A 72,089-nucleotide genomic window follows, 5' to 3' on the forward strand; every position below is an offset into this window, starting at 1 on the left:
TCTGCGTTGTGTAAAGACATGAGTTTAGGTCCTTTCATTTTGCGTCCACCCTCCAATCCCACCTCTATGGGCATAATTGATCCCGCACCTCATTTGGCTGATCCCTCAGTTTGTTACGCTTTGGCTGCCAGCAGCATTCGCTGCCCTTTGTTCGCTCGCTAGTCGAGTAACACGAGGTAGGCCTGAGAAGGAGGAGGAGCACGGGGTCGGGGCGGCGTCAAAGCAGCGCGTCAGAGGCGATGACGGTAAGGGCCACCAGCCAACCAGGGCTCTAAGGGCATGGCGTGATAGGGCATGGTAAGGCGCGTCTGGTAAGTGCTAGAAGGTTCGCGGGGCGTGCCTATAAAAGTCACTGCACAAAGTACTTACCAGGGGGACTTACGAGGAGCGCTTCAGAGAACTTCGAGGAGTGGTGAGCCGGACTTGCAAGAGAGCACGAGAGAGAACGAGGAGGACTGATTGGCAGGAGAGAACTCGCAAGGGGAGAGCGCACGTGAGAGGACTGTGAAGAACGTAATTCACAGCGCTCGCTTTGGGGACAGTGCGCTATATCTCAGTATTACGTACGCGCCGAAGAAAAGGCAGCCAGACGCGCCGGTGGCGAATATCGTTTATTCAGCCACGCGAGTGAACGCGGCACTAACCGCCAGTGTTAACCACCAACCGCCAGAGCCCAGACCCTACCGTTTGCCCCGTATTATCCCGTGTGCGCCAAACGACACGCGGAGAGCTTCTGCCCCCTCTACTTACCATCTGCCTGGGACGAGCCGGAGGCCGGAGGGAGCTGCACGAGAACCATCCCTGGACGTGGTGAACATCATCCCACAGCTGCAAACCCCGTGTGAGTGTGTCTGTGTGGGATCCGGGCCCGTTTGTCCTGGGGATTAAGTTAAGACTGTTTTTAAGGCTGCACTGTGTCCTCTTTTCTGGAATCTTTGTAAATCGTGTGAATAAATTATGTTCTTCCTTTCTTCCCAATTCGACTGCTTCTGTGATTTCTCCATTGGCTAAGCATGGTACGAGTAAGATCGCTAGAACCGGGTTCACCATATAAACGGCACGGATCGCTTGTACGCACCGCTCGGTGTCTCAGCACGCGTGATTCGTGTGGGGCTTATTTCCTCGTTTCTGGGCAGCGCGATTAATTAGGTAATAGTGATTCTAGTCCTACGACCCTATTTCGCGCTGTCCGGGAAGGACGTCATAGGTCCCAGGTCCCGTCGGCCAGTCAAAGACAAAGGGACTAATCCCCCCTTGGTAACGGGAGAAGGCCGGCGCCGAGATCCGCAACAATATAATTCCAGTTTACAAGCACTTCCTGTTTATTAAAAAAAAAACAATTAAAAGTAAGCAATCAAATGAATTCGTGTGAGTACTTGTCTCCCTGTAGTTCTGTGATCCGAGATTCAAATGTCATATACTGTGTCGTCGTTTCCGTCCTGCACTAACATCCTTGATATTCATGGAAAAGTGCACTCGATTTTTTTTTCCCTTTTATTGCCATGTCATGACTGTTTTTACTCAAAAATCGTGGAAATATTTTTTCCCCATTTCACGTTTATCGTCAAATATTGTTTGCTCTCATCAATGACATTTGCACATGTGCATGCTGCAGAGAGAAGCTCAGCTAAAAGCCACACACAACGAAAATTGGGAAAACCATTAATTATACTTAAATTTTTTCAGCTATGTAGTTTTTCACCTGCGCCACATCTATTGAGCTAATTAAGTATAATTTCTTGCACATCAAACCCCGCTAATAAATCACTGCAAATGAAAGCAGCTTGGTCCGTATGTTCTCTAATTTCACCTGTAATTATACAATTAATTTATCTTTCTGCTTTGGAACTTCATCAAACCAGGCTTCAATTACGTCGCATCTCCCTTAAGTCTTTCCTAAAAGGTTTTGTTTCAAGCAACTTCTGCTAACAGAATTAGACTGAAGAATGGATAATCATTCACTTGCATAATCTATTTTAGATTGCTTATGCTTACACAATAATAATAATAATAACTACGTAAAAAGTTTGCCAATGCAAATAGTCATTTGTCTTAAAGGAGCTTTATGACAGAGTTGTCCACACACTTATTAAACATTGAACTACTGTATAATGGTGTTTTGCAACTTTGACAGAGACTTTTGCAATGAGATTCTGAGAAATCTATCACGTTTTCTGGCTCAACTCCATTTTCGTTTCCCTTTTTATTGACAAAAAAGGAAGTGGTCATATCCTCCATTGTCAATTATAGTAAAAGCTGCTTTCATTTTCAGCTGACAGGATAGCCGAGACCTGGAGGTATGCTTCTTCGCCTTACAGTGTTGACCTAGCGTGGGTTAGTTTGGATCTCGACCCAGCTATGAACTGTCCTCCTGGTGTTTCCCATTTACCGGCATTAGTTGGTGAATGTGTTACATCCCACGGTGTCCTTTGTGAAGAGTAGGCGAGATATCCTCAGCACCCTAACAAATTACCCATCGAGAATTGCAACCCGAGCTAGGAAACAACTTTGGCATAACTGACGCTCTGTATCGAGCATGGTGTACAAGTATGACAGTATTCCCATTTTACTAAGTGATGAAGCAACTAATTGAGATGAAAATCATTTTGTTTCATTTCAGAAATGTTGCACCTGCTAATCCACAATTTCATGGTTGTGGCAAAAAATGTCAATTTTTAGAGCACAATACTGCTTCTACTACCCTAAATGGTACTGAAGTTATTTTACAGTGTATATTTTATGATTTACTAGGAGGGGCTACCCTGCGCTATACCTGGTGTTGGCCTAATGGTTAAAGCGGTGGGCTTGGGATCTTAAGGTCCTGAGTTCAAATCCCGTTGAATTAACACCAGGTGGGGTTGACTCAGCCTGTCATCCTTCCGAGGTCGGCAAAATGAGTACCAGATAACTGGTTATAGAAAGGCATTGCATCAGCGGCAGACGCGCCCACATAAATGATGCAACCAGCAGCCGGATGGCTGCACACGAACAACTACCACCCTGCGCTGCCAATGGGGGAGTGGGCGGGGGTTTTGGGACGCATTGGCATTGAAAAGTGGAGTTATTTGCCATCGTGGTGGTTACCTTTACCTGCAGCACTACCAGATCCCACATCCCAATATACACTTCATAGCGCCTTTGGTGGCCTCAAAATGGACGTTAAGGCCAACGTGTGCTGGCTTTAAGCCTTGCGCAGATGCTGAAGAGCCTACTCCCAAAATTTGGGACCTCTAGGTGCTACAGTTTGGCCGTAAAATAAGAACATATAAATGCACAAACAAACAATTGAAAATATTTATATACAGTGGATAAATACCTAGAGTATGACAAGATGGCGCAGATGTAGAGCATTGGCCTTTTGGCTGCCTAGTTTGAGTTTTCTAAACCCGATGATATAATAAACTGGAAGAGTAGAACTTCACAGGAAGGATATTTTATCACAAAGTGCAAATGGGACATTCGTCTGGGTGTTCTGTCTGCAAGCATTAGCTGGTGGACATCAAAGGTCCCATGCTGTGTTTTGATACAGAATTGACGAGTTTTAAAGCACTGGAAAGGCAACAGAAAACTACCCAGCCAAAAGATTGCTTTGGCAATGCCAACGTCTTGGATAGAGTGTGCGGCTTATAATGATAATGACATGATGGTGATGATGATGAAATGCCTGGAGGCAAAAACTATTTGTATGAAAAGAAGCATCAAAGCTGATCACCAGTTTTGATCATCAAAGCTGATCATCAAAGATTTTGATCAAATTTTGATCATCAAAGCTGATCACCAGTTTTGATCATCAAAGCTGATCACCAGTTTTGATCATCAAAGCTGATCATCAAGGATTTTTATCAAATTTTGATCATCAAAGCTGATCACCAGTTTTGATCATCAAAGCTGATCACCAGTTTTGATCATCAAAGCTGATCATCAAAGATTTTGATCAAATTTTGATCATCAAAGCTGATCACCAGTTTTGATCATCAAAGCTGATCACCAGTTTTGATCATCAAAGCTGATCATCAAAGATTTTGATCAAATTTTCATCATCAAAGCTGATCACCAGTTTTGATCATCAAAGCTGATCATCAAGGATTTTTATCAAATTTTCATCATCAAAGCTGATCACCAGTTTTGGCCAGTTTTGTTTGTTTTGTTTTGTTTGTTTGGTTTGTTTTTTGTTTTTTTTGTTTGGACAGTTTTGGCCAGTTTTTTTTGTTTTGTTTTGGCCAGTTTTGGCCAGATCACCAGTTTTGATCACCAATTTTGATCAAATTTTGATCCTCAAAGCTGATCACCAGTTTTGGCCAGTTTCGTTTGTTTTGTTTTGTTTGTTTGGTTTGTTTTTTGTTTTTTTTGTTTGGACAGTTTTGGCCACTTTTTTTTGTTTTGTTTTGGCCAGTTTTGGCCAGATCACCAGTTTTGATCACCAATTTTGATCAAATTTTGATCCTCAAAGCTGATCACCAGTTTTGGCCAAAGCATTCATGAAACCTCTTGGGACCACCAGAGCAGTTATAGATCAACACAAAGTTGAGAAATCAAAGGAAGTCAATTCTCTGGTTGATCAATGGAGTGGATATAAAATTTGGCAAACACTTCCCGAACACAGCATGAGATCTTCAGGTAAATGTGATTGCAGAAAGGTGAACCAAGTTAGGTTAGCATTCCCATGGATGGGTGGCATGCTCGCTCAATAATCAGAAGGGCATCTTTCAAAAAAGCAGCTCCCTAACCCTAACCCTAACCCGAGTTGTCACATCAGGACATGGGTGTCAGAACTATATGTTTGGTGCTAACACCATGTCCTGGATATACTTGTCCAATGTGCTGTATTGATAACTGACATATTAATAGAGTTATATTGGCATTAATATAGTCAAAGTGCAACTCAGGACCAGCAATGTGAAGCAAGCACTCAGGCCGCAATGCTAAACAGACCACCCCACTTACACTTTAAACAAATACACAGCAGCAATTTAGGTACAAATGACCTATTTTCAAAATAGCAGTCACTGGAGATAACAGCAACCACATGTTAAGCCAATCACAGCAATGACTCGAGTTTTCTGCATTTCATCATCTTGTAATGGAGTCTGGTTACGCAACCAGATGTTAACTAGCTTGGCACTCCTGCAATAACAATTACACACTTTGTGGAAATATGTTATCAAGGAAATACTGTACAAGTAAACAAATACCAAAGTAAAGTAACAGCAGTGGCCTCTTTGAAATTTCTATCTGATCACACACAGCTCATGATGCTGAGTTCCCAGGTTCTAATAAATTACATTTACGGTGTTGATTTGTTCATCGTCTACTCATGTTTTTATTAGTTATTATTTCTGCTAATGTCCTTGCTCTCTGTCTGATTTATATACAAGCTCCTCCATGAGCCCGAGACAATCAGAATATTAAATAAATAAGTAAAAATTGCCAAATGGCTCTTCATACCTGCATCACTTGCACACCTCATTAACTTTATTGACTTTGCTTACCTTCGATCTACCTGTACTTAAATACCTTTTTATATCTTTACAAGAATGAGGCCCACGGAAGAGTGAGGTGACGGAGGGAATGAAATGACATTGGGGCAGTGGTTCAACAGTGGGACACAAAAAGTAAGGGAATGAAAGAACAGGAAAAGAGGAGCGAGTGAGGAGGAGAGGAAAGAGCGAGAGGAAACAGTGAGGAGAGGAGAGGGCAGGTAAGAGGGCAAAAAAATATTGGAGGTATGGATGGGGTATGATATAAGATGGGGGTGCACCAACTGATTGAAGTTGTGAGGGGAAGACTGAGACAGAACAGTGGTTCCATCAAAAGGAGACGTGTGGAACAAAAGAAATGAGGTGTGCAGACATCCCTTATTCTGGAAGTTTAATATGGAGAGGGTTCCTGGAATACGTGCATCCAGGAGTTGCTGATATCGTCTTTATTTATTAGATATCCTACAGACGTAAATGAACACTCGTTTTACTCTGCGCACTTTGCATGTCACGTTCAGCGAATGTCACCTCCCTGTGCCTTGTATTTGTTGGAACCCATCTGTGGATCGGTCCCATCGGCCGATGGGTCTGACCCATCTGTGGATGCACGAGAAATGACAATGCAGACCCATCGGCCGATGGGTCTGCGCCATCTGCGGATGTGTTGTTCACCTTGAAGGAATGTGTTGACAGAATGGTGCTCTTCAATCAGGTACACAGTCATTGGAATTACATGTGGTAGGAATTTAACAGAGATGATTTTTAAATGTTTAACAGATTAAACCACATGTCACGGACCGCTTTATAAACATTTATGACATCAATTGCTTATTTTTAGGTTCAAATAAACATACTCATCCACCATTGATGCATAGGAAACACAGATGGGTTCACCTTCAAGGTGAACAACACATCCGCAGATGGCGCAGACCCATCGGCCGATGGGTCTGCATTGTCATTTCTCGTGCATCCACAGATGGGTCAGACCCATCGGCCGATGGGACCGATCCACAGATGGGTTCCAACATATTTATTGTGATTTTAAAAAACCGCTTCCATACACCGACCTTGAGGCTCGATTTGCAAGCCACCGTCTACAATTCCAATGTAAGAGACATAATTACTCTTCTTTTGTGTCTTCAGAGTCCTCGGGGTCTTTTGGGTCCTCTGGTTCATTTGGGACTTTTGGGTGTTCAAGCTCTTTTGCATCCTTGGTATCTTTTGGGTCTTTTGTGTCCTCTGGATTTTTTGAGTCTTTTGGGTCCTCTGGATCTTTGGGGTCCTCGGGTCTTTTCGGTCATCTGGGTCTTTGGGGTATTTTGGGTCTTTGGGGGTAATTTGGGTCTTTGGGGTCCATTGCACCCTCAGGGTCTTTCATGGTATTTTTGGTGTTTTGGATTGACATCCTACAGACGTAAAATGAACACCAAGTTTACTTTGCGCACTTTGCACGTCACGTTCAGCGAATTTCACCTCCCTATGCAGTGTATTCATTGTAATTTAAAAAAAAAACGCTTTGTACACCGACCTTGAGGTTCGGTTTGCAAGCCACCGTCTACAATTCCAATGTAAGAGACATAATTACTCTTCTTTTGGGTCTTCAGAGTCCTAAGGGTCTTTTGGGTCCTCTGGTTAATTTGGGTCTTTTGGGTGCTCAAGGTCTTTTGCATCCTTGGGATATTCTGGTTCATTTGGGTCTTTGGGCTCTTTTAGGTCATTTGAGTTCTTTGGGATCCTCTGCCTCTTTGGGGTCCTCGGGTCTTTTCAGTCATCTAGGTATTTTGGGTCTTTGGGGTAATTTGGGTCTTTGGGTTCCACTGGGTCCTCATGTTCTTTAAGGGTCTTTTTGGTGTTTTGGATTGTTTGGTTCTGTGGGGTCATTAAGGGTCTTCGGGGTATTTTGGGTTTTCAGGGACTTTTTGGTGTTCTGGGTCTATTCGATTTTTTGGGGGTCTTTGGGATATTTTGGGTCTCTGTGGTCTTTTGGGTTTTTTGGTCTTTGGGGTCTTTTCGGTCTTCTGGGTCTTTAAGGGTCTTTGAGATATTTTGGGTCCTTGAGGTATTTAAGGGTCTTCTGAGTCTTTTGGATCTTCAGGGTATTTTTAGTTTTCATGGTATTTTGGGTCTTCTGGGTATTTAAGGGTCTTTGGATCTTCGGGTCTTTTGGGTCTTTGGGGTATTTTGGGTCTTTGGGGTATTTTGGGTATTTGAGGTATTTTGGGTCTTGGTGGTCTTTTGGGTATTTGAGGGTCTTGGGGTCTTTTTAGTATTTTGGGTCTTCGGGGTCTTTATGGGTTTTTGTGGAATTTGGGGTCTTTAGTGTCTTTTGGGTTTTTTGCGGTCTTTTGGGTATTTAAAAGTCTACAGGGTATTTTGGGTGTTTAGGGTCTGTTTGGTCTTCGGGGTCTTCTGGGTCCTTGAGGTCTTTGGGTCTTACCAAAATTTTGGGTATTTGGGGTCCATTTGGGTATTTAGGGTCTTTTCAGTCTTTTGGGTCTTTCGGGTCTTTTGGGTCTTCAGCGTATTTTGGGTCTTTGGGGTATTTTGGGTGTTTGGGGCCCATTGGGTCTTTTTGGTCTTTTGGGTCTTCAGGGTATTTTGGATTTTCAGAGTCATTGGGGGTCTTCTGAGTCATTGGGGTCTCGGGTCCTTTTTGTCATTTGGGTCCTTGGGGTTGTTTGGGTCTTTTGGATCCTCAGGGTCTTTTGGGTCTTCAGTGTTTTTTGGGTCCATTGGGTCTTCAGGGTCTTTTCAGTCTTTTGGGGTCCTTTGGGTCTTTGGGGTATTTTGGGTCTTCAGAGTCCTTGGGGTCTTCTGAGTCATTGGGGTCTTTTGGGTCCTCTTTGTCATTTGGGTCCTTGGGGTTGTTTTGGGTCTTTTGGGTCCTCGGGGTCTTTGGGGTCCATTGGGTCTTCAGGGTCTTTTCAGTCTTTTGGGTCTTTGGGGGTCCTTGGGGTCTTCTAGGTCTTCATTATATTTTGTGTCTTTAACAGTCTACAGGGTATTTTGGGTCTTTGGGGTATTTTGGGTATTTGGGGGTATTTTGGGTCTTTGGGGTTCATTGGGTCTTTTTGGTCTTTTGGGTCTTTGGGGTATTTTGGATCTTCAGAGTACTTGGGGTTTTTCTGAGTCCTTGGGGTATCTTGGGTCCTTTTTGTCATTTGAGTCCTTGGGGTTGTTTGGGTCTTTTGGATCCTTGTGGTCTTTTGGGTCCATTGGGTCATCAGGGTCTTTTCAGTCTTTTGGGTATTTGGGGTCCGTTGGGTCTTTGGACTTTTGGGTGAATGAATGAATGAAATGAATGAATGAATGATCGTTTTAAGGCCATTTTCCCCGCTAGAGCAGGGGTTAGCCAACTTGGGTCTTCAGGGTATTTTTGGTCTTCAAAGTCCTTGGGGTCTTCTGGGTCCTTGGGGTCTACGAGGTCTTCATTATCTTTTGTGTCTTTAACAGTCTACAGGGTATGTTGGGTCTTTGGGTATTTTGAGTGTTGGGGTCCATTGGGTCTTCTGGGTCTTTGGAGTCTTTTGGGTCCAAAGAGTCTTTTAGGTCTTTTAACCAGTGGACACACAGTCGTGTTCAAAGATTGCCCCTTAAACCCCCCACTCAAATCCCTCCTAAAGCACTACTTTAGCCAAAGCCTTTAAAACCTAGCCTTATGAAAGGACACACACACACACACACACACACACACACACACACACACACACACACACACACACACACACACACACACACACACACACACAGTGTTTTATATGGTAGATGGTTTGGAACGACAGAGTATGCCCAGTCTGCGACTGGCTTTGGGGACCACCTTTGCTAAATGGTTGGCCCAGTAAAGGTCATTGCTGGCGAGGTCTAGAAGTTCATGAGAGTAGACCTCTTCCAGTGACTGAGCATGGGAATATATAGGTGGGTGTAGCGGTTACCGGAAGCATGACACAATTACCGTGCACCGGCCGATGACGCAACCGGCGAGCGGTCACGTGTCCGGACTCGCCCGGGCGTGTCCAGACTTGCCCTCTCGGGCGAACACTCGCCTTGCATACCACGCCCCGTCGACAGGCGTGACTTACCTATTTTGCACACCACGCCCTGCCTGATAGGCGTGGCGTTTGGGTGTTCAGTTTGCGTTATAAATTGCCGCCCGTTCGAGGGGCGGATTCAGTGTGCTTTTGAGTTCTTTGGTTTTGAGCTAAATAAATAGTTCGGTGAAACTTCGTTCCTGTGTCATCCATTTTGTCTGGCTTTATCGTGCGAGCACAGCTCCCACAATTGGTGACCCCTTTCTACGAACACGGCGATGGAGTCAGCTGTAGCTTTGAAGCTCCCGGGCTTTTGGGAATCTCACGCGGCCGTTTGGTTTGCTCAAGCGACTTCTCAATTCGCCCTGCAGAACATTACAGAGGACACGACGCGCTACCACCATGTGGTCTCCGCGCTCAACGCCTCTGCCGCGGCCCGGGTCCTGAGCTTCCTACAGCACCCGCCGGACGCCGACAAATACGGCGCGCTCAAAGGCCTACTCCTCGGTGCGTTTGGACTCACGGAGACCGAACGCGCACGCCAACTACTACACCTCCCGGAGCTGGGCGAGGCCCGTCCGTCCGAAAGCATGGACCACATGCTTGCTCTTCTCGGTGACCACAGCCCGGACTTCCTCTTCCGCGAGCTGTTCCTCCAGCGGCTACCCGGGCAGGTACGATTAGCTTTGGCTAACTCGCCCATCACGGACCCTCGCGCCCTGGCCAAGGAGGCCGATAAATTTTTCGCGGCCAGGCGACACGTCGGAGCGGCCGCCTGGGACCCTGGGCTGACTGAAGCAATGCCCGCGCCACGACTGGCGCCTCCACCGGCCGAGTCCGCGCCACTGACGGCTGCGGCCGCCGCGACGCCCCGTCGACCGAACCCGACTCGACCGCCAGAGCCTCCACCAGAGCGGACCATGTGCTATTACCATGCCAGGTTCGGGCAGAGGGCCAGAACGTGCCGCCCACCGGCTTCTTTGCACACATGGGCTTTTGGTTGACGTCAAACGGCGTCGGCTCATCAACGCGGAGACCTTCAGCTCGCTCGCTTGCTCATTGAGCGGCTCCGTTCTGACCAAGCTAGCCTGCGCGCTCCCGGCCGTGGACGATTTCACCCGCCTACTCGCCGAGTTTCCCGCCCTCACGCAGCCGACGTTTTCGGCCGTCGCCGTCAAGCATGGCGTCGAACACCACATCCTGACCACAGGTCCACCGGTCTACGCCAGGGCTCGCCGCCTCGACCCGGCCAAACTCGCCGTGGCGAAGGCGGAATTCGACACGCTGGAGCGGTTGGGCATTGTGCGGTGCTTGAACAGTGCGTGGGCCTCGCCCCTGCACATCGTGTCAAAACCGGGTGGCGGATGGCGACCATGCGGCGATTACCGCTGCCTCAACGACGCCACCACCCCCGACCGGTACCCGATACCACCTATACAGGACTTTTCCGCCTGTTTGGCGGGGCGAGTGATCTTCTCCAAGGTCGACCTTATTCGGGGCTACAACCAGGTACCTGTCCGGCTGGCCGACGTTCCGAAGACGGCTGTAATTACACCTTTTGGCCTCTTCGAGTTCCTCCAAATGCCGTTCGGCCTTAAGAACGCGGCCCAGGCCTTCCAGCGGCTGATTGACAGTGTGCTGCGCGATCTCACCTTTCTGTTCGTCTACCTGGATGACATTCTCATCGCCAGCACTTCCCGGGCGGAGCACCTCGTCCACCTGCGCACGCTTTTCGAGCGCCTCGGCCAGCACGGCCTCATCATCAACCCGGCGAAATTCCAGTTTGGCGTAACGGCCGTCGACTTCCTGGGGCACCGCATCACGAAGCGCGGGGCCGTCCCACTGCCTACCAAGGTGGAGGCAGTCACAAGTTTCCCACGCCCCCGCTCCATCGAGGCCCTACAGGAATTTTTGGGGATGGTAAATTTTTACCACCGGTTCGTTCCTCGCGCCGCCCAATTCATGTGCCCCCTGTACGAAGCCCTCCGGGGCAAGCCGGCCAAGCACGACGTCGCCTGGACCACAGAGATGGACGCGGCATTCACGGGCGCTAAGCTGGCCCTCGCCAACGTGACCATGCTGGCGCACCCGGCGCTCGACGCACCCATCGCCCTCACCACGGATGCTTCTGACTACGCGGTGGGCGCCATGCATGAACAGTGGGTGAACGGAGCTTGGCAACCGCTGGCCTTCTTCAGCCGGCAGCTTCGACCTAACGAGCGCAAGTATAGCCCTTTCGACCGCGAGCTCCTCAGCCTTTACCTGGCCGTTCGCCGCTTCCGCCATCTTTTGGAGGGCCGCCCGTTCACGGCGTTTGTGGACCACAAACCCCTGGTCTTCGCCATGGCCAAGGTTACGGAGCCGTGGTCGGCCCGCCAGCAGCGCCACCTCTCCGCCGTGTCCGAATTTACGACGGACATCCGGCACGTTGCGGGCAAGGACAACGCTGTGGCCGATTGCCTCTCCCGGTCCGGCGCGAACGCCGTCCACCTGGGTGTGGACTTCGCCCACATGGCGGCCGACCAGACCACCGACCCCACAGTGCAAGCCCTCTGGACAGCCGACAAAGGCCTGCAGTTGGCCGACGTCCCCTTCGAGGACACAGGCACGGTTCTCCTGTGCGACGTTTCCCTGGGCCAACCTCGCCCCATCGTGCCCACCGGATGGCAGCGGCGCATTTTTGATGCCCTCCACGGCCTTTCCTACCCGGGCCGGAAAGCATCACAGAAGCTCGTGGCAGCAAAGTTCGTCTGGCACAGGCTCCGTAAGGACGTCCGCGAGTGGGCCAATGCCTGTGTCGCCTGCCAGCGCGCGAAGGTCCACCGGCACACCCAGGCCCCGTTGGCACCATTTAACGTGCCCGCGCGGCGCTTCGACCACGTCAATGTGGACCTGATGGGACCCCTTCCCTCCTCGCGGGGCTTCACCCACCTCCTCACGATGGTGGACAGGACCACCAGGTGGCCGGAGGCCGTCCCGCTGGCATCAACAACATCCGCCGACGTGGCGCAGGCCTTCATTGGCACTTGGATTGCCCGTTTCGGCGCGCCCTCGGACATGTCCTCCGACAGAGGCCCGCAATTCACCTCCGAGCTTTGGGGCGCGGTCGCCCAGGCCTTGGGGGTCAAGCTTCACCGCACCACGGCCTACCACCCCCAAGCCAACGGCTTGTGCGAGCGCTTCCACCGCTCGAAGAAGGCCGCTCTCAGAGCCAGCCTCCAGGACGACGGTTGGGCTGACAGGCTCCCGTGGGTCCTATTGGGCCTCCGAACGGCCCCTAAAGAGGACCTCCAGGCTTCCACCACCGAGCTGGTCTACGGCCAGCCACTGCGCGTGCCGGGCGAATTCATCCCTGACGCCACCAGCCCCTGGTCCGCGGCTCGCCAACGCTCGGACCTCCAGGAGGCCGCCAGGAGATTCGCCCCCGTGCCCACGTCCCACCACGGCTGCCCCCAACCCCACATCCCCCCAGCACTTTGCACTGCGGAGTACGTTTTTATCCGGCACGACGCACACCGGGGACCGCACCGGCCGCCATACAATGGGCCTTTCCGGGTCCTGTAGAGGGACGACAAGTCATTCATCGGCGGCAAGCCAGACCGCATCTCCATGGCCCGCCTCAAGCCGGCCCATTTGGACCTCGACCAACCTCCACGGTTGGCCCTTCCTCCACGATGGGGCCGTCCCCCGTCAACCAAGCCCCCCGCCCGACCATCCACCACCACGCCGCCGACCACCCCCACACAAATCGCCAGGGGTCGTTTCGGCCGGGTTATCAGGACCCCCTTCAAACTGACTCTCCCGGTGCAGGTTAATTCTGGGGGGGCGCATGTAGCGGTTACCGGAAGCATGACACAATTACCGTGCACCGGCGATGACGCAACTGGCAAGCGGTCACGTGTCCAGACTCACCCGGGCGTGTCCAGACTTGCCCTCTCGGGCGAACACTCGCCTTGCATACCACGCCCCGTCGACAGGCGTGACTTACCTATTTTGCATACCATGCCCCGCCTGAGAGGCGTGGCTTTTGTGTGTTCAGTTTGCATTATAAATTGCCGCCCGTTCAAGGGGCGGATTCAGTGTGCTTTTGAGTTCTTTGGTTTTGAGCTAAATAAATAGTTCGGTGAAACTTCGTTCCTGTGTCATCCATTTTGTCTGGCTTTATCGTGCGAGCACAGCTCCCACATGGGTTTGTTAGACGATCCTTCTGGAGTGACCCGGTGAGACTCAGATTTATCATTGCTTTAGGACATGTTCCTTTCATCACACGAGCATCTAATAAGATTCAGATCAGCAGAGAGTAACGCGCAGCCACTGTCTGTCTGTCAGTATAATGGGGGTACTGTATGACACAATATGGAGTCATCTGCTAAAAGGAAAAGATAATTTTGGAGAGCCGTAGAGATGGTTAATGTTGATGAGGACAAGGCACCTCCACTGGGTGAGATGAGGAGAGGGTTCCATCGATAGCAACGCATTGACTAAGTGAGTCAGAAATCCAGGGATAAATACAGCCTTGTATGCCACAAGCAGCTGAGTTTGGTAAGCAGAGCAGGCTGTCAAGCTGGGATCAAAATGCCTTGAACGTGTTCAGGTTCAGGAGATTTACGGCCTTCAACCACTGCTAATATAGTAGCAGCAGCAGATCTACAGTGTAGTAACTGGGACAGAATCCAATCTGTTGGGATCAGCCTGATTGAAAACAGGAAAGACCTGACCAGCAGCAATGATGGATTTGATGACTTTGCTTATAATTGGAAGTTTACTGGTGTGTAGTTGATAGGATTTTTTTTTTTTTTACCTTTCGTGTGGATGGGAGTGATTTTCATTTGTGAAACAATGTAACAACCACATCCTATATTGAATTTATATTCAGACGAGACAGCCGGCTGTGCATCCTAATATGAAGAACAGCGCGCCCTGAGTTGCGGCCTCCAGGATGGCAGTTTGGGTTGAGAAATTCAACTCTTTCGGAGATTAAACCCAGGACCAGATAGGTAAAAGGCAAGCATGGCATCAAATTAGCAAAACTATTCATCCTTCCATATTACCAAGACTGGCGATTAAGACTACTCGTGGAAACTTCATTTTGTAATGGAATCAAGTCACCAGGTGGTCTTCGAAGATGTGGTTGAACATTTTGAATATATAGCCAACGTAACCTCTCCTCTTCAAAAGACGGTTTGTTCCAAAATGCAGCACCTCATACACACAACTAATAATGGAGATTTATAAAACGGAATATTTATGTTTAGGAATAAAACACAGTGTCCTATTTAACGTACTAGCAACGGTACCTGCGCTACGGGCGGGCTTCAATTGGGAGGCCCAAATGAAAAGGCAAAATATCAGTAATTGAAGGGGTTTTTTTATTTTAAACGATTTATATAAACATCCGTTAAATCATATCACACGCAAATCATCAAAATCTAAATAGTATTTGTAGAATTTCAATAAAAGCCACATCACTGTTCATATCGGTAAATATTATTCCATCGTGTTTGGGAAAATTGGGAAAAAAAATTGGAAAAACAATATAGCCTATTTTACTCCAGGGGGTCCCGGGATTACCCACCCAAAATTTTGTTGCGATCGGTTCAGCCGTTTTTGCGGTACCTGGGAACGGACGGACATTTGGTGAATTATCGTAAGATTCTGTCTGGATGTCTTGTATATTTCGTGTAACTCTCCCACTGGATCCTCACAACAAGTAGGTTTTTATTCCTCCACTTATGTGGTTCTCACATAGTTTAAACAGCTACAGTGCAGATGGAATTTAAATTACATTTACTACCTATTAAATTTGGTTTGAAAGCCAATAGAAGTAAATTCGGCTGAGAAATGGCCTTCCGAACAGCTTTACTAGCTTGTACCAAAACACAAAATCAATTAAAAGAGAGTATTTTGAATTGAAAATCAGCTGCATTAAGTAGCTACTTGTAATTGCAAGCCTATTTTGTTGGCAAAGAGTGTCCCTCATGAAAATTTATTCCTTTGTATAAATTCTCTTGATTCTCAATTATATTTCCTTTTACTGCCTATATTTCCTTTATTCCCTGGTGTTGGGCTAGCGGCTAGGGTGCCGGCTTAGGATAACCTAGGATCCTGGGTTCGAATCTCGGTCGATCGCCGAATTAATGCCAGGGGGGTTGACTCAGCCTGTCATCCTTCCGAGGTCGGCCAATTGAGTACCAGTTCACTGGTAATTCCCTGTTTGTCGTTGAAGGCGGCAAAAAGGGTTGGCGTCAGGAAGGGCATCCGGCCGTAAAACATTGCTTCAAAAAGGGGACCAAAAAACAACAACTACCACGGTCCCCGAAAAGGCCAACCCCCGCTTTGCGGGGAAAAATGGCCTCTAAACGGTGGTTTTTTTACTGCCTAATCATCAATCCCAATGGAATTGGATATGGCTAAACACTTTGAGTGAGTATCCTGGCCATTTTCCCATAATCAGTTCATATACAATCACGTGAAAAAGTAAATACACCCCATGTAAAGTTTTGACTTTTTCAACATATTTCAACATACAGCTATTTGATCTTCATTTCAACAATATTGATAGATAAAGGTGATATAATATAACAAATATCATGAAACATTTACATTTTGTAGTCCATTATATAATTTAAATAAACATAAATGCACATTTCGCATGTGGAAAAAGTAAGTACACCCTTGGCTCTAATAGGTGATATCCATTAGCAGAAACAACCTCAAGTCGGCGTTTCTTATAACTGTCTACTAGTCTCTGACATCGACTGGGAGAAATTTTCCCCTCTCCTCCATGCAGAATTCTTTCAGCTGTGCGATGTTTGAGGGGTTTCTTGCATGCACAACATCTCGATGGGATTTAGATCCGGGCTTTGACTTGGCCATTTCAGAACCCTCCATTTCTTTCCTTTCAGCCATTCCTTGGTGGATTTACTGGTATGTTTAGGGTCATTGTCATGTTGGAAGGTGCACCTTCGGTTGAGCTTCAACTTTCCGACAGATGGCCTCACATTATCCTCAAGCACCCTCTGGTACAATGAAAAAATTCATAGTGGATTCTATGATGGTGAGCTGCCCAGGCCTTGATGCAGCAAAGCTGCCCCAAACCATAATATTTCCACAACCATGCTTTACATTTGGTATCAGGTTCTTGTGGTCAAATGCTGTCTTTGGTTTTTGCCAAACATGTCTTCTGGTACTGTGGCCAAATAGCTCTACCGTTGACTCATCTGTCCAGAGCACATTGTTCCAGAAGTGCTGGTCTTTGCCTAGGTGTTCATTAGCAAACTTTAGTCTTGCCCTGATGTTCTTTCTGGACACCAAAGGTTTCGTCCTGGCACACCTCCCATGTAGATCAAATTTGTGCAGCCTCTTTCTAATGGTAGACTCGTGCACTTTGACATCAACAGTGGCAAGAGCTACCGGTAGGTCCCGTGATGACATTCTGGGGTTCTTAGAAATCTCTTTCAGCATCTTGCGGTCTGCTCTCGGGCTGAACATGCTGGGGCGGCCTGGCTTGAACAAGTTGGCAGTTGTTTGGAATCTTCTCCACTTGTAGATGATCTTCCGGACAGTCGAATGATTGATTTCAAATTGTTTGGAGATCTTTTTAAATCCCTTCCCAGACTCGTAGGAATCTATAACCTTCTTTCTGAAGGCCTCAGAGAGCTCTTTTGATCTAGGCATGGTGACGCCGCACACTTCAACAACAAAGAGCAAACCAAACTAAATGTCTGAGGTTTAAATAAGACAGGTTCCTCCAAGATCCTCTCCAACGATCTTCTAATCATTTGCACCTGAGCTGGTGCACCTGATTCTAATTTTAGGTATTTGAAGAAGTGATAAATGTCGGGGTGTACTTACTTTTTCCACATGCGAAATTTGCATTTATGTTTATTTAAATTATACAATGGACTATAAAATGTAAATGTTTCATGATATTTGTTATATTATATCACCTTTATCTATCAATATTGTTGAAATGAAGATCAAATAGCTGTATGTTGAAATATGTTGAAAAAGTCAAAACTTTACATGGGGTGTACTTACTTTTTCACGTGACTGTATGTAGGATTGAGCACATCTTGACTCAGTCATAATACATTTCCCTGGTCTATAGCCCATTGCAGAAACTATCGACAGAGTCTAATGCGGTGTCAGGTCAGATCAGACATTTTATGACACCAAATGAAATCAGATTCTTTTAATGCAAATTCACATGAAGGAATGACATTGTGGCATCAACCGAAGGTGGATGGAGGTTATTTTTTCACCCCTGTCTGTTTGTCTGTCTGTCTGTCTGTGAACAGGATATCTCAAAACGTTATGAAAGGATTTGGGTGAAACTTAGTGGACATGTTTGCTGTGTGACAAGGATGAATTGATTCGATGTTGGTGAATATCCGGATTTGGATCTGGGAATCTTCGATATGTAGAACAATATCTCCAAAAGTTGCAATATCGCCCCCCTCCTCCCCCAACTTCACTCCCCGCAATATTCCCTCTCTAGGCTTCTGCAGGGCTCCCCGGTCCACCACCAACCCCCTTCTTGTGAAACTACCTAAATCCAGGATCATTGCTAAACTCCACTCATTTGTTCCTCTTTTTCCCCCACCTGTCAAATCAACTTCCACAACCTCTTCAATCTCATTCTTCCCTCCAGGTTTTCAAGAAAGCTGTTCACCACCATCTCAGATCATCCCCAATCCAGTCATCTTTTCGACCCTCGTTAACCCCACCCAAATCCCTACTCCTTCAACTTTTTCAGTTTTTCCTTTTTGGAGTTTCCTTCTGTATCCATATTGTCCACCCCATGTAACTTCTGAGTCCATCTTATTCACCCCATGCATGCATATTTTGCCTCCTGATCTTCTTTGTTACCCCCTGATCCCTTACAGTGTATTATTAGCACTTCCATGAGCCTCAACCATGTATACTAAAAACGATATATATCACGATATTTAAAAAATAATTGCGGGTGGGTTCTCACAAAACTTGGTGGATGAATTGGGTAGGTAACAAGAACAAGCCAATTAGATTTTGTTTCAGGTCCGAATCCAGATCCGGCCTATCAAAGGGATACAAAACGTAAACTGTTCAGCCTGGCGGAGGTGTGCGCTCTACCGAGTGCCGTTCTAGTTATAATCCCTGGGTTTGATTGCCATGACCGTTCAGCAATTGCTTGCACCATCACACAACCTTATCTCTGTGCCAGCAGAATCCTGTGCATTATGCCAAAATATTAGTTCTCTTGGACCTACTGGAGAGTCACATCAAGCTTGACTATCTATTGCTGAAAAGTATCTTCAATTCAACAACGAACAAGAAAAGTCTTCATTGATTATAACGGGTTTTATAACCCAAATGGGCACAGGCGTATGAGAATATTTATTAATTTCTAACCGTAAAATCCTGAAACATTACAACAACAAGCCTTGGTCCTCGCAAGATTGTAGAATATTACTTTACAATCTTGTTTGTGAGTCAGTAGATCTGGGCAGGAAAGCTGTGGGCAAGAGCCATTCCACAAAACAAGATCAAGACCTTTATAAGGAAGGAAAAAACTTCTGGAGTTGTTGGATTACTAGGCACAAAGTTCCAAGAGTTGAACGGGTGCATTTTCTAGTAACTGATGAAATTTGCATGTTATCAACTTTATTAAGAACTCCCCTACTTCCGTACACAGTGAACGCAACCACAGTTGTGATATGGTTGATTCCTAAGAATTCGGCGAGTCAATAAGTCATACTGAACGAAACACACAAGTTTCTTGTATACGAAGATATGCAGGCAAGATGTATACGATTATATGAAGGTAAGACAATTGCTCCATATATCGAGTAGCTTACATTTATGAAAGACAAAAGTAGTGTTAAAAGAGGTTAGATAAAATATAAAGCATGCAATCGAACTAGAACGACACTCGGTAGATCGCATACCTCCGCCAGGCTGAACAGTTTGTTTTGTATCCAACTGATAGACCGGATCTGGATTCGGACCTGAACCAAAATCTCATCGACTTGTTCTTGTCACCTAACAAGCTCGTCCACCAACTTTATCTTGATTGCGGGTGGGTCCAAATCAGTCCACAACATTTTAAAATATCATGTTACTCTTAACTTACACCCGATCTTTTCAATGGTGAAGAATCACTTAAAAATTAAATAATTATCCTATCCGAATCTATATTCAGATCTTCACCAAAATTGAATCAATTCTGCCTTGTCACACACAGAACCTGTCCAACAAGTATCGTCCAAATCCGTCCACAACTTTTTGAGATATCCTGCTATGTATCGTTTTTGGCGCTATTTCCCAATAGTGAAGAATCACTTAAAAATTAAATAATTATCCTATCGAATCCATATTCAGATCTTCACCAAAATTGAATAAATTCTGCCTTGTCACACACAGAACCTGTCCAACAAGTATCGTCCGAATCCGTCCACAACTTTTTGAGATATCCTGCTATGTATCGTTTTTGGCGCTATCTCCCAATAGTGAAGAATCACTTAAAAATTAAATAATTATCCTATCGAATCCATATTCAGATCTTCACCAAAATTGAATAAATTCTGCCTTGTCACACACAGAACCTGTCCAACAAGTATCGTCCGAATCCGTCCACAACTTTTTGAGATATCCTCCTATGTATCGTTTTTGGCGCTATCTCCCAATAGTGAAGAATCACTTAAAAATTAAATAATTATCCTATCCGAATCCATATTCAGATCTTCACCAAAATTGAATCAATTCTGCCTTGTCACACACAGAACCTGTCCAACAAGTATCGTCCGAATCCGTCCACAACTTTTTGAGATATCCTGATATGTATCGTTTTTGACGCTGTCTCCCAATAGTGAAGAATCACTTAAAAATTAAATAATTATCCTATCCGAATCCATATTCAGATCTTCACCAAAATTGAATCAATTCTGCCTTGTCATACACAGAACCTGTCCAACAAGTATCGTCCAAATCCATCCACAACTTTTTGAGATATCCTCCTATGTATCGTTTTTGGCGCTATCTCCCAATAGTGAAGAATCACTTTAAAATTAAATAATTATCCTACCCGAATCCATATTCAGATCTTCACCAGAATTGAATCAAGTCTGCCTTGTCACACACAGAACCTGTCCAACAAGTATCGTCCAAATCCCTCCACAACTTTTTGAGATATCCTGCTATGTATCGTTTTTGGCGCTATCTCCCAATAGTGAAGAATCACTTAAAAATTAAATAATTATCCTATCCGAATCCATATTCAGATCTTCACCAAAATTGAATCAATTCTGCCTTGTCACACACAGAACCTGTCCAACAAGTATCGTCCAAATCCGTCCACAACTTTTTGAGATATCCTGCTATGTATCGTTTTTGGCGCTATCTCCCAATAGTGAAGAATCACTTAAAAATTAAATAACTATTCTATCCGAATCCATATTCAGATCTTCACCAAAACTGAATCAATTCTGCCTTGTCATACACAGAACCTGTCCAACAAATATCGTCCAAATCCATCCACAACTTTTTGAGATATCCTGCTATGTATCGTTTTTGGCCCTATCTCCCAATGGTGAAGATTCACTCATAAAATTAAATAATTCTCATATGCGAATCCATATTCAGATCTTCACCAAAATCGAATCGAATCGTCCTTGTCAGACACCCAACCGGTCCACCACGTTTCGTCTAAATCCGTCCACAACCTTTTTAGATATCCTGCTATATATCGTTTTTGGCCCTATCTGCCAATCGTGAAGAATGACTTTTAAAATTCTACTAGCCGGATCCGAATTCGATCTTTACCAAAATCTCATAATTTCGACCTTGTCACATACGCTAAATCTCTGCCAAATTTCGTCCGAATCTGTCCACAACAATTTTTAGATAGATCTTGTTCACAAACAAACAAACAGACAGGGGTGAAAACATAACCTCCATCCACCTTTGGTAGCGGAGGTAATAAAAGAGCTGTTGTGTGACATAAATAGCCTGGTGTTGGGTTAGGATCTCAGGGTCTTGAGTTTGAGCCCCTGTCATTCCATTGAATTAGCACAAGTTGGGTTGACTCAGCCTGTCATCCAAAATAAGTACCAGCTTACTGTGAAGAATGAGCCATTCAAGTATCTTGCGTCGGATTGGCGACACGTCCAGGATTGTGCCCAATGTGCAACAAACTGCTGCGGCATCCCTGTGTATCTGAAGATGCAAAACAGGAGTTGGTCTTCTGTGTGACATGAAGAGCAACATTCATTCATTCACACAGTTAGCATTTGCTCAACATCAAAACTTAGGGGAAACAAAATCGTTACTCAATTTATATTCATTGAACTACCTAATTCAGATACCCCAGCTACCTGGTCTAGCTGTAATATATAGTCTGCGACACCCAGCAACATTAATCCAGCAAAAATAAATAATGTTGAGCTCACATGACATCCTCGTTGTCGAAAAGTTATGGCATGGTTTGGAATGAATATCAAATTATGATACGCCGCATAACTCGTAATGCACAAACTGAAATTGATATGAAGACATAGAATTGCAACCTTAAACATTAGTAGCTCACCTGGAACAAGTTCAGGTGAGCTTATGCGATGACGTGTTGTCAGTCAGTCAATCCGTCCGTAAACACTTGAAACTTCTTCTCCGAAACCGCTGATGGGATTGCGACCAAATTTGGCACAAATGATACGTGTTGTGTTCTGACTAAAGTTTGTTCACGGCATTTAAAAAATCGGAGTCTAAGGGGGTTTACCGGGGGTCAAAGTGGATCCAGGTTTGACCCCCCAAAATAGGTGTTTGCTTTCTTCTCAGAAACTACACAAGCAATTTCGATGAAACTTCACCACAACCTTAATCATCCGTGATGTACCAAAGATTGTTCATGGCGTTAAAATAAATCTGCCTCTTTGGGGGTTTCCGAGGGGTCAAAGTGAGTCCAGGTTTGACCCCCAAAAATAGGTATTTGCTTTTTCTTCTCTGAAACTACACACACAATTTCGATGAAACTTGACCACAACCTTCATCACCCGTGATGTACCAAAGTTTGTTCACAGCATTAAAAAAAACCTGCCACTGTAGGGGTTTATGGGGGGGTTGCCCCCCAAAATCGGTGATTGCTTTCTTCTCTGAAACTACACACACAATTCCGATGAAACTTAACCACAACCTTAATCACCCGTGATGTACCAAAGATTGTTCACGGCATTAAAAACTAGAACAATGCGACTGTGTCGCCAATATGCCTCCGCATAGTCCCACAACAGGTAGATGCCATCATTCTGCATATGTATGGGTAGGGGATCATGTTCGTGAAGTTTTGTGTTGATCGCATAAGGTTCGTTTTACTATCCAAGATGGCTGCCAAACCACGTGACCTATGAAATCATAATTTTCAAACTATATGCAACAGTGCTGTTATATGATATTTGTAAAAGTTTGCATCAATAGGTTTAGCGGTTTCAGAGATATAATTATTAAATATTTTCCTTCAATCCAAAATGGCTGCCAAACCATGTGACCTATGATGTCATAAATTTAATATTTCAATACAAATGGGTCATAGATAATGTGCATGCAATTTCAGATTTTTAGGATAAGGAATTAGATTAAAACATTTTTGGCTGGTATACCACTTCACGTATGATATCATCATTATCATGCTTTTGTTCCCCATTGGGAGTACTTGACAATGTACCAAGTTTCCAATTTTTCCATTCAGCGGTTTTCGAGAAATACTTTTTTAATTATTTGCTTTTAATCCAAGATGGCTACCATACCACGTGACCTATGACGTCACAATTATCATAAAAACATTCTGCATGGGTGTCACTCCTACACTGAAAGTTTGGTCTCAATCAGACATATGGTTGCTGAGAAAAACGAGGTTTAGCCCGTACGGACGGACGGAAGGACGGACAGACAACCCGAAAACATAATGTCTCCGGCGACTTTGTCGGCGGAGGCAGAAAAATCTGCCTCTTTGGGGGTCTACGCGGGGGTCAAAGTGGGTCAATCAACGTTGTGGTGACAACTATAGATTGCTTCATTTGATTATGATTAATGAGTTCCTGGTACAAGTAAGTATACCAAGTTGTGTTTCATTACCAATCAGCTTGTAGAGCATTCGCAAAGGGGCTTAAGCACTCAAGCAAGCACTCTGATGAAGCCGTTGAAAAGGAACAGCTGGCTTAATAAAGTCATCATCCAAATAAAGGCGTGCTTCGAGATGCAGCACCCTCCTGTAAAAGTGTCATCACGGCGATTGTTTAGTTAAACTTGAATCCCGTCGAAAATCGAGCCAGGTGAGCACTCGACCTTACATACAAAGTGTCCCAATAAAATGTATACAGACTTTAACATTTAAGAAAAAATAAATAGCAGAGTTTGCGTCATGTTGAGTGTTACTTTTACTTTAGGGAATGAATGATTGCACGTCATGTCAGCTGTTAGTGTTACCCACAAGGCAGTGCGAACGACAATATGCTATAGTTTTCGATGCACAGTATATAGTATTTAATGTATGTAGACGTTTTATTGAGACACCCTGTAGTTTCGCTTATTTTGTCGATATATGTAGGTATATAGCTATCTCTGTAATAATTTAACTTCAATGGGTAAAAGCTTTACGGTTGTAATTAGCCCGTCCCGTGCACAGCAGGAGGCGGCGTTAAAAAATCACGTATGTGCGCGTGTGTGTGTATCTCTGTCTGTGCGTGCCTGTGTGTGTGTGTGTGTGCCTGTGTTTGACTGTGTTTGTGTGTGTGCGCGCGTGCGTGCGTGTGTGCGCGTGCGTGCGTGCATGTCTCTGTGGGTGTGTGTATGTGCATGTGTGTGTGTGTCTATGGCTCTGTGTCTATGTCTCTGTGCGTGTGCCTGCCTGTGTGTGCCTGTGTTTGTGTGTGTGTGCCTCTATGACCTGTGTGTGTGCCTCTGTGACCTGTGTGTGTGTGTGTGTGTGTGTGTGACTGTGTATTTGTGTGTGTGTGCCTGTGCGGGTGTGTGCGCACCTATGTTTGTGTGTGTGTGTGTGTGTGCGCATCTGTGTGTGCATGTGTTTGTCTGTTTGTGTGTGTGTGTGTGTGTCTGCCTGTGTGTGTCTGCCTGTGTGTGTCTGCCTGTGTGTGTGTGTGTGTGTGTGTTTGTGTGTGTGCCTGTGTGTCTGTGTTTGAGTGTGTGTGTGTGCCTGTGTGTGTGTGTGTGTGTGTGTATCTCTGTCTGTGCATGCCTGTGTGTGTGTGCCTGTGTTTGACTGTGTTTGTTTGTGTGTGTGTGTGTGTGTGTGTGTGTGTGTGTGTGTGTGTGTGTGTGTGTGTGTGTGTGTGTGTGTGTGTGTGTGTGTGTGTGTGTGTGTGCGTAAGGCTTGTGTGCTTGTGTAAACACACACACACAGTTGAACTGCCGCTTCCGGTCTTGCCGGTGAGGTTACGTTTTTTCGCAGCTGTCCACGGTCTCCACGCTATCGAAGTTAAGTGATTGTTCCCATTTGTATTTTCGTCAAAACTGTATTTATTTTATGGTGTGTTTACTTACAGTGGGTCCTGAGGAAAATTCTCGGTGTAAATCTTTCATACTTGTATAGAAAATCGTGTTAATTCGTGTCGTGTCTTTTGAGGCCTTGTACTGTGTCCTACCTTGAGGCTTTCTTTTTCTCTCAGCGGTCCGTCGATTGTGCTCCAATAACTTTCGTTCTCTGTTTTTGTCCCAGTCTTTTCACCCCATACTTCCTTGTTTAAAATCTCAACTCAAAAAAAACAAAATAAAATAATAATATTTCCTTCTCTGTTCTTATTCATTGTTCTTATTCGTTTATTCGTTGTTCTTATTCGTTCGTTCGTTCTTCGACCACGTGTTTCTCCCCCATTTCCCCAGATAGTTTTCACTGTTAAACTTTAAAATGTTTAAACTTTCCCCTGAAGTACTGTATTCTGTCGTATATTATAACACCTTTTTCTTCTTCTTTAAAAGGTTGCTTTCGACTTGCTCACGAAATCTATTCATTCCAAAAAATTTTTCCCATCTCTTACAGTGCCTCTTTCATTCAATCCCTAAACTCACCTGCACTCCACCCCCCCCCCCCCCCCCCTCCAGCGTCCTTAAACGTATCTTTAACTCGAAGGTCACAAGAAACTCATTTTGCAATTAATGTTCGTTTCCCATTAATCGTACACTTTCGAAAATCCAATCTCACTCCTCCACTCCAAATCTTCCCCATCACCCCGCCCCTCCAAATCTTCCCCATCAACCCTCCCCTCTAAATCTTCCCCATCACCCCTCCCCTCCAAATCTTCCCCATCACCCATCCCTTTCAAATCTTCCCCATTACCCCTCCCCTCCCAAAACTTCCCCATCACTCCTCCCCTCCAAATCATCCCCATCACCCATCCCTTTGAAATCTTCCCCCTTGCCCCTCCCCTCCAAATCCTCCCCATCACCCATCCCTTTCAAATCTCCCCCCTTTCCCCTTCCCTCCTAAACTCCCCCCACACCCCTCCCCTCTGAGACTCCCCCTCACCCCTCCCCTCCTAGACTCCCCCCTCACCCCTCCCCTCCAAATCTCCCCCACCTCCCATCCCTTTCAAATCCCTCCCCTTGTCCCTTCCCTTCGAAACTCCCCCCTAACCCCTCCCCTCATAAACTCCCCCGTCGCCCCTCCCCTTCAAATCTCCCCACCCTCATTTCTTCTCCATTTCCCCCCTCACCCCTCCTCCTCAAAGCGTCCTCCCCGCTTCTTCCCCCTTCCAACTCTCACCTCCATCTCCCCCAACCTTCTGCCTCGCTCTTCCTCCTCCTCAAATAACACCTCATTGTGCCTCACCCAATCACCATCAAACCTTTTGTCCGCCCCATCCTTCCCTTTCTCTGAGCTATTCTGAAATTCCTGACACACCTTCAACAGCTCTCCCTACCTGTTCCGCCTCTTCCACATCTTACCCTACCCCTCCTCCCCCCTGTTCTGTATCCGATGCTCCTGCTTCCTCTTCATTAAAGGTATGGACCTCAAACATCCAGGGCCTTCGTTCAAACTTAACTGATCTCTTCACACAGGTTACTTCTGACAAACCAGACGTGATCTGCTTAACAGAAACTTTCCTCCTTCATGATGTCTCTGATTCCTTAGTATCTCTCCCGGGTTACGCCCTCCTCCGGTATGATAGACCTGAGCCTCGTCCTGGAGGTGGGGTTGCTATCTTTATCAAAAACTCTTTCTCACTCGCCCTGCACTGCCCTCTCTCCACCTCACCCCCAGGAATACCTCTGGCTACGGCTTCCCCTTCGCTCCCACCTCTTGTTCATATGTGTGTTATACCGTCCACCAAACAGTGATGACTACATCTACATCTCACTGTCTGATAATATGGACCAACTTCTATCAACTCATCCCAACTCTCTCTTCCTCATATGTGGTGATTTCAATTGTCACCATGCCAGTTGGCTGGGTGTGGGTACCCCTCTCACCAGCCATGGCTCCTCAGCAAAAGACTTCTGCGACTCACTGGGACTGACACAATCTGTCAATTTCCCGACCCGGATCTCAGTCAACGGAGCATCTTCTCTTCTGGACTTGGTTATGACTAACTTCCCTGAAAATGTCTGCTGCTCTTCTTCTGCTCCAATCGGATCATCTGATCTTGTGCTTGTTAAAGTGGACATCTCTCTGACCATTCTCAGGGAGCCTCCTCAGCATCGACGAGTCTGGCATTTCACTCAGGCCAACTGGCACAGTCTTCAAGCAGCCATCAATCATCTGGACTGGTCTCCCATCTCGACCACCTCTGACTTCAACTCATCCTGGGAATTCTTCCAAAGTAAATTGCTCTCTCTCATGCACAGATTTATCCCATCTCGTATTCAGTTGTCATACCCTTCCTCCCGTTCATGGTACACGGAATCTTGTGGTGAGGCTGTTGCCCAGAAACAACTTGCCTTCGTCTCCTGGAAAGTAAATCCAACAGAAGGAAATCTCATTTCCTTTCACAAAGCCGGAAACAAGTGTGTGTCCACCCTCAGGAGAGCCAGGAAACAATATCTCTCCGTTCTCAAGACCGAACTCTCTTATCTGTCTCCCTCTTCCAAATCCTGGTGGTGTCTGGTCAAATCTGTTTCTGGTGTTTGTCCCCCTCCATCCCCTCCCTTACCTCAAATGGCTACACAGATGACTTCGCACTTGAAAAAGCTGAATGCCTCAACTCTGTGTTTGCCTCTAAATCTTGTGTCCCAAACCCATCCCTCTCTGTACCCACTGTACCCAGTCGTACCCAGCTGCTCCTGGACTCGGTGTCCTTTCCTCCTGACAAGGAGGAAAAGTTTCTGTCAACCCTCGACTCTGATTCTGCAACTGGACCTGACGGCATCAGCCCACGGGTCCTAAAATCCCGTTCTTCCGCTCTTTCACTCCCTCTTTGTTCTCTTCACCCTCTCGTTTGCTCAAGGTCATCTGCCATCTGCTTGGAAATCAGCCAACATCACCTCATTACACAAAAAAGGTGCAAAAACAGATCCTAGCAACTACAGACCAATCAGCCTTCTCCCAATTATCAGCAAAGTCAAGGAATCCATCATTGCTTCGGATATGAAATCTTTCCTCTTCTCCAATGGCTTGATCTCTAATCATCAATTTGGTTTCAGACCAGGTCACTCTAATCTGGACATGCTGCTTCTGCTGTCTCAACAATGGATAGAGGTCTTCAATGCCAAACAGGAAATTAGAGCCGTCTCCCTCGGCATATCACGTGCCTTCGATACGGTTTGGCACCCCGCTCTGCTCACCAAACTCTCCTCCTTTGGTATCCATGGAAATCTCCACACATGGCTGGTGGATTTTCTCTCTAGTCATGGTCAACGTGTGGCCCTGAATGGGTTTCTCTCATCTCCTCTTCCTTTTCAGGCTGGAGTTCCCCAAGGCAGTGTTCTGGGCCCTATGCTTTTTCTGGTCTTCATTAATGATGTCTCCGACTCTCTTGAAAATCCTCTCTATCTCTTTGCTGATGACTCCACTCTCAGCCACTCCATTCCTCATCCCTCAGATCGGCAGTCTGCAGCCCCCTCACTCTCTGCAGACCTGGACAAAATCACAGACTGGGCAAACAAGTGGAACATGTCTTTCAATCCTGACAAATCTCACACTCTTACGATGTCTCTCTGAAAAGACCGACTGGACAACCCTCCCATCCACTTTCTGAATAATCCTCTCCAAGAAGTTCTGTCACTCAAGCTTTTGGGTCTCACTATCTGCCATGATCTTTCCTGGGAAACCCACATTTCAAATCTGGCCTCCAAAGCCAGTCGCCCACTGGGCATTCTCCGTCGTTGTGCGAAGTCCTTCCTTGGCACACCTGAGCTCTTCACCACATACAAGGCTTTCATCCGCAACTCAATGGAATACTGCTCTCCCCTCTGGGCTGGTGCTCCTGCCTCACACCTAGCTCGTCTTCACGCTGTTGAAACCAAAGCGTTCAGAATCATTGGAATCTCCTGTGATGAAGCTACCTCCGAGGGCCTTTCACTCACTCACCGCAGGCAGGTAGGTGGTCTTTCTGTCTTCTACCGACTCCTCTCCGGCCTTGCTCCTCCAGCTCTCTCTGGGCTCTGTCCCCCAAATATTCCTACAAGTCGAACAAGATCTGCCTGCAACCCTCTTCTGGTTAAACTGCCAAAATCAAGACTCTCTGCTCACCTTCGTTCCTCTTTTCTCCCGCCTCTGGAACAAACTCCCTCACTCTCTTCAATCCCACTCCTCCCTGCAGGTCTTTAAAACAGCTGTTCACCACCATCTCTTATCTTCCTCCATCCAAAACCTTGATCTTTTCTACCCCCACTAATTTCACCCCAAAAGCCACTTTTTTGAAATACCAACTTCTTTCCTGGAAGTCCTTGGTGTCCTTGTTTATACTTCTCTCACCCCCCCCCCCCCCTTCCTACGCCGCCTCCCCCCAATAGTCCGGCAGATATGTGAAGAATTGTGGTAGAATTGTGCCTTTGATGATACAAGCATGAAACTTGGCACACAGTTAGGGCATACCCTTACAGTGAAATTTGGATGTAGGGGCATTCCAGATTTCTCCTTGGCCCAAAATGGCGGCCATTTTACAAAATGGCGGCTAAGAAGGACATATTTACCTATTATTTCAGACTTGTCATTTGTGCTGCTATTGAAACACAATGTAATGAGCATATTATAAATTGTCATGTACATGCTATGCAATACCTTCATACTGGGTTCAAAATTGGAATCTACGGTGGCCTATAAGGGGCAGAACAAATGGTTTACCATTGCAATAGACAGGACTGGTCTAGCGGTTTAATTATTTAACTTTGCATGACTATCTGATTTCTCCTGGGTGTAATTTTGGTTCAATACCTTTATATGAACAACTTTGATGTAGCTTTATGAACTTTCCTATCATAGACTAGGTGACTATAAGGAACAATGCAAGGCTAGTGAAAAGTTACGAAAGCGAATTACTATATTTATGATAATAATGTATGTATTTCTTTTTCAGATGATAACTCGACTGCACTGCACCTTCGCTCATTGACTGTAGTAGCTACCTAGATTTGGTTCCCAATTTGTATATTGATTGGATGGTGGTGGTGGATAATGCTTAATTGACAATGGCCAACAAAAATTTCAAGCTATTAGACCCCCAAAGCCCTAGTACATCTGGAACAAACATGCCTTATCTGACAGATTGGGAGAAGTGTGTGTTATGTCAGGAGGTCACCGATGAGGCCCTTGCCTGTCCAGCTGATTCCAAGCGAACCACAGGGTCCGGATACCAAACTCTTGCAGATTATCTCCTCACCTTCAGCCAGATGGGCTGCCTGCCAAAATCTCTAGAACTGTCCCGCCTGGACGATGGTGAAGGTATCCAGTCAACCTTCCAGAGCCACAAGGCTAAGTGGCATGATTCATGCAGACTGAAATACAACAAAACTGAACTGCATCGGGCACAAAAAAGAGAAACGTCTAGTGAAGAAACCGCAAGTGTCTCAAGAAAGTACACCCGTCACAGAGTACATGTAGACCACACACAGCCACAGCCTGAAAAGTGTTTCTTTTGTGACAAACCAGCGGGTACTAATTCTCTGCGAAAAGCTTCCACCTTCGACCTCGATAAACATGTCAGGACAGCTGCCCTGAAACTAGGAGATCAGGCACTTCTTGCTAAACTGAGTGCAGGTGACCTTATAGCACAAGATGCACAGTACCACGTGAAGTGTCTGGTGTCACTTTATAACAAAGCAAGGGCCACAAGCACAACACTGAATGAACAAGATGATATCAATCACGGTATAGCACTTGGAGAGCTAGTGTCCTACATCGATGATGCCCGCACAGATGCTCTTGTGACACCAGTGTTCAAGCTGGTAGACCTAGCAAGACTATACACCACCAGGCTGGAACAGCTTGGAACAGTCTTGACCAGGCGTGTCCACTCCACCAAACTCAAAGATCGAATCATGACATATTTTCCAGACCTAGAGGAGCACATGTCCGGTCGAGATATTCTGCTTGCTTTCAACCAGGATGTTGGCTCAGCCCTTCAGAAGGCATGTGATCACGACACTGACAGTGATGGAGTTTGTCTTGCTAGAGCCGCAAATATAGTTCGTAGAGACATGTTGAAAATGAACTCAACATTTAGTGGTTCATTTGAAGCCCACTGCCAAGAACATTCGGTACCTAATTCGCTTGTATCACTAGTTTCTATGATCTTGAATGGTCCTAACATCCAAGAGCAGTCAAGCCACTCATCGGTATCAACACCTACTCTCACAATCTCACAACTCCTTATGTTCAACAGTTACTCACGCCGCAGAGAGAGTAGCAGTACTACCACGTCCACGAGGCACAGTCACAATCGGGAGACTCCCCTGCCTGTGTACCTGGGCACCCTTATCCACACAAAGACTCGAAAAAGAGACCTGGTTGATACTATGTTCAACCTGGGTCTCTCGATCTCCTATGACAGGGTGCTTAGCATCTCCACGGACTTGGAGAACAGAATCTGCCGTTTCTTCCAAAATGAGGGTACAGTTTGCCCCCCTGAGCTAAAAAGTGACCTCTTCACAACTGGGGCAGTGGATAACATTGATCATAACCCCAGTTCAACAAGTGCCCACGACTCCTTCCATGGCACTGGCATTTCACTTTTCCAGCACCCAAATAGCGATAGCCGTGGAGTTCAACGGGTAAACCCAGATGACACATCAACAACAGATGCACACCTGCCACAGTCATACACCATCGTACCTCCTGTTGTTCTGGGTAAATGTGACCCACCTGTACCCAAGCTAGCGGGTCCCAACAAAAGCAACTGCCAACTCATCCCTGAAGCAATGCAGATTGAGTATAGGTAACTGATTATTGTGTTTGAACTGTGGACAGTTATATGTGTACCTAAATAACCAAGACTTGTTAACTTGTGTGGACTTGTTTGTTCTTAATTGTGTTCATTATCTTGCATTTTGACAGGTGGCTGGAGCAGATGGAGAAGACAGTGCTATCTGACACACCACTTAAGGGAGACGAGACAGTATCATGGGCTGGATACCATGCCAGCAAGCAGTCTATTCCAGAAGAACCAGAGTGTAGTGTGGCCTTAACTTCATTGCTGCCTCTCTTCTATGACCAGGCAAAATCTGTGGCAATGATTCGTCACTCCATGGATGTCATCAAGAAAGCAATCGATATTCTGAATCCAGGTCAGATCCCTGTAATCACACTTGATCAGCCACTGTACACACTTGCCAAACAGATCCAATGGAGATGGCCAGAAACACACGGAGAAGATCACTTCGTCATGGTCTTTGGTGGACTCCATATTGAGATGGCAGCATGGAAAACCCTCGGTGACCTTCTGGATAGCAGTGGGTGGACAGGCGTTCTGATGCTTGCAGGGGTTGCTACAAGTGGTACTGGTGATTCCTTCCTGAAAGTGACCCATGTGACACGCACACGACGAGCACACCAAGTCACAGCCAGTACTCTCTATCTTCTCCTGAAGGAAGCCTACAGCCAGTACACCAGTGGACTAGATGAGGGACAGGATACGATACCACTAGATGACTGGTGCGGTGAACAAGCCAATGCAAGTCCACAGTTTCAGTTCTGGTTCCTAATTATGCAGCTAGAACTGGCAGTCCTGATCTATGTGAGATCCGTCCGTGAAGGAAACTTCCAACTGTACACTGATGCTCTGACCAAGCTTGTACCATGGTTCTTCGCCTTGGGACATACAAACTATGCCAGGTGGATCCCAGTTCACTTGCGCGACATGGTGACACTTGCAACAAAGCATCCAACTGTATACGCACAGTTTCTGGCAGGAAACTTCACCATGAAGAAGACTACACGTGCATTCTCTGCCATAGCCTTAGACCAGGCACACGAGCAAAATAATGCATTGGTGAAAGGTGATGGAGGGGCTGTAGGTCTTACGGAGAATGCTGCAGCTTTGCGCCGATGGATGGTGTCTGGTCCAGAGATGGCCAAACTGATCTATAAGTTCGAGGCCACAACAGAAAAAAGAATTAGGAAAACTGAACTAAAACACCATGAACAGACAAAGCACACGCAGGTAGCCTTTGCTCGAGATGTGAGAGCACTCACCCGTGTCATAGGAGAGATGGGGAACCCATTCTGTGACGACAGCAAAGATCTCTTGGTGCTAGACAGCAGAGACCTGGCAGACCCAGCAGTCATCAACACCCTTTACCAGATCGAGAAGCTGGGAAAAGAACAGTATGACACATATGTGAACGAGAGGCTTGTACATCAGACAAAGCCTATCACTGACCCAATAAAAAGAAACAATCTCCCTCTCTTCAGCCGACCCCCAGTCAGAGAGAAGTCAAGAACAGAGTTGAAGGTGGTATCTCTGAAGAATGACTGCGTTCTGTTCTCCAGGCTGTTTATTGCATCCCAGACACGGAATGGAGATCTTGATGAATTCTTTGCACATGAAAACCAAGCTTGTCCCCCTGCATTGTCACAAATGGGCAAAATCCGGCTTGGAACCAAGTCTGATCTGGTTGGGTGCTTAGAAGATCTGATCACCTCACGGGAAAATGATGATGTAAGCCCCCCTGTTGAAGTCATGATCCTGGATGGAGCAGCCATCGTGAACATGCTGGCACCTCGTAATGCGAAGACCTTCTCTGAGTATGCATCACTAGTATTCTTGCCATACATCACATCTCAGATACAAAATAAGAGCAGGGTTGATATTATCTGGGATGAATATTTCCCAGACAGTTTGAAAGCCGACACCAGGAAGACGAGGGGTAAAGGCACCAGGAGACGAGTTGAGCCATCTAGTTCCATCCCTCGAAACTGGCAGGCCTTCCTTCGCATAGACGAGAACAAGGTGGAGTTGTTTGACTTTCTAGCAACGAGGATAGCAAACATTGAGACTGACAAGCAAATCGTCACCACAAACCACAAAGAAGTTTTTTGTACACAGCCACGAGATGTTACTGGTCTTTCCCCGTGTAGTCACGAGGAGGCAGATACAAGGATACTACTCCATGTCCAAGATGCAGTCAGACAGGGCTATACCAAGGTGTCAATCCGCACAGTGGACACAGATGTTTTGATCCTTGCAGTGGCAGCAACTGGATATCTTGACATCGATGAACTCTGGGTTGCTTTTGGCACAGGGAAGAATTTCAGGCACTTGGCAGCTCACGAGATGGCTGTGGCACTGGGACCAAACAAGTGCCGAGGGTTGCCATTCTTCCACGCCTTCACTGGGTGTGACACCGTGTCCTGCTTCGGCGGAAGGGGGAAGAAAACAGCATGGGAAACATGGAAAGCCTATGATGAGGTCACCTCAGCTTTCTGCGCACTGGCTGCCACACCAACCATTTCAACTGCAAATGGCAACATGGATCCACTGGAGCGTTTTGTTGTTCTGCTCTACGATCGAACAAGCAGCCAGGAACATGTTAACGATGCCCGCAAGCATCTCTTCACCCAGACTGGTAGATCAATAGAGGCTATCCCACCAACGCAAGAAGCCCTCAGACAACACATCAAGAGAGCTGCCTACCAAGCCGGCTTTTGTTGGGGCCAGATGATGATTTGCGCACCTGAGCTCCCATCGCCAAGTGAATGGGGTTGGAAACAGAGTAATAACGGCTGGGGGATATATTGGACAACCCTTACAGAGGCAACTGAGGCATGCCGACAATTGATTAGATGTGGATGCAAGAAGGGTTGCAGGAAACAGTGCAAGTGTGTTAAGGCCGCACTCCAGTGCTCAGCTCTGTGTCACTGTGCAGGGGAGTGCACACGATAGTATACAGGAGGAATAACACACCTGTTACATATACACAAACATGTGGAAGACTGTTTTGTAGACTGTTTTATAGTGAAAGTCACTTCCACAGCGTTAATGTGGCATTTTCACTTCATTTCCATTGTGTTTCTGGAGTTTGCTCAAAATAGCTCAAAAAGTAATTATTTTTGTAAAGAATAAGGACCAAATAAATGTTATGTGAGTTTGTTGACATTTAATTATGATCTTACAACCTGTTTACGTGAAAAAAACATCATAGGTGTGCTTGAGCAATAAGTAAATCTAGTTTTATAGACATCGGTACTGTGTATCTTATTATCCGTAAACGGCCATTTTTAAAATGGCCGCCATTTTGTCCCTAGGAAAAGATTTGAATGCCCCTATATCCAAAAATCTTCCTAGTAGTATGCTCTATCAGTGTTCAAAATTTCATGCTTGTATCACCAAAAGCACAATTTTTTCACATATCTGCTGGGCTACAAGCCCTCTCCCTCCCACACATTCCCGATGTCGCTGCTCTCAAATGTTGTGTTTATGTGCTTCCCCTTCTCTCCCCACCTTGTCTACCACTCCCCTTTTTATATACTTTGTGTGTTTGTCTGTTTGATTTGTTTGTGTGATAAATGTTAGCTCTTTCACGAGCCTCGATTATGTATAAAAAAAGAAAAAAAAAAGGTTTGAAACCTCGAGGAAGAACGGTGCCCACCTGATGATCCATGCAGTTGGGAAACTAGTTAATTGCTTACAGGTTAAGGGTCTTACTTTCGGGAAGGGAACTATGTTTGAGGTTTACAATTTAAATAAAGTTGAATATGGGATGTTGTGAAATTAATATCATTCACAGCAATCCTTTAAATTATTTATATTTAAGTTTAGGAACAACCAATGCTGTCCAATTAATTAAATGCATTTTAAAATAAGAATTGAAAATCATAAGAGATAAAATTGTGACACACACAAAAAAAAACAAGGTGTGTGTGTGTGTGTGTGTGTGTGTGTGTGTGTGTGTGTGTGTGTGTGTGTGTGTGTGTGTGTGTGTGTGTGTGTGTGTGTGTGTGTGTGTGTGTGTGTGTGTGTGTGTGTGTGTGTGTGTGTGTGTGTGTTTGTCTGTGACCGCTGTTTCTCGACAACCACGGGTCCGATATACTTGAAACTTGCCAGGTATATTGCTGGGGACCCGAGGATGTGCCTTTTCAAGGTTTGAAATTAATCGGACAAGTACTTACCGAGCTATGGCGATTTAGCCGTTCGCCGTTCGCTTTGGCGTTGCGAATGGACCAAACCATTGCATGTAAATAGAGGGGGGGGTTCTGTGGTCGTTGCGAATGGACCAAACCATTCATGTAAATAGAGGGGGGGGTTCTGTGGTCGTTACTGCCACGTGGTTTCAAAGTTTTTTTTTGTTGTTGTTGTTTGCACGCATGTTTTTTTGCACCCACGTACGGGCACGCCCTAGGATGTTTACACACACACACCCCTACACAAATTTTTTTTTTTTTTTTTTTGGCAAGGAACGGGCACCCACGTACGGGCACGTCCGAGCTTATATATAGTACGGGCATGCCCTAGTCTATCTATAATTCCATTAATCTCTGTGTGTATGTGTGTATGTTTGTCTGTGACCGCTGTTTCTCGACAACCACGGGTCCGATATACTTTAAACTTGCCAGGTATATTGCTGGGGACCCGAGGATGTGCCTTTTCAAGGTTTCATATTAATCGGACAATTACTTACCGAGCTATGTCCAAAAAACGATTCAACCAATCAGAGAGCAGCGAGCTATCGCGTGTGCCGAACGTGGCGAACACACTCTGCCTCGGACGGCACATTTGAGAGCGTATTCATTTATTTCACGTTGGAAAACTATGTTGCCGTTAAACTATGTTTTAAAACTAATTAAAACTACTATCTATAATTCCACGGGTCCGATAAAAAACACCGTACTCGCAAGCCGTTCGCTTTGGACCAAACCATTTCATGTAAATAGAGGGGGGGGATTGTCACCACTCGCAAGCCGTTCGCTTTGGACCAAACCATTTCATGTAAATAGAGGGGGGGGATATAATTTTAGATATATATATAGTACGGGCATGCCCTAGTTGTGATAATACGGAGAAGGCAAATTAATATATTTTTCAAAAGGTCAAAGGTAAGCGTCACATAAAACCATTAATTTTAATCTAATTGACATGAAATTTTGAGAACTTTCATATTGGGTCACTGAATTGGTTCACCAATCAAAAGCTAGAAGCTGATTGTTCTTTTCAGGTCAAAGGTCAAGGTTGCATAAAATCACATTTTCACCAGATTTACCTTAACTTTAATGAATTTGCATATCAGGTCACTGAATTAATTCGCCAATCAAAATGTAGGAGTGGATTGTTTTTTTATAGATCAAAAGGTCAAAGGTCAAGGTTGCATAAAAGGGTCAATTTTCGTCCTTTTGACGTGCAATTTTAAGAATTTGCATATTGGTTACAGAATTGTTTCACCAATCAAAAGCTAGAAGCTGATTATTTTCAATATCTAAAGCTCAAAGGTGAAGGCTTCATAAAATCGTCAATTTTTATTTGGAATTTTTTTAAAATCTGTTTTCGTTAGTTTTAGACATTGGAAGAAGAAGAAGACGTCTAAATTCAAACGGATGCGACGGACTTCGCATTTTCAGATGCTTTCTAGTTTATTAAATACATTCTTTGTAATTTGCAATTCCCTCAATGTATAATCTGTGTTTATAGCTGCACTGTATTGAAGGGGTGTATCGTGAGTTGAGTATCCAATAACTCCATAAGAGTGAAGACTCTCTGTCTCTCGTTGTTCGTCCCTCTGAATGTAATTCATTTTCCGTAATAAAAGGAATCTTAAGCTGTTCGTCATTTACATGTTTTTAATGGATCTAAAAATGATTAATATTGACGAGAGAATGTGCTTTGTCGAGCTTTTCCAACCGGAAGTTTTGCACCGTGAGCTAGGCCTCAATTTGGAGCGGGTCTTGGCTAGTTTCCGTGGTGGGAAATGGCTCCGAGTTATCGATTGGTCAGTCTGATAAAGCTATTTTCTTCTTGGGCGTTGTGCGCCTGTCGACTGCTGCTGCTACCTCTGCTACTGGTCGCCTGCACGCACGGAGGTGCCGTGGCCCTCGTTCTGAGTCTTGTGTCTCTGGCAGCTGTACTGCACAAGGCACAGGTCTGAAAACCGCTCTTGGGGATGGACGACGGTGTGGGAAGGGTTCGGGACTCGGGTAGCGAAATGAGATGTGAGGGAATCACTGGGGAGATGAGGGAGAGAGCGCCAGTGATTTATATTTATGATGATTGTGCGATTGTGGTGATGGTGCGATTGTGGTGATGGTGTGATTGTGGTGATTGTGGTGATGGTGTGATTGTGGTGGTCGTGCGATTGTGGTGATGGTGTGATTGTGGTGATGTGGTGATCGTGTGATTGTGATGATTGTGCGATTGTGGTGATGGTGTGATTGTGGTGATGGTGTGATTGTGGTGATGGTGTGATTGTGGTGATGGTGTGATTGTGGTGATGTTGTGATTGTGGTGATCGTGTGATTGTGATGATTGTGCGATTGTGGTGATGGTGTGATTGTGGTGATGGTGTGATTGTGGTGATGTTGTGATTGTGGTGATGTTGTGATTGTGGTGATCGTGTGATTGTGATGATTGTGGTGATGGTGTGATTGTGGTGATGTTGTGATTGTGGTGATGTTGTGATTGTGGTGATTGTGTGATTGTGATGATGGTGCGATTGTGGTGATGGTGGATTGTGGTGATGGTGGATTGTGGTGATGGTGGATTGTGGTGATGGTGGATTGTGGTGATGTTGTGATTGTGGTGATGTTGTGATTGTGATGATGGTGCGATTGTGGTGATGGTGCGATTGTGGTGATGGTGCGATTGTGGTGATGGTGGATTTTGGTGATGGTGGATTTTGGTGATGGTGGATTGTGGTGATGGTGGATTGTGGTGATGGTGGATTGTGGTGATGGTGGATTGTGGTGATGGTGGATTGTGGTGATGGTGGATTGTGGTGATGGTGGATTGTGGTGATGGTGGATTGTGGTGATGGTGTGATTGTGGTGATGGTGGATTGTGATGATGGTGCGATTGTGGTGATGGTGCGATTGTGGTGATGGTGGATTGTGATGATGGTGGATTGTTATCATGGTGGATTGTGGTTATGGTGTGATTGTGGTGAAGGTGTGATTGTGGTGATGTTGTGATTGTGGTGAAGGTGTGATGGTGTGATTGTGGTGATAGTGTGATTGTGATGATGGTGTGATTGTGGTGATGGTGTGATTGTGGTGATGGTGTGATTGTGGTGATGTTGTGATTGTGGTGATGTTGTGATTGTGGTGATTGTGTGATTGTGATGATGGTGCGATTGTGGTGATGGTGGATTGTGGTGATGGTGGATTGTGGTGATGGTGGATTGTGGTGATGGTGGATTGTGGTGATGGTGTGATTGTGGTGAAGGTGTGATTGTGGTGATGTTGTGATTGTGGTGAAGGTGTGATTGTGGTGATGGTGTGATTGTGGTGAAGGTGTGATTGTGGTGATGTTGTGATTGTGGTGAAGGTGTGATGGTGTGATTGTGGTGATGGTGTGATTGTGATGATGGTGTGATTGTGGTGATGGTGTGATTGTGGTGATGGTGTGATTGTGGTGATGTTGTGATTGTGGTGATGTTGTGATTGTGGTGATTGTGTGATTGTGATGATGGTGCGATTGTGGTGATGGTGGATTGTGGTGATGGTGGATTGTGGTGATGGTGGATTGTGGTGATGGTGGATTGTGGTGATGGTGGATTGTGGTGATGTTGTGATTGTGGTGATGTTGTGATTGTGATGATGGTGCGATTGTGGTGATGGTGCGATTGTGGTGATGGTGCGATTGTGGTGATGGTGGATTTTGGTGATGGTGGATTTTGGTGATGGTGGATTGTGGTGATGGTGGATTGTGGTGATGGTGGATTGTGGTGATGGTGGATTGTGGTGATGGTGGATTGTGGTGATGGTGGATTGTGGTGATGGTGGATTGTGGTGATGGTGGATTGTGGTGATGGTGGATTGTGGTGATGGTGGATTGTGGTGATGGTGTGATTGTGGTGATGGTGGATTGTGATGATGGTGCGATTGTGGTGATGGTGCGATTGTGGTGATGGTGGATTGTGATGATGGTGGATTGTTATCATGGTGGATTGTGGTTATGGTGTGATTGTGGTGAAGGTGTGATTGTGGTGATGTTGTGATTGTGGTGAAGGTGTGATGGTGTGATTGTGGTGATGGTGTGATTGTGATGATGGTGTGATTGTGGTGATGGTGTGATGGTGTGATTGTGGTGATGGTGTGATTGTGATGATGGTGTGATTGTGGTGATGGTGCGATTGTGGTGATGGTGTGATTGTGGTGATGTTGTGATTGTGGTGAAGGTGTGATTGTGGTGATGGTGTGATTGTGATGATGGTGTGATTGTGGTGATGGTGTGATTGTGGTGATGGTGTGATTGTGATGATGGTGTGATTGTGGTGATGGTGCGATTGTGGTGATGGTGCGATTGTGGTGATGGTGGATTGTGGTGATGGTGGGATTGTGATTTGTAGGTTTCTGTAATGACCGACGTCTGCATTGGCTTTACCTCTCCAGGACCTCTTGCTGTACTTCCCTGAGCAGCCAGCCTCATCCCGACTCTACGTAGCTCAGCCGAGCGGCGTTCCATTTGAGTCGGTGAGCATTCGGACGAGAGATGGTGTCCGATTATCCGCTCTCTTCCTACCAGGACCTGGGCCAGGTCCCCCGAGTGCCACCCTTCTCTACTTTCATGGAAACGCAGGAAACCTGGGCCATCGGCTACCAAATGCCTTGCTAATGGCACTTAACCTCAAGGGTGTGTGATAGTTGCTTTGATATTAACTACCAGAGCATATTGATCTGTTGTGCATGGCAGAGAAAGACCTGGCAGGGTAATGTATCATTATATTATGCTGGTTTAAAGTTTGATTCATCGTTTCATTTCAGGATCTAGATTGGGAATGTCCTGACAAATAGTTTTTGTTTGTCTCGTTGCAACTGCTAGATATTCCAATTCTGTGTTTCTTAGATGGGATTAATTTATTTATTGGTAAATGTATTTCGTTTTTGTAAACAAAGTCTAGGCTTATGGAAGAGTGAGGTGATTGAGGGAAGGAAGCACTAGCCAAAAGTGGGGCAGTGGTGCAACACATGTAAGCAACAAGTGGAGATAGAAAATGAAAGGAAACGGAGCAATCTGAAAGTGAATGGGGAGAGATAGGGGTGGTGGTGGTAGTCAACACAGAGATAAAAAGACCACGGTTAGAGAGGAAGGATGACCTCAGTTGATGAAGTATGGCCAACTTGAATCTAAATTTGACTAATTAAACAAGAAAGCCGTCGTGCAGAGCATGATACTTGCAAAATCCACCCCCTCCTCTCAAAAAAAGTTGCTATGGATACATCATATTGTCCATTTTAGTAAGATTCAAATTGACCATCTTAATCAAAGTCAATCTCCAGTCATCTCCAGTCAATTGGATTAAAATTGATGATTTTCCATATGAAAATTGATGATTTTAGAAGTTGGACCTTAAGTTGATCTTTGACCGTTTGATCTTTAAAATAGTTGGTTTCCCAATTCAGTGAGGCATTGTGCACTTGCTATTTAATTTCCAAGTCAATTGGATGAAAATTGATTATTTTTCAGATGAAAATTGATGATTTTGGAACTTTGACCTTGAGTTGACCTTTCACCTTTTGACCTCAAAAATAGTTTATTTCCCAAATAAGTCACTCAATATGCAAATGATGTTCAATTTTCAAGTCATTCGGATGGAAAATGGCGATTTTATAAATTCGACCTCAAGATGACCCTTGACCTCAAAATCAATAGGCTTCTTCCTTATGACCCACTTTACCATCTGGTGAAGTTTCGTGACGATTGGTTTAAAATTGTGACCTGTAAGCGATTGACAAACAGACAAATTAACGCACAAGTCCAACCAATATACTTGAAAAAATCTTCAATTTTGCAAGCAAGAATGTATACTTCTTAAGGGGGAATATTGTTAGCAGGATCCTTTTGTGTTTGAGTTTGTTGCAAAATACAAACATGTTTTACAAAGCATTGATATGTTAGGCCCAAATTTATAGGGTTTCCACACTTGTCAAATCTGGAGTATAAAACCACCGTTTAGAGGCCATTTTTCATGTTGAATAAAAAAAGAAGAGTCTCAGCTAAGTGCATTGAGGTCATCGTAATGCTGCACTCTGACTATGGCCCAATTGACAGACCGTTAATTATGAGAGCATGCACGCAGCACGTGGTCAGTGGCAAAATGGGAAAGTCCCGTTTTCATTTAAAATCATTCAGGGATACGTTTGTTAGATTGCGGGAGTTTGTTTTGTAATGAAAAATACACAGACCTTGTTGCACAATCATACATAAACCACCAGCTGTTTTAATTTAGAGAGAATGATGAATATGGTGAAAATTTTGACTATTCTACCCCTTACAGCCCTTCACTGATCACACTATGTAGACACCGGTCAGATAAAACCTCTTTTAGAAAGTAGACACATCAATTTTGTTGCCATGCCAGAGCACCCTCTACTTCCTCCCCACACCCTCTCTTTTGTCCCTCAACCCTGCTGTTAGTGCACCTCCTCCCCCCCACTCCATCTTTCTACTGTTCCTTTTGTTCTGTTGTGTCCTGATCCTTTCAGTGTTCTAGCCCTTTCATGAGCCTCGACTCTACAAAACTAGAACAACACTCTTCGACATCACGACGTCGACCGATATACCTCCGCCCTCATTATTACATCATTATAATACTTGTACCAAGTTTGCTTTAAATCCATTCAACTGTTCACAAGTTATCACATTTTTACCTGATATGACCTCTGACCTTTGGCCTCTTGATTCCAAATTCTAATCAGTTAACCTTTACATCATTATACATACCTGTACTAAGTTTGAATTAGGTCACTTCAGCCATTCTCAAGTTAGACATATTACAGACTTTGACCTTTGACCTCTTGACCCCAAAATCGAATCAGTTCATCTTTACATCATTCTACATAACTGTACCAAATTTGGTCAAAATCCCATCACTGGTTCACAAGTTATCGCGGTAACAGGATTGTTTTTAACTAACATGACCTCGTGACCCCAAAATCTAATCAGTTAATCTTGACCTCATTATACATACCTGCCCCGAGTTTGACTAAGATCCCTTCAGCCGTTCTCAAGTTATCGCGGTAACGAAAACCTATCGCGGACGGACAGCCGGACGGACAACCTGAACACATAATGCTTCCGGCGACTTCGTCAACGCAGGCATAAAAAGAAGAACCAAAAAAACCTTAATTGAAAGAACTAATGAAACAAAATCTTTCAGCCACATATTTAAGGAGCTCCCTCATATTATGAAGATATTCCGTAAGACTTCCACGAAATATCAATGAACATTAAATGTGTCATAAACACGCAAAAAGCTATCGATAATTATCTGAGCACTTGGCATTAAAAAAATATCTCAACTGCTGTCACTTGTTAGTCACGGATCATGATTACACACCACACGACCAGAAATATATATTATCATGAATGTAATTGCTGCATTTATCTATGACAAGCAGATAACCTGGTTCCACCAGGCTGTTGTAAGGGAATTCGTTCTGGAGTGTGGAATATTTAGGAAGTTTGCTAGGAATGTCCTTTGACAGCATAATTGCAGGGACTCCCAGAATTTCCATGTAATGTGAATTGTGACTTCAATTGTGCATTCCTTCCAACTCCAAGTCTGCATACCTCCACCTTCTCCTCATCCCAAGTGCAGATACCTCCCCCCCAGCCCCCTCCCAACACCAATTGTCCCTGTCAAGTTATTGTCCCCTGTCAAGTTATTCTCTGATGAATGCTCCCCTTCCACTTCCTCCTTCATCTCAAATGTCATATCTGGAAACTCTGCCTGAGAAACGAGTAAGGTAGAATGTCATAACTGTTTTTGCCTCCAAATCGCATGTTACCAACCCATCACATTCTGTCCACATTTGATCCTCTCTGCCTATCATCCTTCTAAAGGTCGGCAAAATGAGTACCAGATTACTGATAACCGGGGCACTGCATGTGAATAGCCGCACTTCCAGAAAATGATGCAGCCACAGGCTTCATACGAAACAACAACCTACTGTCTACTGGAGTTGTGTCTTCACCTGAAAAGGTAGAAAAAGTTCTGTCTAGCCTCAACCCTTCCTCGTCGACATCAGTGCCAGTGTTCTCAAATCCTGCTCTGCTTCTCTTGCTTCCTCTCTTGTATGCTCTATTCAGCCTATGCTAATAATTTGGCCACCTCTTTTCTGCCTGGAAGTCAGTACACATCACTTATATTGCCAAGAAAGGTGGAAAAATAGATCCTAGCAATGAATGACTGTTATTAAAGCATACTTCCAATTGCAAACAAAATCATGGATTCCATTATTACTGCTGAAGTCGATTCTTTCTTGTTTTTCAATCAGCCTGATCTCTGATCAGTTTTGATTCCATCCAGGTCACTCATCTCTGGACATGCTGCTACTCTCTCTCAGCAATTGTGTAAGGCCCTAAATCTCATACAAGAAGTCAGAACCATCTCCCTGGATATATATTGGGCAGTCTGGCATACCACTTTGCTTGCCAAGCTCTCTGCCTGTGAGTTGCCTACAGTCTACAGGGCTGCCTTCATTCCTGGATTTCTGGCTTCTTTCGCTCATGCAGTCATCGCTTTGCTGTCAATGTAACCCTCTCCTTTCCTAATGGAGGTTGAAGTGTCCCAACGCCGAATTTTGTTCTTCATCAACATAAACAACATCGATGATGATTTGCGAAACTCACTCTTACTTTTTTGCAGAAGACTCGGCATTATGTTGCACAATAAACAATTCCTCCCACTTGTAGGCAGACAGCACCTGCATGACTCTGTTGATTTCAAACCGATTAGAAGCTGCTCTGTTAAATGGAACATGACCTTCAATCCTGGAAATGCTCAGAGTCGCACCCTGTTAGTTTGGAAAGGTGATAAAACTGACCAGACTCGGTGGTGTAATGGTTAGAGCGTCCACTCTGAGTCTGGGAGGTTGGCGGTTCAAACCTTGGCTGAGTCATACCAAAGACTTCAATGGAGGAAAAGAGTCATACCAAACAAATTGGTCCACAAGGCCTTTGTCCAAAGCTCAAATGAGTACGACTATCCCCTATGAGCATCATAACATTTATCTTTCCTGTCTTCTGTAGAATCTAAAGCATTACATTATTGGAATCTCCTGTGATGAGGCCGAAACACAAGGTCTGTTGCTGCCACATCGCAAGCAGGGCAGTGGTCTCTCTCTGGGTTTTTTTTAAAACATATATTGTCCAACATTGCTCCATCCTCTGACCGTCCCCAGCAACTCTAGCATAAACTTCTTCTTCCAGCAATCACCTCTTGACTAGACTGTCAAAATATAGGCTGACTCCACATCTCCCCTCTTTGTTCCTCGCTCTGTGGAAGTGCCTTCCAGATGCTGTTCTCTCCCACCCTTCTCTTTAGTGCTTCAAGCAAGCAGTGTACCGCTAATCCGCCATCTCATGTCACCCTCACACACCCTCCTTACTCTCAATCTTTCTTATCCTCATTAACTCTTCTCAACCCAACCTTCTTACTTACAGGTTGCATTGTTTCCTCCCCTCTTTTCTTATTTGTTCATTCCCCTTTTTTTTTCTTTTTTTTTGTATACAAGATCGAGGCTCGTGAAAGAGCGAACATTAATCACACAAAAAGTCAAACCGACACATAAAACACAAAATAAGGGGAGCGATAGACAAGATGGGGAGAGAGGATGAAGGACACAAACATAACATTTGAGAGCAGGGACATCGAGAGAACTGTGGGAGGGAGAGGGCTTGGGAGGAGATGGGAGAGGTATAAAACATAATATGGACACTGCAAAGACTTCCAGGAAAGAAGTTGGAATTTCAATAAAGTGGATCTGGGGTGAATTAGCAGGGGTAGAAAAGATCAAGGTTTTGGATGGAGGAAGATGAGAGATGGTGGTGAACAGCTGTCTTAAAGACCTGGAGGGAGGAGTGGGATTGAAGGGAGTGGGGGAGTTTGTTCCAGAGGTGGGAGAAAAGGGGAATGAAAGAGTGAAGGTGAGCAGAGAGCCTAGATTTTGGCAGTTTAACCATAAGAGGGTTGCTGGCAGATCTTGTGCGACCTGCAGGAATATTTGGGGGACAGAGCACAGAGAGCTGGGGGAGCAAGGTCGGAGAGGAGTCGGTAGAAGACAGAAAGACCACCAACCTGCCTGCGGTGAGTGAGGGAAAGGCCCTCGGAGTTAGCTTCATCGCAGGAGATTCCAATGATTCTGAAAGCTTTGGTTTCAACAGTGTGAAGCTGCGCTAGGTGTGAGGCAGGAGCACCGGCCCAGAGGGGGGGGGGGGGGGGGAGGGCGGGCAGTATTCCATTGAGCTGCGGATGAAAGCCTTGTATGTGGTGAGGAGCTCAGGTGTGCCAAGGAAGGACTTCGCACGACGGAGGATGCCCAGTCAGCGACTGGCTTTGGAGGCCAGCTTGGAAATGTGGTTTTCCCAAGAAAGATCATGGGAGATAGTGAGGCCCAAAAGCTTGAGCGACAGAACTTATTGGAGAGGATTGTTGAGAAAGTACAGACTTGGCATTTAATATGGAATTTTTTTTTGTGGGGGTGAACTTACTTTTCAAGATGTCTTAGAACCAAAAGTTCATTGGAATTATGTTGAAATTATTCTAGATTTTGTTAATGTGACCTTCAAAAGAAACAAAAACCACATTTGACATTTCGAAACAAATTAATTGATCCATGAAAGTGATGTAAACTGATATCGAACTCAATTCATGGACAGTACTGTGTTAAACTTCTGTACGTTTTCCAGAAGTATGTCTTTATTTTGCACATTAGCCAAAAAATTTTTTAACAAAAACAAAAGTTAAATTACGACTGGGATTATGGACAGTAAAATTACAGTTCAGTACTTCGCGTAACCCCCACGAGCATTCAGGAGAGCACGTACATGTTGAGGCATGCTGTTCACGAGATTTGCCAAGGTTTGGACAGGAATCTCTTGCCATGCAGTGACAATAGCCTGCTGCAATTCACACACAGAGGTCGGCTGCTGGTCCAAGTGGTCGATTTGACGCGTTAATTCTGCCCACAAGTTCTCTATCAGATTCATATCCGGGGACATGGCAGGCCACTCCATATGCTCTACACCACGGTCAGCAAGAAGGTGTTGGATCATGCGAGCACGATGAGGCCGTGCATTGTCATCTTGGAAGACAAAGTTTCCTCGAAAGGCTGCACGAGCAAATGGAAGCAATGTTTCTTCCAGAATGGCCCTGTACTTGAACTGGTTCAGGTTTCCATTCAGAACAACCAGGTCAGTTTTGCCCCCTGCATGAAAAGCAGCCCAAACGGTCACCCCACCACCTCCAGCTTGGTCTCTTGGCACTATACAATCTTTGTTGTAGGCTTCATGCACTTGTCTGCGCACTTGGACGCGGCCATCTTGACGATAGACCAGAAATCTAGACTCGTCACTGAAGATCACGTGATTCCAGTGTCCTGGCTGCCATTGACGGTGCTCTCTGACCCACTGCAATCGGCGCTGGCGGTGTTGTCTGGTCAGGCGTGGCTTTCTCAGGGGACGCCTGGCACGATAGCCTGCGTGAACCAGTCGTTGGTTGACTAGCCTTCTGGATACAGGCACATTTGTCAGTTGCTGCCACTCAGCCCCAAGCCGATTAGCTGACTTGGTACGGCCATTGCGGACTAACCGGTGCAGCTGGCGATCATCCCTCCTTGTGGTTCTGCGGGGACATCCTGGCCTCGGTATTGGAGTAGGGACACCCCTCTGAGCATTTCGTTTCAGGATCTTTGACACCTGACCTTGAGTGATGCCATACTGCCGAGCAATAGCACGCTGTTTCATGCCGTAATTTCGTAAAGCCACCACTCCATGACAAACAGCATTGTCGAGTTGACGGACCATCTCCAGAGGAAGCGGCAATAACTTTTGGAGACGTGCAGCAGTTGTTTTCCACTAATACAGAACGCAACAACCCTTGTATACCCGACTGTGAAGCCAATCATCAAATGCACCTGTCCGTACATTTTGCCACGTCACCTGTGATATAATCCTGTTGTTGACTTCTTGGTGCGACAGACAATCAGTGACATGGTTCTTTTAACAAATAAATCACCAAAGTCTAAAAGAAACTCACCAGATTGATATACTGAGTTAAGAAAGTAAACCCAAGTCAAGAAAAAAAAAAAATTCCATATTAAATGCCAAGTCTGTAGATGGAGGGTTTTCCAGTCGGTCTTTTCGGAGAGACATAGTAAGAGTGTGAGATTTGTCAGGAATGAAAGACATGTTCCACTTGTTTGACCAGCCTGTGATTTTTGTCCAGGTCTGCTGAGAGTGAGGAGGCTGCAGACTGCCGATCTGAGGGATGAGGAATGGAGCGGCAGAGAGTGGAGTCATCAGCAAAGAGATATAGAGGATTTTCCAGAGAGCCGGAGAGATCATTGCTGAAGACCAGAAAAAACACAGGGCCCAGAACACTACCTTGGGGAACTCCAGCCAGAATAGGAAGGGGCAATGAGAGAAATCCATTCAGGGCCACACGTTGACTTTGACCAGAGAGGAAGTCCTCAAGCCATGCGAGGAGATTTCCATGGATACCATAGGAGAGTTTGGTGAGCAGAGCTGGATGCCAGACCGTATCGAAGGCACGTGATATGTCAAGGGAGACAGCTTTGATTTCCTGTTTGGCATTGAGGACCTCCATCCATTGTTGAGACAGCAGAAGCAACATGTCCAGAGTAGAATGACCTGGTCTGAATCCCAATTGATGATCGGAGATGAAGCCATTGGAGAAGAGGAAGGGTTTGATATCCGAAGCAATGATGGATTCCATGACTTTGCTGATAATTGGGAGCAGGCTGATTGGTCTGTCGTTGCAAGGATCTGTTTTTGCACCTTTTTTGTGGAAAGCGGTAATGTTTGCTGATTTCCAAGATGCTGGCAGATGACCTTGAGCAAAAGAGAGGGTGAAAAGAACAGAGAGAGGGTGAGATAGAGCGGCAGAGCAGGATTTTAGGACCCGTGGGCTGATGCCGTCTGGTCCAGTTGCAAAATCAGTCGAGGTTTGACAAAAAAAAAAAAACATCTCTTGCTTATTGTTTTCAATTCAATGTTTTCAATTCCATTGCTTGCTCTGGTGCCCAACTGTCATTTCATACCCTCAGTCACCTTGCTTTTCTACATACCCCAATCTTGTAAAGAAAAAAAAGTACTCATTCGTTTCTTTGTTTTTTTTTGTCGCTAATCCCGACAGCTATAAACTAGCATCCCAGTGTTTCATAGGCAGGGTGAATGAATGTGTGTGCTGTCCCTCGGATGGACATTAAACTGGAAATCCCGTCTGCCAGTATTAGTTGGTGTACGTTACGTTAAGGATTCCACAATGTCCTTTGTGAAGAGTATGCGAGCAATCGTCGGTGCCCTTAACAAATTCTAAATTCCTGCCCTGAGTAACTACTGCTGCCAATACAACGGCAAATCACCCAGTACAACTTTGCCAATAAATTGCTTCGGCAGCACAAACCCTCTGTAACAGAGTATGATATATCAGAATGTATCTTCCCATGTTACTTTGAGTCTACTGTAGTTTTCTCATCTGCCTTTGCATTTTTGTTCCAGGTTCTGCATCCATATCTTAGGACAGGCAGTAAACATTGTTTGAAGACTCTGTTTAATACACATACCTCTTCTGCCCAAAATGACCACAGTCCAAAGCACTCCCTTTTTTCCAGGTTATTGTCCCCCACTTCCCCTCTCCCTCACCTCTCTACGTTTGTTACTTGTCAGTTGGTTTGATCCTTTTCTGTTTCATCCCTGCTTTCACCTTCGTTTTTTGGCTTGCTTGCAGTGTGTTCACCACACTTGTCATTCTCCCCTTTCCTTCATCTTGTTGGTGTTTCCCCCTTTCCATTTTTGTTCCCCTCCATTCTGCTCTAGCTATAAAGGCAGTTTCCTTTTGATAATACTGCACGAATTAATTTTCCAATCCAGCCCATTTTGTTTTTCTGGTTATTCACACACCTGGTTCTCAGTTGATGATATCAATTCACCCAAATATACCTAACTGTTTTCTAATTTTATGTCATTTACAGCAACTGGCTTGGAAAGAGTCTTAAATTTATTTGTTAAACGTTACTTTTGTTTTCTTCAAGTTCATTTTAAGAACCATTTGCTGCTAAGTTCATGCATTTCCTGAATTTGTGACTGTAATTGCTCTGCATATGTTGTAAATACAATGATGTTTGCAAATATTAGGTGACAGGTAAGCTCCATTAATCTTCAGACCTTTGTCCTCCCCATTCAGTGTCTTGTAAATATCTTTCAATGTAGCTGTATAGAGCTTCGGTGATATTGTTTCTCCTGGGCGAACACCTTCTCTCAATCTTGATTTTAATTTTACCTTTAACATATTCCGATAATCTCCCAACTCTTGTTATGCAGTGTCTGTCCTGTTACTGGACTATCGAGGATATGGACGCAGTGACGGAACGCCTGGTGAGGCTGGCCTGTATGCAGATGCTGCAGCTGCCCTTGCATATGCACGTGGTCGCCCAGATGTTGATTCTTCACGAATCATTGCCTTTGGACGTTCCTTGGGTGGCGCAGTCGCCGTACACCTTGCTGCCCAACACCCCGGCTGCCTCGCAGCTTTATTGCTGGAAAATACCTTCACCAGTATTCCTAACATGGCTTCTGCACTCTGCCCTGGCCTTCCTCTGGGCCGCCTGCCACGCTTCTGCTTCCGAAATCTTTTTTCGTCTTCTGATACGATTGGAAGCTGCTCCGAGCCAACGTTGTTTGTTTCAGGGGAGGCAGACACACTCGTTCCACCGGCCATGATGCGTCGGCTTTGGGAACTTTCTCCAGCTAGGCTAAAGCGTTTGGCCACCTTCACGGACGGGACGCACAATGGCACGTGGCAGTGTCGGGGATATTTTATGGCTCTGCGTACCTTTCTGGATGAAGCAGTCGGACCAGGAACAACTGCTGGCCCAGAAGCAACTGGCATCTCAACTTCAGGACACACTGTGGTTTAGGAACTGTCGATGTATGAGGATGCCAATTCATGCAACATTTGATAGGCTGACCATAACATAATCAGAGACTTTGTCCATGTTTTTTGGACTTGGCTATTCTCTTATTAATTCCTCATTGTTCCGCACTGCCGCCCTCCTTACTTCCCCCACTCGTTCCTCACTAGTTTTAATCTTTTTCAAACCGTGCCAACTGCTGTTTATGTAGCACAATGGTGCTGATTTACATGAAATCATCAGAAACTGTAATGAAGATGGAATGCATCTTTTTCTTTTGCAGAATGTATCATGATTCTATGAGATACTCCACATACGTGTATAAGATTTTTGTTGCTTCTGTACATTACGCAGTAGTTATAAATACCTAAGCTGCAGCTGTTGTGAATATTTTTTCAATAATAGACAACTATTTAATTTGCTCCTTTTTACTCTTGAGTTATTGTGTGGCAAAGTGGAATATCGTGAGATTTCAAGAAATGATAAATTTGCCTGAATGTTATCAGTTTGTTTGTTTTTTTTTTTGTTTTTTTTTGCCTTTTGCCACATAAGCCTCATTTGGTTGATGGGTTTTTCTTTGTAAAACTATTTTCACAAGACTAAAGATTGTAACAAATAAATATTCTGTGTTTTCTTGTCCTTTATTACAAGTGCGATGTTTGTTTAGTCTCTTGGTGATATTTTTCCCCAATTTTCTAACTCGCCAGTGCCCAACAACACAACACAACAGGCATTTTGAGGCCATTTTCCTGGCTAGAGAGCACGCCAGTGCCCGCACGGGGTTATAAACGGAGTAGGGGCGGTGGAGGCAAAAATGCAAATGGCGTCTTCTGTCATCAAGCTGGCAAGCCGTGAGCAACAATTCATATTTATTGCCACATCTGAGGCAATTTAAATGCTCTAATGGCGGCGAGGTGCTCCATTTGAAACTGATTGTTCGATATATGTACAGTAGCTTTCTGACCTCTAGGGCCCACAATAAAATTTGTATTAGTGTCAAAGCCAGTGACCAATGGCAAATTAATAGTAGGATTAGACGTGATCGGAAGTGAAGTGAGGGTTGTGACTGGCCTTTGGTGAGGAAGAGCTCATGATTTAATGTATTCATCTCGCCGGCATAACTGGTGAGATGATGTAACGGTTTTAGGCACACAGCAAATGGAATGGTGGAAAAAAAAAAAAAAAAAACCTTTCCAAGGTGCAAGTGAATTGGCAGACATTAACTCTGTTCTACAACCAATGACACAGACCTCCCTTTATTCGATATGATCCTTGTGACTAATCTTCCTTGATCACATGAGCATTTTTTCTTTTTGCGGTTGTATATCTGGATGTGAGCACAAAGACTTCTTTTTTTTTCTTACCTCTTTGCAAGGCCATTTGAGCCACAAAATCTGAGTTTTAATATCTCGGTCACAGCTTGTGGGAGCTGTTTCCGGATAAAGCCGGATTTGGTTCCTTGTCTTTCCTAGCTGCTCTCATGCTCATTGTTTCCAAACTGGAATGTATAATTCTTCCCATTTGAAGGATTAACTGTGCATTCTAATGATTAAGATATAGTACTTTAAAATTGCTTTAGATTTAATAACGATTCTCATCTTTGCACCTGACATTTACTTTGTCATTGTATTTCATTTCATTTCATTGGACAATTTATCACAACGAAATGTCTTTTTCAACTTTCGTTTTTAAATTTGAATCTGCAATTTTTTAAATTATCTTCGGTGACGGAGGTTTGGTTTTCACCCCTGTGAAACCCCTATGTCTGTCTGCCTGTGAGGAGGATATCTCAAAAAGTTATGGATGCATTCAGACGAAACTCGGTGGACAGGTTGGATGTCTGGCAAGGACGAATTGATTAGATTTTGGAGAAGATCCGGGTACCCTAATTTTTTTAAGTGATTCTTCACCATTGAGTGATGGATCCAAAATCGATATATATCACGATATCTTAAAACGTTGCGGACGGGTTGTGATAAAACTTGGTGGACAGGTTGGGTGTGACAAGAACAAGCCGATTAGATTTTGTTTCAGGTCCGGATCCAGATCTGGCCTATCAGTGGGATACAAAACATAAACTGTTCATCCTGGTGGGGGTGCAGCTTTATCGAGTGTTGTTTAGTTTTTCATAGTAATAATGAATTGACAGAGTTCACAAGCAACGATAAATATTGGGACCCGAGTTAGTTAAATTGATTAAGCACTGTAATAACATCAAGACTCTCTATTCACCTTCACTCCTTCATTCCTCTTTTACTCCCACCTCTGGAACAAACTCCCACACTCTCTTCAATCCCACTCCTCCCTCCAGGTCTTTGAAACAGCTGTTCACCACGACCTTTTATCTTCCCCCATCCAAAACCTTCATCTCTTCTACCCCCGTTAATTCACCCCCAGATCCACTTTTTTTGAAATACCGACTTCTTTCCTTGAAGTCCTAGCTGTGTCCATGTGTTTTTTTTTTGTTACCTCTCCCACCTCCACACCTCCCCCCCCCCCCCCCCCCCCATTCCCACGCTTCCTCCCCCCAAGCCCTCTCCCTCCCACAGAACTCCCGATGTCCCTGCTCTCAAATGTTGTACTTGTGTGCTTCCCCCCTCTCTCCTCATCTTGTCTCCCGCTCCCTTTATTTCGTCTTATGTGTCCGTTTTTTTTTGTGATTGATGTTAGCTCTTACACGAGCCTCGATCTTGTATACAAAAAAAAATTAAAAATCCAATATTTTCAGGTTCGATTCTTAACCACCTGAACAAAGTCAGAAGGTGATTTTTTATTATTAGTGTGGTTATTCTCTGTAAATGTTTTTATTCTTTCCTGTCAAAAACTATATTTGGAATGTCATCTCGAATCCAAAGCATTCTTTGGACCTCGCTTGTGACAGATAACTTACGCATATGAACATCACACAAATAAGGTAATAAATCTACAAATGAATTGAAGTTTAATTCTTTAAAGTATTAATGGTGAGATTGTGTTCTGTTAAAAGTCAAGCAAGTGTCGTTTGGATGCAGTTAATTGTGACCTTGTAAAAGTTGATGTGCCCAGCAAACCGTCGCAGTATAATTTTATAGTTCTTAACTGCACTGTTGTTTATAATAAACAGAATGCTGTTCATAAATAAAGGGATGAACCGATTGGTGATGATGATTAAGTTTCTTATTTTGTAAAATGAAATTTATGGGGTTTAATCTAGAGGGAATTTCATCCGTTAATTGAATTTATTTTCGATATTGGACAAAGTATTCATAAATAATGCTCTAAATTCATGTTTAATAGTGCAAACATGTCAGCACACCAATCTTATGATTATGTTTCGGTGGTATGCGCGGCGGCGGGGTCAAACGTGTACATTTGCTTATAAAGTACTCGTAAAAAATATTCATCCTTCATTAATCAGGCCGTGAAGCTTTTAAACTCTCCTTGAGAGTTCACCAGTGACGGCGTTTATTTTTTATTTTTTGTATACAAGATCGAGGCTCGTGTAAGAGCTAACATCAATCACAAAAAAAAAACCGACACAAAAAACATACAATAAAGGGAGCGGGAGACAAAATGGGGAGAGAGAGAGGGAAGCACATGAGTACAACTGCAGAGAACAGGGACATCGGGAGATCCGTGGGAGGGAGAGGGCTTTGGCGGAGGAGGCATGGGAGGGTGGGGGTGGGGGAGGGTGTGGGGGATTTGAATTCCAGGATTCTAGAACTTCCAGGATTTGAATTGACGGGGGTAGAAGAGATCAAGGTTTTGGATGGGGGAAGATAAGAGTAAAATGTTCTGAAACATTGTGGACGTTCGTGTAAAATGTCGGTCATGGGTTTGAAATCTCGTGTGAAGAAGAAAAGTGAAATAAAGATCAATTCGTTACTCGAGTGTAGTAAACCCTATCTAAACACAGGGCTGGTGAACCTGGGATTTAACCCCCAATTCCATTCACACATATTGTATTGGTTTGTCCGTTGTTTAATATTGTTCTTGGAATTCATGTACTGTAATTGTACTGTAATGTTCTTGTAATTCATATTACACTGACGTACGTACAATGCGCATTACAAATACTCTAACTTTCGTAATGCACATAACTTTGGTGGACACTATAACAGTGCTCAAGAGTTATGTTAATGTCTTTAGCAAATGCAGAACATCTATTCTTCAAAAATGTTTTAACTTTGGGAGATAATTGGAAGTTGCATGAACTTGCTTGCTTATTATCTAATCATATCATATGGAGCTTCTTATGAACATTCGCCACTTTTGTTGGTTTTGGGCCCATATTACGATTTAATTCCAAGTGACATTCATTCCTTTCATTTCCTTTCCACGTCCGCACGTCGCCAGGTCTCTCTTGGCCACGAAAGTATTCTTTTCCCGACAGATTCCCAGCATATTGCTCTTTTCTGTGTACATATTTTGATCCTCCACACATAACACGTGACCAATCCATCTTCACCTCGTAATTTTGATCTCTTATATGATGTTTTTCCTTCCTGTGAGTCTTTAAACCTCTTTCTCACCAGCCGTGTCAGACCAGAATATTCTCAAGATTTTCTTATGACTTCTGTATATGAAAGACTCCAGTTTGTGTGCTATTTATTTGTTGATTTTCCAAGATTCACATCCATAAGAGGAGGACTGCCCATGTTGCTGTCAAAGATTTCTTCTTCCGACTCCTCTCCGGCCTTGCTCCCCCAGCTCTCTCTGTGCTCTGTCCCCCAAATATTCCTTCAGGTCGCACAAGATCTGCCAGCAACCCTCTTATGGTTAAACTGCCAAAATCAAGGCTCTCTGCTCACCTTCACTCTTTCATTCCTCTTTTCTCCTGCCTCTGGAACAAACTCCCTCACTCTCTTCAATCCCACTCCTCCCTCCAGGTCTTTAAAACAGCTGTTCACCACCATCTCTTATCCAAGCCTTGATCTTTTCTACCCTGGTTAATTCACCCCAGATCCACCTTTTTGAGATACCGACTTCTTTCCTGGAAGTCCTAGCAGTGTCCATTTGTTTTATACCTCTCCCAGCCCTCCCCCAAGCGCTCTCTCTACCACAGATCTCCCAATGTCCCAGTTCTCTACTATTGTTGTGCTTGTGTGCTTCCCTCTCTCTCCCCATCTTCTCTCGCTCCTTTTATTACATGTTTTATGTGTCCGTTTATGTTTTTTTATGATTGATGTTAACTCTTACACGAGCCTCGATCTTGTATACAAAAAAAAAGATCCTCAGCTTAGTTTTGGTGTTGTACTGCTATGAATTCCACATTTCCTTGGGTCTCATGAATGTACCACTTGCTTTTTGTTTCCGTTGTCATACATATTCATTTTCCCCTCCTGTAATGTTATGTAAGTATTGTGACGCCATGTAGATCTCATCTGCAAAGCAGAGTTCCCCTGGCTGTTGAAATTAGTCCATCCAAGGTATCCCATTCCTTGTTTTTTCTGCAACACTCAGTCCAATATCACTATAAACAGGAATATAGATAACATGCAACCTTGTCTGACCCCTGCACTAGCTTCAAATTCAGATGACAACTTATTGTTGCAAATTACACTGCATTTGTATCCATTGCAGGTACTCTCAGTATCTTCCACATTGACTCTATTCACACCGTCGAATTCCTTTTCAAAGCCAACTAACCGTACTTCCCGTCACTTTCGCTGACTTTTTAAAATCAAAAGACAGCATGTTGTGCTTCACAAATATATTGCGTGTCTATCTGTGTGTCAATGACAATGTAAAATGAAGTAAAATACGTGAAAAAGGAGCTTTCATCCCATATAGTTGTTGCTGTGGCTGTGGTTGGTGTTTGTGTGCTCATTCCATGTACTTTTATATGTTTCTTTTGCTTCAAGAAGTATTACTATATTTCCTTTTGTGTGCTCCTGTATGCTTGTAAAGGGTTCCTGCTGTCGTAGAATAATAAACGTTGCCATCGGTACAGCTGCATTAAAGCTCGAGCTCCCGCTTCTTCTTCCTCAATCCCAGAAACATGGGCTTTTAAAAAAGACAAGTTTGTGATTGAAGCAACCAATGTTTGTTTATGGTAAATCGATTATTACCTTTCCAACGGTACCATTTATATTATTGTAAGACAGCAGAAACACTTTAGAATAAAGCGCTACGGTTGGAGAGGCTGGGCTCCATTTATATCATATACATATATCCTTTTATTTCCTTTTGAGAAAGAAATATTTCAACTATATTTATGAGATGGGATGTATATATGTATATATATATATATATATATATATATATATATATATATACACACACACACACACACACACACACACACACACACACACACACACACACACACACACACACACACACACACACACACACATTTCCCATATTCCATTATGTCCCCTTTCTTTGGTAGTTGTTTATGAGACCACATTTCCATTCCTCAGGCCTTTTTTTCTTGCTTCCATATCTCGTTTATTAAGCAACAACAACAACAACAACAACATGCATTTTAAGGCCATTTTCCCTGCTAGAGCGGGGGTTAGCCTTGCGGTCCCCATGACAATCTTCTCCGTTTTGCCCTATTTTCTGCATCTCTCCTTGTTAACCCCCTTGCCCGCATTTCTTCTTCCACCATCTTTAGCCAAGTCTTTCTCGGTCTACCCCGTCCTCTACTTCCTTCTACATTAATTTCCATCACTCTTCTCAACCAGTCACTTTCATCCTTCCTCAACACATGACCAAACCATCTCGACCTGTTCCTCTTCACAGCATCAATCACAGGCAATATTCCCATCATCTTTCGCAATTCATCATTTGTCTTCCTCTCTCTCAACGATACTCCGCACATCCATCGAACCATTCGCATTTCCACCCTTTCCAGCCTTCGTTGCTGCTCTACGTTCATTACCCATGTCTCGCTCCCATAAATCATAACACTTGTCACACATGCAGCATACACCTTTCCCTTCAGCTTCAGCGACACTCTCCTCCTCATCAGCACGCCACTCAGTTCCCGAAACTTCTTCCATGCACATCTCACTCGAGCAACCGTTGCTGAGTCTGATCCACCTTCTCCATTCAGCATGTCTCCGAGGTAGCAAAATGTTTTCACACCTTCCAGCTTCACGCCGTCTCCAAGATCCAACTCAACATTTCCTCCATCTGCAGCTCCCTCTGTGCACACCTTACATTTGAATGTAGCTGCCACACTGGTAAATGACCCTCTCAGACCACTACATTTTTGATGAACCCATTCAGCGCACATAGTACATTGAATGGAGTTCACTCCGACACCCTTCCTGCACACAGCACACGGCCACTTCCCAGTTCTTTCCACCTCACCACATGCTTTACCACTTGCCATCACCTTCGTCTTTCCGATATTCACCTTCAGACCTTTTGTCTCCATACATTCCTTCCACTTGTTCATCTTTTCCTTCAGTCCATCCATACTTTCCGCAATCAACACCAGATCATCTGCATACAACAACTCCCACGGTAAACCCTCCTTTACGTTCTGAGCCAGCACCTCCATCACAGCTACAAATAGTAGTGGACTTAGTACCGACCCCTGATGCACTCCCACCTTCACCTCAAACACACCACTGTTCCCATCCTTCGTCCTTACAGCTGTGCGCGCTCTTTTGTACATTGCCATCACTACTCTGATCAACCATTCCTCCACTCCTAACTTCCTCAATGCCCATGTCAATACTTTGCGTGGAACCCTATCGAATGCTTTCTCCAGATCAACAAACCCAAAAAACAACTTCTTCCTCTTCTCCATGTACTTCTCCTGCAACTGCCTCACAATGAAAAGCGCATCTGTCGTTCCTCTTCCTGGCATAAATCCAAACTGCATTTCGTCGATCTTCACTTTCTTCCTTATCCTCCTCTCCAACACCCTTTCCAATACCTTCATTCCATGCTCCAATAACTTTATCGCTCGGTACGAGCCACACTCCAGAGGGTCACCTTTCCCCTTGTATAGAGGGACGAGGGTACTCAGTTCCCAATCCACTGGAATGTGGCCTTCTTTCACCACCAGATTACAGATCTCTGTCATTCTCTTCACACCCCAACTTCCTGCTGCCTTCAACATATCTCCCACAACTCCCGTCGGCCCTCCCGCTTTTCCACTCTTCATTGCTTTTATCGCTTCCTCAACTTCCTTCTCAGTTATCTTCTCTGCCGGTCCTAAAACTGGGTTACTCTCTATGTTGCCATCCCATTCATTCTCTGTATTCAACAGCATTTCCATATATCTTTTCCATCTTCCTTTAATTCCATCTGGGTCGACAACAATTTGTCCCACTTCATCCTTCAAGCAACTCACCCCCATCACATCACACCTCTCTTTCGCTATGTGCTTTGCAATCCTGACTACTGCTTTCTGACCCTCTTCCGAATCCAAGCGTTCTCCGAACATTTTCCTACATGCCTCCTGCGCCTTTGCTACCTCTTTCTTTGCAGCCTTCCTGGCTGCCTTATAACTTTCATGCTCTGCTGTTTCTGCTCCCGTACCCTTCGCCTTCTGCCACTCCTTGAACTTCTTCCTCTTCTCGTCAATCCTCTTTCCAACTTCATCATCCCACCACCATGTTTCCGAGTGCCTCGGTGGTCCTTTTGTCCATCCACATACCTCACCAACGGCTCCCAACAGACTAGCTTTCATTGACATCCAACTACTTTCAAGCTCAACCACATCATCCTCTACCCTACTCAGCCTCTCTTTTAATGCCTCCCTTACTGTCACCTCTTTCAACCTCCACACCTTCATTCTTGGTTGGTACTTCACCCGGCGAGCTCTCCTCGCACCTTTCACCCTTATTTCGCAGACAACCAAGTGGTGCTGTGAAACAGCCTCCTCCCCCGGGATCACCTTTGTGTCCCGGAGGTGCCCCCTATCTCGCCTACGCACCATCAGGTAGTCAACGGTTGTCGTCGACCCACCTGACATGTATGTAACAAGCTTATTATCCTCTTTCTGGAACTGAGTATTACAAATCAGCTCCATCAGCAAACTCCAAAATCCTTTCACCTTCTCCATTTCTCACACCATATCCGTAACCCCCATGAACTCCCTCAAAACCATCCATACTCCTTCCCACATGTCCATTCAGGTCTCCTCCCACCACAACAACTTCCTCATCTTTCACGTTTTCCATCAGCTTCTCTATCGCACACCAGAACTTGTCCTTCTCTTCATTGCTTCGACCAACCTGCGGAGCATATCCCGAGATGACGTTCACCAAGAGCTTTCCAATCATCATTTTCACCATCATCAACCTTTCACTCACTCTCGTCACACTCACCACACTGTCTACAAACTCCTCAGAAAACAGGACACCAACACCATTCACGCCCTCCGGGCACCCTTGCCACACAAACTTGTATTTCTGTCCCTGCCTACCCTTCACCATTCTCACACCACTTCCCTTCCATCTCATCTCTTGCACACAACATATGTCCACTCTTCTTCTGACCAATACTTCCACCACTTCTCCTGATCTCCCTGTCATTGTCCCTACATTCCATGTCCCAAACCTCAGAAACCGATCTCCACTTCGGGCTGCACCCTGCCCATATGTACTTGTAATTTATTGTCATCGTTCTCTTTTTGAGGCAATGTTTTCATGGCCGGATGCCCTTCTTGACGCCAACCCTCTTAGTCGTCTCTTACGACACGCAGGGATACGGTGTACCTATTCTGACCAGGGTACACACTGGGAAACGTTTAAAACATGGAAATTCGGGGGGGGGGGGGGTGGCGTCAGCATCACGGCTGCGGTTTAAACATATTCCAACAATATCTAAACAGAACCATGAAAACCATGAAAAACAATCTGGGAAAAGTCTCCAAACGAGAACGTGGATTTGAGAAAGAAGGAGCAGAGGCGGAAGAAAAACGAGATACAGGGGGCGGGGCACAAGTCGAGACGAGGAGGAGAGCGTACAAGCACGTGTCTGGGAGGAGAGAAAGAATCAATATAGAATTCTTTGTCTAGGGAGGTGAGGTGAGGGGGGAGAAAATAAAATAAAAGAAACAAGCAATACAGTGAAGGAAAGAACCCAAATCGACAAAACACCGACGGGGGGGGGGGGGGGGGGGAGGGAAGCCCCAAGTTACTAGGCCGCGCACGAGGTACGACCCAGAAAACGATTAATTACACACAAGTTTGTACGAATTACAAACCAATACCAACCAGAAACACAATAACACGTACACAGCAAAATAACCAGTGGAAATTTGACAAAGACAAGAATGGGAAAACACTCAAACTTCGATGCCGTGGAGAGCTCGAAGTACGCTTCACTCGCCCGAGGAACCGGAAGTCGGAAGTCTCGTTTAATCAATTAAGTTTAATCAAATTTAATCAATCTCGTTTATTAAGCGATGTAGGGTATATGTTGCTACTTCCTCACTGCATTTGTACTGCTCTACATTTATGTTATCCGCCCCCATGGTGCCTTCCGGTTCTTCTGACTTTTCATAGCATCTCGTACTTCAGACTGTTTGATCAATTGGTAGATTGGTCCTGAGTCAATTGGTAGATCCCTTCCATTTCCGCTCTTAAATCTCATCTTCCCAGTCATTGTTCACACTGCTCATAACCTCTATGAAGTGTTCTGCCCATCTTTCCATCTGCTCCCTCTCTGAAGTGAGTATATTTCCTTGTTTGTATTTTACTGGCTTGTCCCCTCCTGTTCTGTCTGTGGTTAGCTGTCTGGAGATCTTATAAACTGTTGCCATGTTTCTCTTCTTAGCTGTTCCCAACTTGTTCTCTCTGTAATTTGTTTTATCCCTTCATGCAGATTTCTTCACAGCTATGTCTTAATTTAACATGTTTATTTTGCAGTCCTTCCTTTGTCCTCTGTATTTTGCAACCTTCTAGTTTCTGTTTCAGCTTCTTCCTGATTACTCCCAATATGCCTCTATTTCTACAAACAAATCAACTCATAACCATCCATATAAAGTCTTTGTTCCTCATCTGTGGCGAATTCAAATGCCACAATGGCAGCTGGCTGGGTTTTATCTCTGCAACAACCAGCCATAACACTGCAGCAAAGGCCTTTTTTGTCGCTCTTTGGGCCTGCACCAATCTATAAACCTCCTAACCCAGATTTTGCAATTGATATGTCCTCCGTCCTGAACGAGATAATAAATAACTTTCTATCCGATCTCTCCCATACCTTCTCCACCCCTCTCGGCTCCTCTGACCATGTTTTTGTCAAACACCATATTATGTGTCTATTACGAGGGACCAATCTCAAAGCTAACGTACTGTAATGAGTGCACATCGGATTTTTATGTGAAAAAATAAAAAATATTTTTTCACATAAAACGGCTTTTTTGCGCGCAAAAAAATTATTTTACTATTTTCGGAGAAAAAAAGAATTTCGCCCTTTTTCGGGAAAAATAAAATAAAATGCCCTTTTTGGTCGAAAATGTCTGGCAATGCTAAAAACAATTAGGGAATTTTTCGAAATTTTAAACTGCGATCGAAATTTGTAACTGCGATCGAAATTTTTAACTGCGATCGATCTCAAAAACAAAACGTTGCGTCCACTTGCGTGCGTTGCGTCCCCAGCGTGTACAGCAGTGAGGCGGTGTACTACAGTGAGAGAGTGTACACAAAGTGTGAACAAGTCTCCTATCAAGATGAGTGCTGCTCTTCGTGACAAGTGGCTGAAGGAATTCAACGCTGGCGGCGATGGGGCCACCTTCAAGTACGTGTCGAGTGACACGGCTTTCTGTCGAGCTTGTGAAAAGACTTTCCGGGCGAAGCAGAAGTCTGAGCTGGCCCAACATGTCCGAGGAGACCGCCACAAGAGCAACTTGGCCTTGAAGAAGAAGAGGACGGTCACGCAAGCCACCATGGAGGACTTTGGTGGCGGAAAGAGGCACAAGTGCGACGTCGTGGCTCAGGAGTTGTGCCAGGCCATGCTGGCCGCTGGCATCCCATGGTCGAAATTGGAAAACCCTGCCCTCCGGTCGTTCCTGGAGAAGCACATCACTCTCCAGATCCCCGATGAAAGCTGGATTCGAAAGCACTACCTCGACAAGTGCTACGACGAGGCCTTGGCGGGGATCCGTGCCGACCTCGGACAGCAGCCCATCTGGCTGTCCGTCGACGAGACGACCGATTCGGCAGGTCGATATGTGGCCAACATCATCGCGGGACGCTTGTCCAAGGAGGGGTACTTTCGTCCCCACCTCGTCCAGTGCATGTTTCTGGGGAAGACCAACTCCGGGGAGATCGTGCGTGCAGTCAATGACACGCTGCGCTATCTTTGGCCTGATTTCAAGCCGGAGTGCCTCAAGGTCCTCGTCAGCGACGCCGCGGCCTATATGATCAAGGCCGGCCATGCCCTGAAGGAACTCTTCCCGGACTTGCTGCATGTGACTTGCGTTGCCCACGCGCTCCACCGTGTCTGCGAGACAGTCCGAGAAATGTTCAAGGACGTCAACGACCTGATTGCCATGACGAAGAAGGTGTTCGTCAAAGCCCCGTCGCGTGTTGTCTTTTGGAAGGAGCAGCAGCCCAATCTTTCTCTCCCCCCGGAGCCCATTCTGACTCGGTGGGGGACGTGGATCGACGCCGCGGTGTTTTACGCCGAGCACTTCGAGGCCGTCAAGGACATTGTGGACCAGCTGAATGATGACGACGCGATGGCAATCCGGAGTGCCAAGGACCTGTTCGGAAAGGCGGACATCAAGCTCAGTTTGGTCTTCTTAAATGCCCACGTGTCGCTCATCCCGAAGATCCTTAAGCAGCTGGAGGAGGCCGGCATGGAGCTGGCCAAGGCCTTCCAGCTCCTTGATCAGGCCAAGGAGGAGCTCGAAAAGATCCGAGGCTGCCGTAAGGAGATCCTGCTCACCAAGTTCAAGGCGGTGCTGCAGCGCAATCCCGACATTGGTGTGCTGAGGACAGTGGCTTTGATCCTGGATGGAGATCAGCACGGATCTGAGGTTGGTGTGCCGGCTGGAGTCAAGCTTGCTGACATCCCCCTCTTGAGGTACTGCCCCATCGTCAGCGTCGACGTGGAAAGGTCCTTCTCCGTCTACAGAAACATCCTCACCGACCGCCGACACCGCCTCACCAAGGAGAACATTACCAAGATAATGATTTCAAACACCTACTTTAACCGTTCCTAAAAGGGTCTTGTCAATTTCTTCTAGTCCTCTACTTATCAAACAATGCGGTTGCAATAAAGGTACCTGAACGTCATTTTTTTACCTGTTTACTAGCCCAGAGTGCTTAATGTTGTGCAGGAAAAAGCTTACCATTTTTTGTTCTTTTTTTGACTGATTTCTGAAAAACTTGGTAATAATAAAAAATGAATAAAACGGGGGAAAAAAATATTTCGGGATTTTTTCACATAAAAAAAAAAAATTCCCGCTTTTCAAAACATAAAAGGCCTATTTTCTTAACATAAAAATCCGTAGTCTAGTAATGAGACCACATAGGCCAATTGGCAGGGACATCTTGTTCTTTCAGAATAGCATTGCTTTGCCATCTCCACAGCATCTGGTATTGATTCGGTTTGGGAATACTCCACAAAAGTGTACGCTCTCTCATGCAATACCAAGCTCGTGAATAAGGATCAGAAGTTTGATCATGTTACTCCAATTCTCAAGACTCTTCCCTGGCTTCCATTATATCAATGTATAGATCTTAAAATTCTGTTAAAAAGCATTTCAACTATATTTATAATTGGTTCCTCTCTACATATCTCACATTTTTACACCGTGGTACCCCCTGCAAGAAAGCTATGGTCCAGCACAGGGAATTTTCTAGCTGTTACCCACAACAAGATGAACACTTTTGGTGACCGGGAATTCTTCAGCAAAGCTCCGTGACTGTGGAATTCTCTGCCATTTAAGATCCACACTGCCACATCAGTCACAGTCTTTAAATCGCTTTTAAAGTGTTCATATTTTATGAGTTGATTTTACTTAATTTCTATCAATGTAGGAGGGCCTGTTGAAATGTAATGCCTCCTATTATTTTTCTCCAAAACAGGTAAAGATATTCGAATGAAACAAAACACAATCCGCACATTAGTTCTTCCCACTACTAGGTGCGAAGTTTCAAGATTCTGACACTAGATGTCTCAGTGCCATGTTAGTCAAAATAACAGAGGGGCAGCACGACGACATCAGTGTTGTGAAGCACTGGAGATGAGAGTTGGGATGAGATGAGAGTTGAGATGACTGGAGATGAGAGTTGGGATGAGATGACTGGAGATGAGAGTTGGGATGAGATGACTGGAGATAAGAGTTGAGATGAGATTACTGGAGATGACAGTTGAGATGAGATGACTGGAGATGAAAGTTGAGATGAGATGACGAGATGAGACGACTAGAGATGAGAGTTTGGATGAGATGACGAGATGAGAGTTTGGATGAGATGAATGGAGATGAGAGATGAGATGACTGGAGATTAGAGTTTGGATGAGATGACTGGAGATGAGAGTTTGGATGAGATGACTGGAGATGAGAGTTGGGATGAGATGAGAGTTGAGATGCCTGGAGATGAGAGTTGGGATGAGATGACTGGAGATGAGAGTTGGGATGAGATGACTGGAGATAAGAGTTGAGATGAGATTACTGGAGATGACAGTTGGGATGAGATGACTGGAGATGAAAGTTGAGATGAGATGACTGGAGATGAGAGTTTAGATGAGATGACTAGAGATGAGAGTTTGGATGAGATGACTGGAGATGAGAGTTTGGATGAGATGACTAGAGATGAGAGTTGAGATGAGATGACTAGAGATGAGAGTTGAGATGAGATGACTGGAGATTAGAGTTTGGATGAGATGACTGGAGATGAGAGATGAGATGACTGGAGATTAGAGTTTGGATGAGATGACTGGAGATGAGAGTTTGGATGAGATGACTGGAGATGAGAGTTGGGATGACTGACTGGAGATGAGAGTTGGGATGACTGACGAGATGAGAGTTGGGATGACTGACTGGAGATGAGAGTTGGGATGACTGACTGGAGATGAGAGTTGGGATGACTGACTGGAGATGAGAGTTGGGATGACTGACTGGAGATGAGAGTTGGGATGACTGACTGGAGATGAGAATTTGGATGACAGAATGAATATGAGAATAGGGATGACTGCCTGGAGAGGAGAATTGGGATGACCGAATGAATATGAGAGTTGGGATGACCAATGAGAGTTGGGATGACTGACTGGAGATGAGAGTTGGGATGACCAACTAGAGATGAGAGTTGGGATGACTGCCTGGAGAGGAGAATTGGGATGACCGAATGAATATGAGAGTTGGGATGACCAACTGGAGATGAGAGTTGCGATGACTGGCTGGAGATGAGAATTTGGATGACAGAATGAATATGAGAATAGGGATGACTGCCTGGAGAGGAGAATTGGGATGACCGAATGAATATGAGAGTTGGGATGACCAATGAGAGTTGGGATGACCGACTGGAGATGAGAGTTGGGATGACCAACTAAAGATGAGAGTTGGGATGACTGACTGGAGATGAGAGTTGGGATGACTGACTGGAGATGAGAGTTTTGACAACTGACTGGAGAGGAGAATTGGAATGACTGCCTGGAGACGAGAGATGGGATGATTGACTGGAGAGGAGAGATGGGATGATTGACTGGAGAGGAGAATTGGGTTGACTGATTGGAGATGAGAGTTGGGATGATATACTGGACATGAGAGTTGAGTGCACAATTACGATTCCAAGAGTAAGAGATAGCCAATAAAGTACCACCACAAAGGAGCCGCAGCCCCAACTTGACTCAGTCCGATTTTCTTGCTTCCCCAAGCTTAAGGAACACCTTCGTTGGGAGCTTCTTTTCCCCGACAATGATGTCAAGGCTGCTGTGAAGCGCTGGTTAAGTCAGCAGGATGCGGTTCCATCGTGACGGCATCACCAAACTATGTGTACGTTGGAAAAAACGTGTGGACTGCAGTGGTGATTATGTTGAAAAATAAATATGCACCATGGTAGAATAAAGATTGATGTTAGTATCTGTCTTTGTTTCATTTGAATATCGTAACTTGTTTTGGAGAAAAAGAATAGCAGGCACTACTTTTCAACATGCCCTTTTAGCTTTCATTTTTAATACTCTACTCATTTTAAGCTATTTGCTTTACTTCTTTTTCTTATTTGTAAAGCAGAGGGTTTGATGAAAGTGGACGGTTTGATGATGGACAAAAAGATGTCGAAGAAGTTGAAAGGGGAAGTCCTGAGGCTTGGTGTAATGTCAGCATACTTGAACGGGCTACAGATCTAGATCTGGAGACGAGCTATGGCAAAGCAACAACCACAGAGGCCACAGGTCTGCACAAACACTTGGGATAGTGTGGTATGAAGTGTAATCCCGTGCGATTTGCGTGCTAAAATTGATTTTTTTGCATTGTTGGATTAATTCGAGGTCAAAATATTGAAAAATAATGGGGTTCAAATTTTCTGACCCCCGTCCCCCTTTTATGGGGTGTTTTGTTTCCAGTGACCCCCGGGACTGACCATGCGACTTTCTCCCCTAACAACTGAGAGATTTTATCGATCTCGGGGTCGTTGGAGAGGTTTTCGATGACGCTAAATCCATTTATGATACTTTCGAAGCGACCGGAAGTGGCGATCCCAGATTTCCGTTCACCAAAGATGCTACGGTCAAGGTCATTTCAATTGTAGCAATAAACTTAGGCATGTATTTCCTCTTTTTTATGGTTTTCAGGCACAGGAAGACGTTTGGTGCAGTTATTTTTGCGATCTAGATGCCCTGTCGCGAGATAAGGACAAAAAAATATTGGTAAAATGCTCAAGGCTGTTTTTTTTTCTTTTCTTCAGAAAGAAGGCTGACAGAGACTGGTACAAAACCATCTAGAGGTCATGTCTGAGAAGAACAGCGTGTGCATCATCTGCAATGAGGGAGCTACATCAAAGAAGAGACTGATAAACAATCCTGATATGATTGGTGAACTTATTTATTGTGCTAACGAGCGACTGTCTTTGGGTCAGGGTGATATTAAGCGACTTACAGATCGGTTAGCTAGCTTAGGTGAATCTGAACGGAAATCAGTATGGTATCATAGCGAATGTCGAAAACCCATCGTCAACACAAGCATGATTGAACGGCTAAGGGTTAAACGAGTCCGGTTTGATTCTCCTGCATGCCCTGCGCGTGGGCCTGGACGACCTTCCAGTGTGGCTGACTCTACCCGACCTAAAAGAACAAAAACCATCCCGAAGGAAAAGGTGTGTCTGTTCTCGTCATGTAGCTTTTGTTCTAATAACATATCAGAACCTCCCCATCGTGTTTACTCTGACAAGATGGGTGAAAACTTCCTCGAGATAAAGCTCAAGACTCAGGATGACCGCATCAGAACTTGCGTGTCCGAGTTAGAAGACGCTGGGGATGCCTCTGCTCTTGAAAAATACTATCATAGGAAATGTTTACGATACGCGCAGCGCACTTTAACGCGAAAAGATCGTAGTAATACCCAGCTTATTGGCTCTCTATGTGATGAACAGTTGCTTCTCTCCGTCCAAAATACTCTTACTGCGGACGATCTTACTCTGAACATGGCTGAAGTGAATGGTGCATATTTGTCCATTTTGAAGAGGTATAATGTAGAGATCAATCAGACAACCAACTACCGCAAGCATTTGAAAAAGCTCATTACTGAACGGCTTCCGAATATCCAGTTCGTCCAATCACTACGCAAAAATGAGCCCGACAACCTCGTTCTTTCACTGGCGGTTAGGAAGGCCATGCAACTGAGGTCTGCACAGCTGGATAACGACGACACAGTTGGCAACTTGAAGAACATGGCAAATATTCTAAGGGAAGAGATAATGCAGCATCGAAGCTGGTCGTTCAGGGGAATGTTTGAAGACTTTGAGAATCCTCCACTTCTCCAGTTCTTCCTCACTCATCTCCTATTTGGCCGTCATGTTCTCAAAATTTCTGAAATGCACAATGCACAAGTGGACAAAACTGTTGATGTTGCTTGCCAGTTTCTCGTCCAGAATACTCAAACCGATCGCCAGGTAAAGCATCAGCCAAAACAAAACGAAATCTTTCAGCAAACTGCCCAGACGCCCCTCTCAATAGGCTTGCCGCTCACCATTCATTCCAGAGTTCGTGACAAAAACCTCGTCAATAACCTATCAGAAGTTTACATTGGGAGCGACTACCAGAGGCTCCTTGATCTCGAAAAGCGCATAGAGCAAGGCGTTCTTCAGCGAATGAAGGAGGCTGGTGGATTTTGTCTGCCTGATTTCATCAAGAAGGGATTGAACATCTGGTTCGCTGTTGATAACATCGACCTCTTAGAAGACATACCGACTGGACAGAACACATTCCATGGCACAGTGATCGTGATCAACCAGTGAGCAGAAGATGGCGAGCCCATCAACCAACCACTTGTCATCCCAGAGAAACTTCTCGCACCGGCACCACTCGCGTTCGAAGTCAAGTACCTGCAAGAGCCAATCATTAAACCTAAACCAATTCGATTTGAGGTCTACCATCTAGAAAAGCAGAGGAGTAAGATTTCCAAAGACTTCACTCACACCTGGGCGCTTGCCAACTACTACGGTACTGATGACAGAGGTGGTGAAAAGCTAAATGACCAACGTGTGGAGAATATAGAGCAGCAAGAGACTGAAGAACTGCAAGGTCAGACCGCAGGTCAAAACCCCAGATATTCCGACGATCCTATTCTTTCAGTGACAAAACGAATCCTTAAAGGTAAGGAGTTAGCAAAGGAAGAAGTTATGCCAACATGGGGTGCTACTAAATCTCTTCTGTTATCACGCTCCTGTCAGAGTCTGAGCCCGACTAACACAGAAGTGATCGCTCCGCTATTCAAGACTTCTCCAACGGATTACTCGACCCTCTATACTGTTCTGATGTTGACTCAGGGCATATTTGCTTTTGTGGTTGGTCCTGAGAGAAGAACCCTCATAACGCTCGATCTTGATCTTTACAGCCGCGCCCTCAAGATTCAGCAGTCAGTGAATAACACCAACTGGATTCTCCGAGCGGGCGTTCTGCATATTGCGTTTGCTGCCCTGCACGCTCTTGGCAAAACAATCGATGGAAGTGGCATTGACACGTGTGCGATTGAAAGCGGCACATACACTTCTGCAGGTCTTCGTGGGGTCTATGGTGGCAAGGCATACAAGCGAGGAGTTGAGTACCACATCACGACTAGCCTGGCGATCATGATGATGAAGTTTGACGCCATTTTCTCTGATCATCCACCTGAACCACTTTGTGACCAATGCGTTGCTCTCAAGAAAGCTCTCCACGACTGTAGCCAAGACATGGTTGATATCTACAACGACATCCGGTCCTCGTACTCAGAAAATCCCCATGAGAAAGAAGATGACAACATCGGCGAGCTCGCTCAATTTCTCAACCAGTACCTCGAGCAAGTGGAAAGTCTTTTGCATCTCATAGGTGCCTGCCGTTCAGCTGACTGGGAAGGTTACTTGGCTGCCTTAGAGAACCTCATCAAGTATTTCTTCGCGCGCGATCTCCTGAATTATGCTCGCCTAATGCCAGTCCATCTTGCACAAATGAATGCTCTGGAAGAGGATGATCCAGTTACGTGGGAGGCCCTGAAATCAGGAGACTTCGTTGTGGCAAAATCAGAAGTTCCCTTCACTCATCTTTTCACCGACCAGGCCCTGGAGCAAGAGATCAAAGGGTTGAAGCGTCACGGCGGGATGGTTGGATTGAGCCAAGACGAAGCTGCCCTAGACCGACTTCTTACTACCACACCTCACCTCGCTCGTATAGTGAAGCAGTATCTCAACAGTTTCCCTCAAGCCTCTAAATCTACTGAGCGAAGTGAACATTACCAGCTTTCGGGACAAGTTGCAGCGAGATCGAGAGAAAATGCTCTGAAGATCCGTCACTCCATCGAGTTGCATTGCGCGGGCAATCCGTTTACAGTAAAGCCTACCAATATTTTTTTGTCCTTATCTCGCGACAGGGCATCTAGATCGCAAAAATAACTGCACCAAACGTCTTCCTGTGCCTGAAAACCATAAAAAAGAGGTATTACATGCCTAAGTTTATTGCTACAATTGAATGACCTTGACCTTAGCATCTTTGGTGAACGGAAATCTGGGATCGCCACTTCCGGTCACTTCGAAAGTATCATAAATGGATTTAGCGTCATCAAAAACCTCTCTAACGACCCCGTGATCAATAAAATCTCTCAGTTGTTAGGGGAGAAAGTCGCATGGTCAGTCCCGGGGGTCACTGGAAACAAAACACCCCTTAAAAGGGGGTCCAGGGGTCGGAAAATTTGAACCCCATTATTTTCGAATAAATTGACCTAAAATCAATCCAACAAAGCAAAAAAATCAATTTTAGCACGCAAATCGCACGGGAGCTGTTTTTCATGACACCTCATACCACACTAGGATGTTGGTAGGCATGTGAGGCTGGCTGGTCCCGGATCGGGAACCGGAAGAGGAAGAGGAGGAAATGAAGGCGGAGCAAGTGAGTCGGACAAGAAGGAGCCGAGTGCCGAGCTACTCGGAGGTTTGGAGCGAACGTTGGCGAGCAAGAGTCACGAGTGAACTTTGGGTTTCCCAGGAAATGGATTCATGTGACAGAGTTGTTATCGCTGTGACAGATCAACCTGCGTGTCAGGTTTTGCGGTCGATTCCGAAGAGAATCGTTGGACTGTCGTTACGTCTCGAGTACGGGCCGTCGGCCATTTTGACTCGCGCACTTTGCGCGTCGCGCAAATTTTCTTTGCTTCACTTCAGCCGTTTTCACCGCATTCAGACGTCAATCTGGTGTGTGTGTGTGTGTGTGTGCGCAACGTGGCTTTTGAAGATTAATTTGCGGTTCGCCGACTGTAAGCTTTGAAACGTCCATACGCGAGGGTGAGATTTCCCAGTCGCCTGCAGGGCGCCTTGTGATTTCCCAGTCGCCTGGAGGGCGCCTTTGCGCAGCTTTGGCAGTGGGACTGTACTTGTCATCCGAACGGGATTCTGGTCTCGATTAGACATCGTTCTGACGATCGCTGGAGCGGATCGACTTTGGCTTGAAGCCGGGATCGACTTTGGCTTGAAACCGGAACCAACTTTGGGTTGA

The 72,089-nt window shown here is 45.1% G+C and overlaps 1 protein-coding gene across 2 annotated transcripts; it reads left to right on the plus strand.

Moving 5' to 3' along the window:
* The first annotated feature begins 19,157 nt into the window (after positions 1-19,157).
* Positions 19,158-51,652, plus strand: ABHD13 (abhydrolase domain containing 13). 2 transcript variants are annotated; one of them, XM_068113363.2, is made up of 3 exons: positions 19,158-19,310; positions 40,464-40,704; positions 50,419-51,652. In XM_068113363.2, exons 1-3 carry the CDS (start codon positions 19,305-19,307, stop codon positions 51,012-51,014), a joined length of 843 nt encoding a protein of 280 aa, XP_067969464.1. In that variant the 5' UTR covers positions 19,158-19,304; the 3' UTR covers positions 51,015-51,652. The 2 variants fall into 2 exon arrangements, with proteins under 2 accessions (XP_067969464.1, XP_067969463.1); XM_068113362.2 differs by lacking the exon at positions 19,158-19,310 and adding an exon at positions 37,411-37,996.
* The last annotated feature ends 20,437 nt before the right edge of the window (positions 51,653-72,089 follow it).

Source organism: Myxine glutinosa, chromosome 4 (assembly GCF_964187855.1).
Source record: "Myxine glutinosa chromosome 4, kmMyxGlut1.1, whole genome shotgun sequence".
Lineage (NCBI taxonomy): Eukaryota > Metazoa > Chordata > Myxini > Myxiniformes > Myxinidae > Myxine > Myxine glutinosa.

Bases quoted from the DNA above. Each gene is read 5' to 3' on its own strand.
- ABHD13 (XM_068113362.2), top strand. From the start codon at position 37,826: ATGGCTCCGAGTTATCGATTGGTCAGTCTGATAAAGCTATTTTCTTCT. The intron at 37,997-40,463 runs GTCTGAAAACCG...TTACCTCTCCAG, and splicing joins CTGTACTGCACAAGGCACAG to GACCTCTTGCTGTACTTCCC. The intron at 40,705-50,418 runs GTGTGTGATAGT...CTTGTTATGCAG, and splicing joins AATGGCACTTAACCTCAAGG to TGTCTGTCCTGTTACTGGAC.